Below are 72,089 nucleotides of genomic sequence, written 5' to 3'. Positions count from 1 at the left end.
AGTTTGGTCTATAACTTTGAGGAATAGTTTTGTTCTTGTTTGTTTCTGAATTTATTTTTTAACAAAAGAAAACACCAATGTAGCTTTTGTTACATTGTTCTGTTACTTATTATGATGACTCAAATTAATCCACTACTGAGAAGGTATGTGACATAAATGCTAAGCCTAATGAAAAGATGCCATGCTCATCCAGAAAAGCTAAAGTTTTCTATAGATGAAATAAATGAATATTTCAAACTCAGCTCAAGAGTACAAATAGCCATTTTGGCATCTGCAACATCTGGGAGCAGCTGCTTCCTTATCTAAGGAAATTCGAAACTCTGCTCAGACAAGAAATTTTCCTCCTTAAGAAAGTAGGTTTACACTACCTTTCTATGCTATCCTTCATAAACCAATTTGCGAATGAGTAATCATATGATTCATATCAATTCACTCTTCAAAAGAATACTTTTACTCTATCAATGAATCAAATATAAAAAAATACATAAGCCTACTACCAGGATTGCCAATCAACAGACGTCTGGTGGATTGTTTTTTTTTAATTTTTAATGTTTATTCATTTTTGATAGAGAGAGACTGAGTGTGAGCAGGGAAGGGGCAGAGAGAGAGGGAAACACAGAATCTGAAGCAGGCTCAGCACAAAGCCTGACGCAGGGCTCGAACCCACCAACTGTGAGATCGTGACCTGAGACAAAGTTGGACTCTTTAACCGACTGAGCCATGCAGGTGGCTGTAAATATTTTTTTATAGTTAAAGACAAATTATTTAACGTATTAATATTGTTAACTATGTTTTGTTTCAAAGTCTTTCGATGTCCTAAGGTTATAATTAAGTCCCTTATTTTCATCATAATGTTAGAGATGCCATTCCTAAGGTCATAATAATGCCTTACTATATTTTTTACAGAATATGAAATACAATTTTCATATTTAATTCATTAATCTATTAAAACTTTTTTAAAAGCATGAGCTAACATCCACATATTTTTCACAAACAATTAAATACCCCAGAATTACTTGTTATTTATTCAATTCTACGCCCAATGAATGTCATGTTATATCTGTGATATACCATAAGTTCAAGTAAAAGTATACTTTAAAAAAAATGATTTTAGTGCTTATTTATTTTTAAGAGAAAGAGAGAGAGAGAGAGAGAGAGCAAGCAGGGGAGGGGCAGAGAGAGAGAGAGGGAGACACAGAATCCGAAGCAGGCTCCAGGCTCTGCGCTGTCAGCGCAGAGCCCAATGCAAGGCTCAAACCCACAAACCTGAGCCGAAGTGGGACGCTTAACCGAGTGAGCCACCCAGGTGCCCCACGTATCATTCTTTTATCTCAGTTTGACTCATTATTTTGTCTACAATTGCATATATCAAAATCTCTCAAATACTACAATTTACAATAATCGTTGCTATCTGAAGAGACACTCTCATTTTTAATTTTTTTTTAATGTTTATTTATTTTTGAGAGAGAGAGAGAGAGAGAGAGAGAGAGACGGGGGGGGGGGGGGAGCAGGAGGGTGGAGGAGGAAGCAGACAGAAGGAGACACAGAATCCAAAGCAGGTTCCAGGCTCTGAGCTGTCAGCACAGAGCCTGATACAGGGGTCAAACCCAGGAACCTGGAGATCATGACCTGAACTGAAGTCAGACGTTTAACTGACCAAGCCACTCAGGTGCCCCTGTAATCGTCTTGAATATTCTTAATACATTAGTCTAGAAAAGAAATTATTGCTTTTTTAAGAACATAAGGGGTTGCAAATATAGAAACCTTTTTTATTTACTTTTTGTTCTTTGCAATTTTTTTTTAATTTTTTTAAATGTTTTATTTATTTTTGAGACAGAGAGAGACAGAGCATGATCAGGGGAGGGGCAGAGAGAGAGGGAGACACAGAATCGGAAGCAGGCTCCAGGCTCTGAGCCATCAGCCCAGAGCCCCACGCGGGGCTCGAACTCACAGACCGTGAGATCGTGACCTGAGCTGAAGTCGGCCACTTAACCGACTGAGCCACCCAGGCGCCCCTGTTCTTTGCAATTTTTTAATGACACTGGCTCTATAATTTTGAATACCATATAATGATCTTTGGCCTATGTTCAAGGAAGAGAAATATGATTATATTTTTTCTACCTAATGTTGGTATGAAGTTGGACATTTTATGTTGGGATCACTCTTTCCATAAGTAGATTTACTTTTTTGCTCACCCTACAACTAAACATAAATTACATCCTAGTTTTACCTGGGTGTTTTAAGTTCTATTTTTCCACAATTGCTTGGGTAAACATTTCCTTCTAATACCATCTGTTATCTTTATTTTTTTTTTTTTAATTTTTTTTTCAACATTTTATTTATTTTTGGGACAGAGAGAGACAGAGTATGAACGGGGGAGGGGCAGAGAGAGAGGGAGACACAGAATCGGAAACAGGCTCCAGGCTCTGAGCCATCAGCCCAGAGCCCGACGCGGGGCTCGAACTCACGGACCGCGAGATCGTGACCTGGCTGAAGTCGGACGCTTAACCGACTGCACCACCCAGGCGCCCCTATTTTTATAGTTTCTATGCCTCTATGTTTTTCACTTCAAGCAAATTTTGTTTCTATCATTGAGTATAATAATAATAGCTGAATTATTAACTATTCCTTATATATTACTAACCACTAGGTCATTTAAGAATTAGTATCAACTAATTTTATTTTGTTTTGTTCCATTTTTGTCTTGAGAATAATTCATTTTTTCCCTCGTTTCTTCATATGTTTAATAATCTGGAATACATTCAGGATAGTAAGGTATTATTTATTTCGACAATCTGGATGATGTTATATTGCTTGAAAGAATATTGGGCATTTATTAAATTGCTTCTTTTAATGTTTGTTTATTTTTTTGTTTGTTTGTTTATTTTTGAGAAAGAGCGAGAGAGACAGAGATAGAGCATGAGACGGGGAGGGGCAGAGAGAGAGGGAGACACAGAAATGGAAGTAAGCTCCGGGCTCTGAGTTGTCAGCACAGATCCCCATTCTGGGCTCGACCTCACAGACAACAAGATCATGATCTGAGCTAATGTCAGATGCATAACCAACTGAGCCATCCAGTTGTCCTGCTTCTTTTGTTCTATGAGGCAGTTAATTTGGTTGTCTCAAGCTATAATCTGTATATTTTGAGTGACAGGTCAAACCTAGGTTCACTTATTTTATTCTTAGCTGCACTGCTTGGAGTCTGCCCATACATACATATTTTAGTGGCCAGTGAGAGATTTTGGTCAGAATCTTCTTGATTCTTTCCTTTATGTGTCCCCTACATGATCCAACGAGCCTGGTTACCCCCACTTTGAGTGTCGTTCTTTAGGTCACAAAAATAGTGGGCTATCTCTCAGAGTTTTAGCCAGTCCCACATTGCTGACCACGGTTAACAACCCTAAAAATTTATCCCAAACCATTTTCTATTTCAAAGTACCTGCTTTTTGTTGCTCTCCAATGCCTTCAGGTGTGTTTTTTTTTTTTCTTCTTCTTCTTCTTCTTCTTTTTTTTTTTTTTTCTTTTTCTGGGGGCAGGGGGGAGGGGGGAAGGGGAACGGAGTTTGTTTGTCCAAAATTGGTAGCTGTTACCAGCAGGAGGGTCTGTCCAACAGGAACTTACATATCCATATCATAAGCAAAGTCTATTGTCACCAACCCTAATGCTAACACTGGTATTTGACTCCAACACGGCCCTCACTTTGATTTAATGTTTCCTTCTGTTGTTTTTGTCACTGTTGTTTTTGATCGGGTGATGGCCTTGTTGGCTTTCTAGTTTTGGCAAACTCATGAATAACATAACCGAAATAATTTATATTTCCTGTTCTAAGTAAATTTCTTCAGCAGATTTACAAATGCCTCATCTATTATGATACTGAGCAAGAGAAGGCATCGTTCATCATCCACGTTAGCATGTACATGCCTTTAATTTTAAGATCTAATATCTTAATATATCTATTTATATCTATATCCCCTACTTACGTTTTTAATGTAAGAATTCTACAATGAAAAAAAATTCTAACAAGAGTACAAGGGATAAAGAGCTAGTTCTTAATGTTTTTCATGCAAATCATAAACACATTTGGTTGTTTGTGGAAGAAGAATTCAATTTTCAATTCTTTTGTTGGGAAAAACTAGTTACATTTCCATTTACAAATCGCCTCAGGGATGAAGGAAAAATATTACGTAAATAAAAAAGCAAAATGTTTGGATGAATTAAAAAAAACATTGAACTTGATATTTTTTACGAAGTAACATATATACACTTTTAAGTTTTAGCGCAATAAAAAAAAAATCTTTTTCTCTAAATTGGCTTGGAAGCTATCTGAAAAAGCACAAATCAATGATGCATCTGTTCTTCGTCCATGCTTGTTTCCATGAAGATTTGTGAGTCCCTATGTGGAAATATTTACAGGAAATATAAAATTCTTAAAAGAGGAGGCACAAGAAGAGCCCAAGTTATCTGATGAAAGCACTCCTCAGTGACAGAGCTGAAAATTGTTCTCACTTCCCTAAGGAGTTAATGGAATTTGCATGAAAATATTTGAAGACATCCTAAAAATAATAAAATAGGAATGAGAAGAGCTTGTTGTCAAACTCGTAACTTGAACTTTGAGTTGATTACCCTAGCTCTTTGTTCTCAGTGCTCACTATGAACAGCATAAAGCCATTTAGGTTAAAGGGGTAACAAGTGGTATGTAAGTTGTTTGAATTAAGTTCCCATTGGAGCTCAAGCAGAGCCATGGGTAGAGTAGAAAAAAAAAAAAAAAACTATGGGGAAGAAACAAAATTCATAGCCTTTGTACTTACAGTTATATTTCCGTTTTTTACTATGCACATGTCAGTTAACCTCTCTAAATCATCCTTTCATTTTAAAAATTAGGACTAACAACACCTGTTCTGCCAAACCCACAGAATGTTTAGGAGACTCTAATGAGGAAGCACATGTAAAATTACTGAAATTTGCAAAGAAATTAATAAAGAGAGAGACTTGAAATATGTCTTGGGAGCAGATCTGAAGTTAAAATTAAATTTCTTTGTAGTTTTCAGATACTTAAACAGTATTAAGTACATTACAGTTAATCATTTATTAAGTGAGAAAATCAAACACCATCACACTTAACTAAATTCTTTTGTTAAAAGGAATTCTTCAAACAATTATACTGATATGTATTTTTAAATTTATTTTTCAACAAATGTTTTAAGATGTTACTATAAGCAAATTCTATACTAAATACAGTGAAAATGGAAATAAATAACTTGATGCTGTCAGTGAGCTCACAGATTAGTAGAAATAAACACATACAACTTACTCTGACCCATCATATTAAGTGTCATAAGTGCACAGTATGAGTGCTATGAAAAAATAGATGAGAAAAGTAAATTTTTCGCAGAATGTTGTAAAATAATTAACAGAAAAAATAACACTTGACCTAGTTCTAAGTGGAAAGCCAAGGAGAGGAAAGACAGCAATAGCCACCATTTCAAAATAATAGCCAGCAGTGACATGACACTTTATACCATTTAAAATGCTTTGCATTTGTAGAGTGACTTCATTCTCACAACATACAATATCGGACAAAATCCTACTAATAAGGGTTAGGTGACTCTCCCAACAGCACATACCAAATTAGGAGGAGAGCTAGGATTCAAGCCCCAGCAGTCTCTGGCTACCATGCACATACTTCTTCTCTGTCTTCTATTGACACGGTTGATCATGTCCACAATTTTCACAAGTTACAAATGGAAGTAAGCATCCACACAAAAGAAACATGTGGAAACGTACCGGCCAGTTAGAGCAGAAGGAGGGACACACTGGGAGGGCAGTCTCTACTGTGTGCACAGAAAGGACCACATGTTTAAACCAATATGACCACTTTATTGTGCTATATAGTCCATCAGATAATACAAAGCTAAATTACCCTCAATCACCTGCTTTGAGAGATAACCTATTGTCAGATAACTTATCCATTGCGCAGGATAGCAGATAGTTACTTGCTGCATGAATAGAAATAGCTGTATCTGGAAAACTACTTAGCCTCCTCCTCTCGTGAGAATGAAAGGAGTTGGGATTAATACTATTGTGATAAGTTCAGGATTGTCAGTGTGAACCTTCTGTTAGTAAAGGCAAAGAAAACTCTCAGACAACAAGTGCAAACAATAGCATAATGTTTATAAGTAAAAGAAAATCATAATAACATAGATATATATTTTATATGAAATGACTCTATTTAAAACTAATATCGTGCTACTTAGTTCTTACATGGTAAAAGGATATCCATAAATTACAAGTCACATCTACAGTAACTAACATACTTTCACACTAGCTTAACAGAGTTTTATAAAAACAGATGAAGAATACAGGATTATAGGAACTCAGTAGTTTCCATGGTTTCAGAGTAAAACTAATGATTCCAGGATCAAGTGAATAGGTATGAAATTTCACAGATTCTTGAAAAATACAATGACAATGAGATATTGATTAAACATATGCATCTGGCTGGAAACTGCATTTCAGAATTCAAGATAATAAAATATTGGTGTTCCAGTAAATCTTCAAAGATTACCGCTACTCTTTACAGTGAAGCTTCTAAGGATTATAAAAATGTTTTCTTTTTTAAATATGTATTGCCTAGTCATTTGAAAACTTCAAGAAATACTTGAATTTGGTAAACATTGAAACATCCCTAAAGACTACAAACTCATACATTCTTTCATTGTATCCTGAAGGTAATTTTAAGGTATTCATAATTCACTTAATTTAATATAAAATGTCATATTAATGTATACATAGAATTCAAGTTATCATTCCTAACAACACTAGTAGGCTCAGATAAATCTTCAGAGAAAAATTTTTAGATGTTCAGGCATGAATTAATAACCCGAGACTTTCAATTACATATTTTCCTTAAATATAGTTTAGTTATGTACCTTTAAAGGGTTCAGTAAGAGTGATAATATCAATTTACATTTATTTATTACTTTATTACTTTAAAACTGGCTAATGAGTTCTAACCCCTTGACCTTTTTGAAGAATCACGACGTGTGAGGCAGGCAATTAAACAATAAGAGTAATAGAGGTCCAGAGAGGATGATGCATTGAAAAAGTTAAGCAGCTGAAATGAGAGTATGGCTTCCTTGATTCTAAAAGCAATTATTTTTTCCTTACACATTGTATCTTCTTCCAGGTACAGCTTGGTTAATCAAATCATCTATGGAAAAGGAGGGGAGTCTATTATCTTTGATACATCTCTATCAAATATATAGCAGCCTGCAAAAACTATACAAGGACATTATGGACCTTTAGTCAAGTCATCCTAAATAATTATTACACTGTATCAGTGACACTTGTTGCATTAAGGTTTACTGTTGCCTTTCAGTGTTACCTTCTCTGCTCATGGTAAACTCTTCAAGGTTAAAATTAAAGGGGAAAAAGGCCTCATCAACAGCAGAAAGATTACACCAGATGGGCTCCAGTAAGGCTCAGCAAAGTCTCTGTGGTGTCCTGAATGAATAGGAGGAAGAACTGATTAATTCAAGGCCTACAATGCCTATGTTCTTATCCCTATTAAAAAGATTTGGATGTTTGTCCAAAGTAGTGGAGAACACTACTCAACACCTGATGCTTTCTCCATTTGTTTTTTCTCGTTAGCATTTACCTTCCATCCTACTCTATATTTTATAGTTTATTCTGTTTATTATGTATTATCCCTACCTGAATATAAGCAATCCAAATGCCAGGCATTTTATCTCTTACCTTATTGCATTCCTTGTACTTACAACAGTTTCTGAATCTAAGTAGGTATTTCTAAACATTTATTTATGATTAATATTATATTATCTGTATTATTTTATGGTTAATATTTTAAATATTCATAAATATAAAAAAATAATTGAATGAATAATTCAATTAATTATCTTTTACAAATCTCACCCAATTTTATTTTTGTTTAATAATCTATTAACTTATGAAACATTCCTATTGGTTGCCTATCATGTGCCTGGAATAGTACTGCAACAGTGTGTATGGTGAGCCATGGCCTGTCTTCAGGGAGCATATAATCTTATGGGGAAAAACATATGTTAAACCAACTATTGTCTTTTTAACTATTACTGTTCATATAACAGATGGGCACATTTTATTTCTCCTGAGGACATAGAGAAGGCCCCACAGGGAAAGTAAAATGTATTCTGAAACTTCAAGGATTATTAATATGAAAAGAATTATTAATGTTAATGTTAATGTCAAAGGTTGAAGTTGTCACCGGGCATAGAAAACATCATGTGTGAAATTCTTGAAGCAGAAATAAGCTAGGTGTGATCAAAAATAAAAGAAGTTTCATGAGATTCTAGTCTAGTGATCTGGGAACAAATACCAGAAAATATGGCTTGACCTGGAACCTGTCATGTAAGACCTTGTACATCATGAAGGGTATTTTTATCTTTATACTAAATACAATGAAAAATAATGGAGTATTTTAAGGAAGAGATGTGATTAAGATCAAATTGACACTTTACAAGATGGGTTTTTTCAGCAAAGTGGAGATGAAAAATGGATTAGTACAAGACAAAAGTAGATGCAAAGAAATATTTAGGTTTATTTTAAGAATCCAATTAAAAAAAAAAAACAAAGATGTGTTACCTTTGCTGCTAGCAGTGGGGATAGGGTTAAGTGGATTCACTCATTCATTCATTCATTCATTCATTCATTCAGAAAGCTGGTTTTCAAGTATCTACTATTTTTCTTTCACTCTAGATACTGAGCTATTAGAGGTAACAAGACCCACAAGGGGCTTGTAGTTTACAAGGCAAATCAAACATTTAAATATACCAGTTGTTGAGAGATGATGGCAAAAGGAACCTGCTTTCACTTAGGCTGTGAAAGTTGGCTTCTCAAAGACAGTGACCTGCCACCTGAAAACCTATATGATTCAATCCAAGCAAACAGGACAGAAAGCACTGGCTAGAGATGAAAACATGGGTAAGGGAAGATCCTTGCTTAAGGACACAAAGTTTGAGGAATTGAAACTAAGCAGAATTATAGCAAACAACTGGAAAGAAGAGAATGGGGATGGAAAAAAAAAGTTCTATTTTGCAGGCTTTCAATGGGTATGAATTATTTTTAGGTCATTGAGACTAATATATGAAAAATGGATTATAGTTGAAGAAGAGTGAAACAGTTTTTTTCTTCACACTATAAAAGATATGTACTAATTAAATTGTGTTAAAATTTCTTAATTTTAATGTAGTTTAATTTATGACATTTCCTTTATGGTTACTGCTTTTTATGGTTGACTCTCATTGTTCTTATTTATGCATTTATTTGTAATCAAATCATATGCAAATACACTATCAAATGAATGAAAAAATGCTTCTAGTACAATACTCTTACTAATCTGGTTAATGACACATATAATAGCTAAAAATGTAGGCAGTAACGAAAACATCAAGTCTCTTCCAATCTTTCCAGAGGATATACTTCCCCATTTGTATGCTACCCGGGTTTTTTTCTGCCTCTCTCAGTTCTCATAAAGGAAGCATGGGCGGCCCAGTATCTCCTGGGTTTTCACTGCTTACAGTCAGGATGCATTCAGGTACACATTTCCTTTAATTTAATATTTCATTTCAGTATTTAAAGGTATTTAACTTTCGAGGGGTAGGAAGAATTTTAGGAAGGATATGTTTGTGATATTTGGGAGGTTGCACATTTAACCAACTTGGATGTTCCTATAACACATTGTCTGAATACTTAGTCATAAAGCTGATAGTTTACTCTTCATCTCCCTGAATTTCTCAATTGTTTCAAATTCAGAAGTGAGAAGAAATGCAATCATTAGTACTTTCAGATTCGCAAAGTGTGATCTTCTGCTAACACGTTAAAGGCAATCCAAAGATGTCAAATGATGCAAGTAGTGAATACTGCCAAATTATGGTATGCAATCAATGGAAATATATCACTAACTCAATTATGAATAGATAAAATTTGGTTTAGATGAACTAAATGCACAAAAATATACAAATGACATAAAGGATAGTACTTTGGAATACATGAATAATAGAACACATTTTTTTAGGTTTCTCCCCGCCACTAAAAATGAAAACAAGACAGAATTATGACTGAGAAAATAATGCCTTTGTGAGAATATTATATGCAATAGAGAAAAGACTAAACATCAGATATGAAGCATTCATTTCTAATTTCATATTATTTGATTTCACATTTATTTACTCCACTTCGTTCTTAAATCATATAACATAAACTGCTTAGTTTTATTTTTCCATTTAATATGTAGGTTAAAATGAGATAAATATTGTGTTTATAATAAAATGTAATTAGTTTAAAAATAAGTAAGTGAAATTTGTGTGGTTTAGAAATAGTTTCTCATGCATTAAATACTTATGGTATTATTCCTTATACTAATCTTAGTGTTGATTACTAATTACCAATCACCTCCTTGCCAAGTACTGTGCTAAGTGTTTTTCATGTATCATTTCAACCATTGAGCACAATTCTAAGGTTGTTCTTATCATAGATTTCAAACAAGCAGGCCGATATTTAATAAGGCTAAATAGCTTTCCCATTGTAACAGATTCAGCATGAGGAGTAGCTCAATTTCACCCGAAGAAATCTAACTCAGAGCCTCTTACTCTAATTCATATTCTATCCCAAACTATAGATCTTGTCTTATGAAAAAATGATATGAACTTTATATCATTTACTCAGAAATATACAAGGCCAAAAAGAAAATATAGGTATATTAACTGTGCTTGTTAATGAATTCACTAAATATTTTTATTTTTGTTTTTTTATTCTCAAATTCATTAACATACAGTGTAGTCTTGGCTTCAGGAGTAAAGCCCAGTGATTCATCTCTTACATGTGACACCCGGTGCTCATCCGGAAGACTGCCCTCCTTACTGCCTGTCAGCCATTTGACCCACCCCCACCCCCAGACCCCCAACAACCGTCAGTTTATTCTCTGAACTAAAACATTTTTAAAAGAGAATAAATACGTATATACTGAAACTATTTTTTTTACATTCTACAATTAATAGGAAAAAGACATAAATTAATTGTTAATGAAAAACCATCTTTGTTAGGTCATATTTTAAAAGAGAAATGGTTCCAAAACGTTGACAGCAAAAACATCGTAAGTTTTACCTGAAAGGTGTGAATATAATGAAATCTGCTCTTCAGTTACAATTCTGATCACCACATTCGAAGGATTATATAAAGTTGTCCAAATTTGCCATGTGGTTCTCCCCTTTTAACCAGAAACAGCTCTTATAAACTTGACTCAAGAGTGGTGACAAGTTATTTTCATTTCAAATAAAATTGTGCTAGTAGAAACAAGTTTTGGGGCACCTGCTTGGCTCAGTCGGTTAAGCGTCCCGACTTCAGCTCGGGTCATGATCTCCTGGTTTGTGAGTTTGAGCCCCGCATCAGGCTCTGTGCTGACAGCTGGGAGCCTGGATCCTGCTTTGGATTCTGTGTCTCCCTCTTTCTCTGCCTCACCCTGCTTGTGCTCTCTCTGTATCTCAAAAATGAATATTAAAAAAAAATAAATAAAAAAACAAGTTTTAAAGCTATGCATGCATGGCATTTAAAATCACGTTTCCAAAACAATTTTGACAATTTGTTTTTCAATCAAATATTTGACCTTTTCAAAACAGAATATAATTGACGGTTTCTTGGAACATTCAATGCTCTGTCTGAGCCAATGTGGATGGACTAAAGAGGTCTCAACACAGATTTGACCACTGTGGAAACCATGATTGTGGTTTTGGTAGGTGTATGTAATGAACAATAATGTGTTTCAAAAAAGTGAGCCTATAAGGAACTATAAAGGAAAATAAAATAACAATGGATGTGAAAAATGAAAACAAGAGATTGTAATGAATCTGTACAAACGCACACATTTTTTTAACTAGAGAAATTCAAAGGCAAATAAATTTAAAACACAGACGAATATTTTTCATGAGTTATTTTTTTTGCTTGTTTTTATTTTTTTTTACTTTATTTTTTTAATTTAATTTTTTTATTTTTTAAAATTTACATCCAAATTAGTTAGCATGTAGTGCAACAGGAGTAGATTCCTTAATGCCCCTCACCCATTTAGCCCATCCCCCCTCCCACAACCCCTCCAGTAACCCTCGGTTTGTTCTCCATATTTTATGAGTTTTCTTTTTTTAATTTTTATTTATTTTTGAGAGAGAGACAAAGAAAGAGAGCGAGCAAGGGAGGGGCAGAGAGAGAGGGAGACACAGAATCCGAAGCAGGCTCCAGGCTACAAGCTGTCAGCACAGAGCCCGAGGCGGGGTTTGAACTCACAAACTGTCGTGACCTGAGCTGAAGTCAGACGCTCAACCGGCTGAGCACCCAGGCGCCCCTAGGCACCCCAAGTTATTAATGTTCCTTGGTCAAGCACATATTTGAACATCTTCCCTAACGTTTCCACATTGTACTTTTTTTTTTTTTTTTTTTTTACTTATTTGTGGACTATACGTACCAGACCATAAATGTATTTAACACAGTGACAGCAGTACCTCCTATGGGTGCCCACTCACACTATATTCTCAGCCAATAATTGTTGTTATTGAAGTTGAATATATTGACTACTACTTCTGAATAAATTTCAATAGATATTTGATCAGCACTTATTCACTGTTCTGTAAGTTCTAGCCTTTCACCTTGACAGCTTGCAAAAGAAACCGCTACTAGGTTTAATTACTTTTTTCCCATCATGCAGAACGTTTTCTTCAGGCACATCAACCATTAAACATTTATAATCTTTCCGAGGAAACGCGTTGAACTGGTGGAGTCTGAGATGCCATAAGCACATTTCTATCTTTATCTGGAGGTTATGTTGAAATCTGTAAAGAATCCTGAGTTTTTAAAATTATTTTGTCCAACAGAGGGAATTGGATGGGGGGAGGCTAAACATGTATGTATATTAATTGTTCCATGCTAATTTCAGGGAGGACAGTTCCACATTGAAAAGGATATTTAAGCTAAGTTTGATCTTAATTCTTTTTATAGATTCTCATTGATCTGGTTCTGAAGCAATTACTTGACAAGGACATAGAAAATCATAAAGGAGAAGCTCAGCTAATGACAGTATAAAGACACTTCTGATAAGTGGTCAGAAATATGATCAAGGGCGATTTGAGTTGCTTTAATCACTTGGTATGGGTTTCTGAATTGCATTAATGATGGTCACATTTGTGTGTTATTAAGCCTTATTTTATACAGGCAAGTGCATGCCAAGAATGTAATAACATTTAAGCCAAAATATTAAAAGTATAATGGTTACACTTTCTACTTTTATTTCCTATTACTTGTAATTGGCAACTAGCTTTAAAATTCTCTAAAATTTATATTTTTAATGCTTTTAGGAACTTCCTTGGACATTTGAAATCTAAGAAACAAAACTCATATAAATTAATTATACATATAAATTAATACTGCTTGTCTTTTAAGTTGATCAATCAAAATAGAATAAATTGAAACTCATGGCATTATTAAGTATCTGGACCATTATTTTAAACATCCTTACCCAGAAAACCTTTCTATATGATTGCCTACTTTATAAGCAGGATAATAATTCCTAATGGCTAGGAACAGCCACAAAATCTTAGCGAATGAATATAATAGAAGTCTACCTCTCATATACATTATAGTCCGTCACAATTAAGGTGTGCTTACAGTACTGCTGTCCTTTAGGAAGGATCCAGATACCCAAGCTACGTGTATCTTGTGACTCCATCATCCTCATCTAAGGTCTGCCTCAGAATCATTCCACTGGATCCTCTGCATGCAGTTGGCCAATGAGCAATGAAAATCTTTGACAGATAGGCTCCTGAATGGCTCAGGCAGCTAAGCAGCTGACAGGATTTCGGCTAGGGTCATGATCTTAGAGTTTGTGAGATCAGGCCCCATGTCAGGCTCTGTGCTGACAGCATGGAGCCTTCTTGGGATCTCTCTCTATCCCCTCTCTCTGCACCTTCCCCACCCTTGTGCACGTGCACTCTCTCTTGCTCGTGATCTCTCTCTCTCTCTCTCTCTCTCTCTCTCAAAAATAAGTAAGTAAAAAAATAAATAACCATAAACAAAAGAAAGCCTATGATAGAAACAATCTGTTATGGCCAAACCTCTGAGTGTGTAAATGCCTCCTACTGACAGTCCTTTGGCAAGTCACATAGGAAGAAAGGAACCACAGTAGAACTGAAGTTCTGGGAAGTATTGTCTCCCATATGTCCAGGATGAAGACACAGGATTTGAGAGAAATAATCCAGTCTCTGTCACACATATTATCTATTTAGGCATCCTGTCACCATCTTTTTTCACTAGGAAATGGATGAAAGCCTATTTATTAACCCAACAAATATAAATATCACCAGAAATTACAGTTCTAAGCAATATGTTAGGTGCTAAAAATACAACTGAATAACATCAAAAAGGTCTCTTGTCCTCCTGAGGCTTATATTTCAGTGAGACACCAAACATAGGGCAAACAAAAAGTTAAAGGACTAGAGTACATTAGTGCTCTGAAAGTAATAGGTGGGATAATATTTTCAAGATTCTATGGGAGATCTTTTAGATGAGGGAATCGCCAAGATAATATTTGTCAGTTGAAATCTGAACCACAAACATGTGCTATGAAAGGAAACCAGGGAAAACATACCATGCAGAGGGAACAGAAAAATACAAAACAGCATAGTGGCAGAAAAATAATACTTTAGTTGTATGACATTCGTTAAGTTTTGCCTTGGATATCAAGGGAAAAGAATAGATTTTTCTATATTCCAAAGTTTTCTAAACTTCTTTTACCCTGACAATATTTCAAAAAGTATATTTATCATAATATGAATAATATTCAAAACTGCTTCTATTTTTTAGAAACCAAATCACCTCATTTAAATGTTTTCCTTTTATAATATAAGATATAGTACTGTATGCTTTCCATGGGAAGGTTATACTGAACTTTCAGACTATCTGAAATCACATAGTGTTTTCCATATGTAACAAGCCATTTCACATCACGTTAGTTGAAGAGAAATATCCTATTCATCTCTTCCTAAAATTTAAGTTACACACCTACGTATAAAATCGATACATATATACTTTTGGAGTATTGTATCCCTTTATAATGTTGAGTTTTGGAAATTTCACACTACATGTGGAATTATTTTTCCCACTTTATTGAGATATACTTGACGTAAAACATTGTGTAAGTTGAAGGTGTACAAGGTGTTGATTTAATATACTTACATACTGCAAAATGATTGCCCCCATTACATTAGGTAACATTTGGTACACATCACCTAACTACTCTTTTTTTTGTGGTAAGAACGTTTAAGATCTACTTTCTTGGCAGCTTTGAAGTATGTCGAACAATATTATTAACTATGATCACCATGCTGTACATTATTTATTATTCGTTGTTCAACTAGAAGTTTGTACTCTTTCACCTACTCATTTCTCCCACCCCTCAGCCCTTGGTAACCACCATTCTACTCCCTATTTCTGAATTCAGCTTTTCAAGATTCCACATGTAAATGATACTATACAGTGTTGGTCTTTGTCTGACTCTCTTCACTTAGCATAATGCCCTCAAGTTCCATCCATGTTGCAAAAAGCAGGAGTTTCTTCTTTCTCGTGGCTGAATTATATTCCACTCATCTGTTGACTAATACTTCGGTGGTTTCCATATCCTGACTATTGTCAATAATGTTGCATTGATATGGAAGTGCAGATATCTCTTCCATATACTGTTGTCATTTCCTTTACATAAATACTCAGACATGGAATTGCTGGAACATATGGTAGTTCTAGTTTCAATTTTTTGAGGAAACTTAATACTTTTTTAGACTTCCATAGTGGCTGCCCAAATTTACATTCCCACCAACAGTGAACAAGGGTTCTGTTTTCTCTACATTCTCACCAACATTTGTTATCTCTTACCTTTTTGCTGATAGCCATTCTCATAGGTGTGAGGTGATATCTTATTGTAGTTTCAATTTGCATTTCCCTAATGATTAATGGTGTTAAGCACCTTTTCCTGTACCTGTTTATTTGCACATCTTCTTTGGAAAAATGTCTATTCAGTACTTTTCATGTTTTAATCAGATTGGGGTTTTTTTTGCTAATGAGTTATATAAGTTCTTTATATATTTTGGATATTAATCCCTTATCATATATATGATATGCATATAACAGTAAGCATACAGAAATCAACATGTATATACAGAATATGACTCAAGCTTAAAGAACAGTATATGTTGAAGTACCTGGGGGCTCAATCAGTCAAGCGTCCAACTCTTGATCTTAGCTCAGATTATGATGTCACAATTCAGGAGTTTGAGCCCACGTAAAGCTTTTAGCTGATGGTTTGGAGCCTGCTTGAGATTCTGTCTCTCCTTCTCTCGGACCGTCCCCGACTTGTGATTGCTCTCTCTCTCTCTCTCTCTCTCACTCTCTCAAATAAATAAATTTAAAAAAGAGTAATATATGTTTGTTACATATGAAAACTAAATTTAGACATATTTTTCTATTTATTGGCACTTAAAATTGTGACAAAAATCTATTCTTTCAGATACAAAATAATGTATTCCTTTGAATAGTTCTTAAACTTTAAATTTTAATGAGCTTTATATATTTTGTTTTAATGTGTTATTTATCCTTGATTTAAATTTCAACTCACTTTATGACCATAATGAGATCCATAGAAAAGCACCATTAATTCATATTAGAAATTCCCCAAATCCCTTTATACTGATTCCCAAAATAAGTAGCATCAGCCTCTCAGAGACATAATGCTAATTTTTATTGATGGCTACCATCAGGAAATTAGCAAACAATGCATTCTAAGTTTCATTGTGAAAATCATAGAAAGTAAAATTATGAGCTTGCTGATGTTATATTGTTATATTATGCTAAGAAGTTCCAAGAATATTTTATTGGAACATTTTGTAAATACCAATCATTTTCAAATCAAAGGCAAAAAAAGAGTAACAAATTATTTGTAGAGAAAAATCATCTTAATGTTCATTGTTTCTTAAATGCCATATTTATTTAGTATATAAGTAACAATCAGAATATGTGGTGTTTTCTTAACATAAGGATATCATTAAACTTGTATTTTCATAATTATTATTATAGTTATTTTACTATTACCTTTCCTTCAAATATTCATATACACTTTGTTAAATATCTGTGCATATATTCTTTTTTGAAGAGTTTCTCTTTCATTTTTGTTAAGTTATTCTATTAGAATTATTCAAAGAACATAAATTACAGTTATTGAAATTTCATTTATAATACTTTTTTCAGTGGTGATCATATAAAATGTTTTTTTAATTTCCAGAAAATATAAATTAAAATATATCTACTTATTAATTGATTTTTATGAATAAAAAAGGGAAACTGAATGAAACAATAGATGGTTTGAATTTATTCTTAAAGTAACTCTAGTTTGAATTCTCAGTGAATTCTGTGTAAATGACTAGATGAAGGGCAGGCTCTTTCTTTCAATATTTTATAAAATGTTTGAATCTATACTGACATATTTTTTGTGTTACTTCTCTTCCAAGTGTGATTTGTTGCTGGTGGTATAAAGAAATGTAATCACTTGGGTTGAAAATGATTTGATTTGAATAGTATGCATAAATGATTTGAATGCAAGTATCCTTTCACTGAAAGAACATTTAAATAAAAATTAGAGAAATATGGCTGGGGGATAATTATTGTCATATGAATGAAATTGAATAAAGAATAAGAGAAAGAATCTATTTGTAAGCCTAACTCATAATTTTAATACTGGGCATTAGCATTCATTGGACTTGAGTTACTAAATAATCGAGAGATGAATTGCAAGCATTTATATTTTGGAAAATAGTATCAGTAAAATGACAACACACAATAAACACATAAATTGGATATCTGAATTCCATAAAATATGTTGGTTCTTCTTTTTGGGTTCAGATATCAGAAAATGTACAAATGCCTCTCCATAACTTCTGAATTATTTGTTTGAAAAGATCAGTGAACTGGTTTCTACCAAGTAGTTATCTGAAATGAGATATTTAATCTGGAGAATTGAATTAGAATAAAAAACCTACTAGAGCTCTATAGGAAAAAAATAGGCATTTAAATTACAACTTGTGTCTATAAGTCAAAACAGAAAAGAAATATGTGATTTGTTCATAGTTTTATTTAAAAAAGCATACTAATAATTACAAACAATGTGAAATAATAAAATAAAGTTTATCACTAAGGAATAAATTTAGTTTTTTTCAGTCTGGGTTACATGATAGTAATAGACCAGAATCTTAGCAATTTTAAACAAAAATATTAATTTTTCAACCAATCTATATGTTTATCACAGATTATCAGATCTTTAGGGGTTTTCTGCTTATCGTAGTCACTCAGGACTCAAGGCTGATGCAATAGCCACTCTGGCTGCCATTTTCTAGACATGAGTATAAAAAGCTGAAAGATCTCACACTTGCAAATAAGTGTTTGACTTATACATAACAAACAACCAGAACTAATTTTGTGCCTTCCTCCCAACCTACCCATCTAAAAAGTACCAAGAGTATATACATCCAATGTGCCCTTGAGGTTAAGATCTGAAATAGTGCTTGATTCAGGACTAGCTACTATCACAACAGGCTCCAAACTACATAGCCTTCAATGCCAAACCAACCTGTTCTTCTATTATAATGCCATGTTAATACAAGTGCATAAATATGCCATTAAGCACTCTTTAACTATCTATGAGACTAAATAGACTATAACAGACAAATACTAAGTGAAAATTTTGTTCTAGAATCTAAAAAGAGACCAAAGGAAAAAAAATCAGGTAAATGTACACATTTGTAAAAATAAGTATATAAATTAAGAACTACTTAAAATATTGCTGTCCTATTGCCTCTCTTATTGGTGTATTTAATAAATTGTATAATTGCAATATCATATTTCATTACCAGTCATTTCTAACAAATTAGTTTTGATACATAAGAACCCACAAGTTTTGATACATAAAACAAAACAAAACAAGTCATAAGCTTGTTCTTTTGGGAAGCTGAACTGTAGATGCACCAGTTGTGGCAGCCCATGTCTTATTGCCCCCCACCATAGAACATGGCACAGAATTGTCTCCTGAGGGATAAATGAAGTGAAAATGTACCCACCAAATCTCATTCATCATTGGTCGAAAGTCACCCTGTGAAGTGTTAATACCTTATACTTTCAGATTTGCACATGCCTGGGTAGTTAAGCAGGCTCTCATAGTCTATCAGAGCAGTCCCAGGACATAATGTAGAACATAAGTAACATTTTTGAGGCGATCTTCAGTCAAGTTACAACTATTCCAACCTGGTATTCCCAAAAACGATTCATATAGAAGACGGTCAGAGATAATTTGAAGTAAGACACAAGATGTATCCACAGAGAAAAACAAAATCATATGACTTCACTCACATGTGGAACTCAAGAAACAAAACAGATAAACATATGGGAAGGGGGGTAAGAGAAGAGAGAAAAGCAAACCACAAGAGATTCTACTGATAGAAGACAAACTATGGGTACTATGGGTTGATGGAGGCAGGTAGGTGGGGGGATGGGCTACATGGGTGATGGGTACTAAGATGGGCACTTGATGTGATGAGCACTGGATGTTGTAAGTAATGAATCACTTAATCCTATTCCTGAAACCAATATTGCACTGTATGTTAACTAAACTTAAAAAAAAAAAAAAAGAGATGTATCCAGTTAAGGACCATTATTAGTGTTAGCTATTGTATTCAACTTCTTAGCTGCTCCTTTAATTTTCCTAACGTGAGTTTCTTCCAGTATATATTTAAAAATGAGGTACCATACCACATTAATTTTGAATCTCCTATTTAAATATCTCTTCTATGTTTTTGTGTGTGTTTCTTTTCTACTCCTTTTTTTCCTGCCTTTCCCTTCATTAATGCTATTCTTGGAACTCCTGGACACAATTTTCCATTAGATGTTGCTTCCTTAGTGGAAGTAAGAAAGTAAGTTGACATAGAATAAACTGGACTTTCCTCACCTTCTCTGTGTTTATTTCCCACAACACTGACAGGCAATTGTATCAAATTTAACTGAGGGATTTGAGATAATTGAAACAAAACAACAAAAACAACTGCAATATAGAAGCAGAAATTTCATAACTATATGCTAAATATAACATTTTGCAAGTCTAGGGAAAATAGGTTACCATTGCCAGGTTACCACTGGTGCTAACCAGGTTTCCTTAACCTAGGTCTCTATCTTTCCCATACTCTACTTATTCTAATCACTACTTTTCAAATTTGCACCTATCAGTAGGGATACTAATAATTGCTCCAGGATCCAACTTCCTAATATATACAATCTTCATATATTCAATACACAAATGACTTAATTAGCATATATCCCTAAATTTGATACATTTAGCTTTGAGTAGCGTCCCAAATAACTTCAGTGATGGACAAGGACATACCAGATATTTTTAAGACACACAGAGCCTCAAAGTATGAAGTCTTTGTAGATCATTTTGAGTAATTATGAGAAAACACACACACACACAAAAGCACACACACACACACACACACACACATATTCAGGCATTGAGAGTGCTGTTGGCACTGTATAGTCTAAATCCATAGAAGATAAATATTTTCCTAACTGGCTTACAATTTACAAGGATCTAATATATGAGATTATCAAGTTCCAATATAGCTATATTGTTCTCCAGTTCTCTTTGTGAAGTATCTTGCTAGTTTGTTTATGTGTTTCCTGTTCGAACAAATATCACAACCACAGATGAGCTGTGATGTTGGTATTCCCCACGTATTTGTTCCTGAATTGAGAGTTTTCTTTTTTTTTTTTTTAACATCCCCCTTGAACATGGGAATTTAGCGTGCACTACTCCAAATCAAGTCAGCCTCAGATGCAAAACTTCTGGTTTTCATGACTTGCCCTGTCTTCCTAAAATTTCCATGCTGATGTAGCTGGAAGGGGGGGACCTAGCCTGAAATAAAACACTGCATGCTGTCGCTGTTTTTACCTGAGCTTTAGTCATTTTCCTTGAACGATTACTTCGCAATTTGTTCTATACCTTTGGTTCATTTCCAAAAGCCTGTTTTTTACACTGTTGTCTAATTTCAGCATTAATTTTATTTTTTTTAAGTTTTTTAAGTTTATTCATTTATTTTGAGAGAGAGAGAGCAGAGGAGAGGCAGAGAAAGAGGGAGAGAGAGAATCCTAAGCAGGTTCTGCACCACCAGGGGGGCTCAGATTCACAAATGGTGTGATCATGACTTGAGCTGACACCAAGTGCTAGATAGTTACCAACTGAGCCACCCAGGCACCCCTCAGCTTTGATGTTTAGAGGAAGAGGATTTGCTGAACTCCTTACTCTATAGTTTCAGAAGTCCTGCTTCATTTTAGCTACTAAAAATATTCTCTAGGTAATTCTGCCATAGCAACTACTGTTACAGTATCTTCTATTGATTCCCTTTCCCTGGAGAACCCTAAGATGAGAACTACAAAAAGAGAAAAATTTATTTAATAAACACTGTTAAATACATACAGCTAACTTTCAGAGATGCCTTGGTGGAAAACAACAATAGAACACCTTTTGCCTAGCTATTTTTAACATTTTTTTAATTTTAAATTAATATATTTGCGTATTTATTTTAGAAACCAATGCATTCCCTTCCCCTGACCTTCTTGTGAGACATAAATCCCTATCAGAAATTTCAAACAAACAAATAAACAAATCAAAAAACACCTGACGTGTAGGCTTTTATATTTCACTACACTGATAATAAGCAAGAATAAGTTGTGCAAAAAAAAAAAAAAAAATCTATAATGCTTAGATAATGCCAAAGCAAGATCTTTCAAGTACTGGTTTCTCAGAAAGCAGCTAGCACCAGGCCTACCTGTTCTCAGCCTAACCAACTGTAAGATAAAAGAGATTCTGCACATGGGGCACCTGGGTGGCTCAGTCGGTTGAGCGCCCGACTTCGGCTCAGGTCATGATCTCACGGTCTGTGAGTTCAAGCCCCGCGTTGGGCTCTGTGCTGACAGCTCAGAGCCTGGAGCCCGTTTAAGATTCTGTGTCTCCCTCTCTCTGACCCTCCCCCGTTCATGCTCTGTCTCTCTCTGTCTCAAAAATAAATAAAACATTTAAAAAAATTAAAAAAAAAGAGAGAGATTCTGGACAGAGAATGCAAGATAAACACAAGGAGATGCCACCACCTGTCAGGTTGACAGACCACTAAATGGCAGCATAGCAGGCCTGTTACAGCTGCCAATAAAATGAATGAGAGAAAAAAATGGGAGAAATATCAAGAAGAAGAAAGAGACAGCATCCAAATTTTGCTTCTTACTTTCCACCTCATACTAAAAGTTTAATCCAAAAGCAGAAAACAAAAAGAAAATAAAGAATGAGCACGTGATTGGGGGGGGGCACCTGGGTGGCTCAGTTGGTTAAAGGCCAACTTCGGCTCAGGTCATGATCTCATGGTCCGTGAGTCTGAGCCCCGCATTGGGCTCTGTGCTGACGGCTCAGAACCTGGATCTTGCTTCGGATTCTGTGTCTCCCTCTCTCTCTGCACCTCCCCCACTCATGCTCTGTCTCTCTCAAAAATAAATAAACATTAAAAATTAAAAAAAAAAAAAAGAGTGAGCATGTGGGCCAACTTCTTGTCCACAGAAACAACAAATAAGTTCATTTCCGCATCCAGTATCACATGGGGGAAAAAATCTCAGGAAACAAATCCCAAAGAGAAAAACAGACCACATTGCAAAGGCTATAGTACTGTAAAATATCTTGTTTTTGCATGAATGTGTAAGAAGGGATTAAAGAAAAATAGAAAAAAAGAACTTTGAGATTCTTCAGGAGGCTCTCAACACACACACACACACACACACACACACACACACGCACACAACAACAAGATCCTTAAATCTCCCAATTAAAAATCATCTGAATCAGCGTGCCTCATATTTATGAAATATTTACTGATTTTTAAGCACACAAAAACACACTAATCAGAACATTTTCTGTGCTGTTACATATAATTATTTAAAAGGCAATGTGATATTTCAGAATAATAATAATAATAGAAGTCAACATTTCCCACACTGTATTCTAATATTTTCTATCATAATAATTGTTTCCTATGGTAAAAGAAGAAAAAGGAGGAGGAGGAGGAAAAAATGAAGGATGAGGGGTAAGAGGTAAGGAGAAGGAGACAAAGCAAAAAGAGGAGGAAGAGGAAGAAGAAATGATTATGTTCTTAAATATATTCTTAAACTGCATAAAATGTTGAAGGAGATATTCATTTTTCCACTCAGTAAATACGTGCCAATATAATGCACCAGCATGGTTATAGAACTTGAAGAACATAAAATACTGAAAAACAATTATTTCTATTTTGGTAAAAAAAAATGGTTTCCCTCCTATCACAAAGTGGCTTCTATGTCCATCAGCCATAACTGCGCTGGCTTTGTGACTTGCTAGACCAATAGAATAAAGCCAAAGTGGCAATATCTGTTTCAAGGTTGAGACAGTTTATGACTTAATGCTCTTAGAAACCAGCTGCCGTTTAAGAAAGCCCACTGCCCTGTTGGAGAGCAAAGCCAGGTGGCTACAGAAAGACCCTGGAAAATAAGAGACTATGAGGAGAGACAAGAGGTCCAACCAGCCCCAACCATTCTACCCACCCCAGCTTAGGCAGATATGTGAATGTAACCATCTTGGATCCTCTCATCCTGGTAAAGTTCCCTGAGCCAATGCAAACTAATCCCAGACAAGATGGAAAAAGTATCAGAATGAATTTCCCACAACATTCAAATGTAAGTGTAATATCAGGACCAAGTTAGTCACATTTTGCCATATTAAAATAAAATAAATAGCCTGAAAATTGTGTAAGCACAATAGTAAACTAAAAAGAGGCTAAAAAGAATATAAAAGGCAGATGAATAATTCCCATTGGAAGAGAATATTTTCCAAAAGGCTGAAATTGATTTCCCTAGTGTTTTGAAGAATTTACTAATTCCATTATACATAGGATCAAAAAGGAGATGATAAAATAATGGAATAAGAGAGCTGAACTAGGGAAATAAATTGAGAACAATCTATTGCACCACCATTTACTTTCTAAATAAACTTGAAAAATAACAATAATATCTAATATTTGTTGAGTAACTACTATATGCCAAGAACTCTTGCGTGTGTTACCACTGTCAGTCCTCACCGTAATTCCTCAAAATACTAGTCTTTCCATTTTAAAGATTACGAAACATAAGGCACAAGTTGGCTACACAACTTTCCTAAGTTTTCCTTAGGATAGTGCATTATAAAGGAAGCATACAAATCTTTGTTGTATGTCTCCAGAGATACTGCTTTTAACTAAGTACCACCATGGTACACTGCCTCTAAGGAATAAAATCAAAGTCAATGTCATGCAGGGAATAATGCAGAGGCAGGAAAAAGACAAGATGATTAAAATCACAGATAAGGAGAACAGATAGCACTAGTTCAATACAAGGTTAATTTGTGACAAGTGACAAAAAATCAATAAACAAAATAGAAATTCAAATACATAATAGCAAGTTTCTTTTATGAAATAAAGGAATAAATGAATACTTTGATTGAATTTAAATTATAAGGGGATAATTTGATTCAAAATTGCCAGCCTCAAAGCACATTCAAGTTATATTATTATTCAACTATAAAGATATTTTCTTCTGCCATCCAGATAAGAAAAACATAAGCATCTAGACACGAACATTAACATGAGAAAACAAATGCAAACCGGCCATGAAATACTGAGGGAAAATCTAGAGTATTATATAATCAGGCAATTTGCCCCTGTTTTGTAAAGACATAAGGCAGAAATTCTCAACCATCAATGAGTCAAGGAAATGCAACCTCCATGAGAGCTTCTTCTATAAACTAAACGATGAAGGGTAACAAAAAAGAGATGAGTTGAAATAATGACTCTGAGTTATAGGCAACAGGATAATAGTACTGGTTCAAAACAATGAGTTTGTTTTACTTTAAAACTAGAGACAAAAAAGTGACAGGACTTTTGATTAAAAATCAATACATAAAAACACTAGCCAGTCATCACTCGATGAACATTTGGGCTCTTTCCATAATCTGGCTCTTGGGGATAATGCTCCTATAAACATCGGGGGAGAGGGGATGTATCCTTGGAAATAGTATTTTTGTATCCCTCGGGTAAAGATCTAGATGTGCAGTTGATGGATTGTAGGGTAGTTCTATTTTGATATTTTTAAGGAACCTCCACACTGTTTTCCAGATTGGCTGCACCAGTTTGCATTCCTACCAACAGAGTAAGAGGGTTCCCCTTTCTCTGCATCCTCAGCAACATCTGTTGTTTCTTGTGTTGTTCATCTTAGCCATTCTGACTGACATACTGAGGTGGTATCTCACTGTCAGTATGATTTGTATTTCTCTGATGATGAGTCATGTTAAACATCTTTTCATATGTCTGTTAGCCAACGATGTATCTTCCTTGAAAAAATATCCATTCTTGTCTTCTGCCCACTTTTTTAACTGGACTATTTGTTTTTTGGGTGCTGAGTTTGATACATTCTTTATAGACTTTAGATACTAACCCATTTTTAGATATGCAATTTGCAAATATCTTCTCCCATTCTGATGGTTGCCTTTTAGCTTTGTTTGTTAGCCTTTGATTGTTTCCATCTCTGTGCAGAGCTTTTTATCTTGCTGAAGTCCCAGTAGTTCATTTTTGTTTTTTGATTCCCTTGCCTCTAGAGATGTGTCTAAAAAGAAGTTGCTATGGCTGATGTCAAAGAGGTCACTGACTGTGTGTTCTCCTCTAAGATGCTGATGGTTTCCTGTCTCCATTTTGAATTTATTTTTGTGTAAGATGTAAGAAAATGGTTCAGTTTCACTTATTTGCACATTGCTGTCCAGTTTTCCCAATGTCATTTGTTGAAGAGACTTTTTTCCATTGCATGGTGTTTCCTGCTTTGTCAAAGATTAGTTATCCATATAGTTGCGTGCCCATTTCTGGGTTTTCTATTCTGTTCCATTGATCTATGGATCTGTTTCTGTGCAGGTACCATAATGTTTTGATGACTATAGCTATGGAATATAACTTGAAGTCTAGTTTGTGAGGCCTTCACCGAATTTCCTCTCCTTTTTCAAGATTTATTTGGCTATTCAGGGTCTTTAGTGGTTCCATACAAATTTTAGGATTGTTTGTTCTAGCTCTGTGAAGAATGCTGGTGGTATTTTGATAGGGATTGCACTCCATGTGTAGGTAACTTTGGATAAGTGTACACATTTTAACACTATCCATTAACATGATTTTTTTTCCATTTCTTTGTGTCATCTTCAATTTCTTTCAATAGTGTTTTATAGTTTCAGAGTACAGATATTTTTCCTCTTTGGTTTGGTTTATTCCTAGGTATCTTATGGTTTTGTGTAATTGTAAATGGGATTAATTCTTTGATTTTTTTTTTTTCTATTGCTTCATCATTGGTGTATACAAATGCCACAGATTCCTGTATGTTGATTTGTATCCTGCAAGTTTGCTGAATTCATGTATCAGATCTACCAATTTGTTGGTGGAATCTTTTGGGTTATCTTTAAAGAATAGCATCTGCAAATAATGAAAGTTTGACTTCTTCCTTGCTGATTTGAATGCAGTTTTTTTTTTCTTTCCATTGTCTGATTGCTGAGGCTAACACTTCCAGTTCTATGTTAAATCACAGTGGTGAAAGATGGCATCCCTGTGGTATTCCTGACTATAGAAGAAAAGCTCTCAGTTTTCCTCCAACAAATATGATATTAGCTGTGGGCCTTTAATATATAACCTTTATAATGTTGAGGTATGTTCCATCAATCCTTACTTTGTTGAGGGTTTTTATCAAGAGTCAATGTTGTACTTTGTCAAATGCTTTTTCTGCATCTATTGAGAGAATCAAATGGTTCTTATCCTTTTTTTATTAATGTGGTGTATCACATTGATTGATTTGCAAATATTGAACCATCACCCATGCAACACAGGAATAAATACCACTTCATTGTGATGAATGATTCTTTCAATGTACTGTTGGGTTCAGTTTGCTAGTATTTTGTTGAGAATTTCTGCATCCATATTCATTAAGGATATTGGCCTATATTTCTCTTCTTTAGTGGAGTCTTCATCTGGTTTTGGAATAAGAGTAATGCTAGCTTCATAGAATGAGTTTTGAAGTTTTTCTTTCATTTCTATTTTTTTTAATAATTTGAGAATAAGTATTAACTCTTCCTTAAATATTTGGTAGAATTCTCCTATGAAGACATCTGGCTCTGGCCTTTTGTTTGTTGAGAGAATTTTGATTACTGATTCAATTTCTTTTCTTATTATTAGTCTGTTCAAGTTTTCTGTTTTTTTCCTGTGTCAGTTTTGGTAGTTTATGTGTTTCTAGAATTTAACCATTTCTTCCAGATTGTCAGATTTGTTGGCATATAATTTTTCATAAAACTCTCTTATAATTGTTTCTATTTCTGTGGTGTTGGTTGTGATTTATGCTCTTTATTTGTGATTTTATTCATTTTGGTCCTTCTTTTTTATGTACTTTTTGTAGAGCACTTGTCATCGTTGAACATGACACTTTTTTGTGCAATTATTTAGCAGTATGACCCTACCCTCAACAGACTGTAAACTCATTAGAGTAGGAACAATATTGGCATGGGAGGGAGAATATGAAAATTAACAAGCTGATTTTTCAATGGAGTAGTAATAACATTTATGCAAACTCTTGTTAGCACTCTTTGTACAGACATGTACATTTAGCTAATTATCTCATTTAAAACAGCTCTTTAGGTTGTTGTTATTTATTTATTTATGTTGAGAGAGAGAGAGAGAGAGAGAGAATCTCAAGCAGGCTCCTTAAGGTCAGCATGGAGCCCAATGCAGGGCTCGAACTCATGAACCATGAGATCCGTACCTGAACCAAGATCAAGAGCTGGATGTTTAACCAACTGAGCCATCCAAGAGCTCCCTCAAGTTCTACTTTAAAGCAAAATTTGTTTTTGTCTTTGTCTTCATCTACTGCTTATCACGTCTTTTCCAAAAGCAATGAAACCTGTTCAAACATGGAGTATATTTTAAAGCGTAAAGCTGAATTTTTTCCAATTAACACATAACAATGTTTAAGGAGAAGAATGTTATGAAAAAATTGAGGAAACATTTTATTTAATAACTATGGTCATGTTCTTTATATGCATATTTTATAAATATATTAAGATATAGTTAAATAGCAAACAAATGAGCAACACTTCTTTTTAGGGGTTGTTTTCAACATTTTTAACTCTTAGCATCTTATAGACAACAAGACAATCAGAGTGGACACCTGCCATCATGCCCCAGCAGGTCCACAAGGACCCTTGCTATATATCAGGTATGATTTCTTTCATCAGACTATGGCATCAAGGTGGTCTGGGGAGATTCTGGGGAAGAGATCAAAGTAAGCTGCATGCTGGGTTGGGGCTTTGAGAGGGATGAGCTCAGGACTGACAATATCTGTTGACACTGGTTGCCCTTCAGCCTGGTTTGTGAACTTCAGGGTTGAGTTAAGATAAGCTGGACAAATTTCCTGCCATGTAAATGTTGGTTCCTCCATGTAACTCGTTAGAAGACTAGAGGATGTAGACTCTAGTTGGGCCTCATCTGCTAGACTGAGTAGAAACAGTATGTGAAGATACAAGAGGTCCCCACCCCAAAATCGTCTACAATAGAGCAGATCTTCAATAAGTGATTTTGGACTGAATGAATAAATGCTGTTTGTGAGAAATTACTTAAACTTCAGTAATGAATTGTGGGGAAATTTTTTCTTGTAAGAAACCTATACCTACCCAAAAAATAAAAATTATTTATATTAATAAAGGCATTTTTTAAGAAAGTTAGAAAAATACAAATCTGTATCTCTCTAATCACATTTTTCTTATTATTCTGCATGTTAGTTTATTTAATTTTATTTGACCTCCATCGTTCTATGTATAAATATAGGGTGGCAATGCTCTCCTCATAATCAAACATACAGAAAATAAAGGATGAAGGAGAGAAAAGTCACATGCTTTGAACAATTTGACACAAAGCAACCTATTTCATTGTAAACCAAGAGTGCAAACCCTTCTGGTGGGCCACCATAACAGTTTTGATAACCTAAAAAGAATCAACCACGTAATGTGTGTTCTACTTAAAATTAAAATGGCTTACTTTAGGCACAGGATACATTTCTTTAGCTCTACTTATCAAACAAAAAAGGTTTATGAATTCCAGTGATGAGAGCAAGATGTGAGAAGGTAGGGAGTAAACCATGATGCACAAAACAAGGCTACCTCCTTGCGATTCTGCAGGAGTGAAGAAACACTGGGAGGATGTGATTGAGAAACACACTCTACCAAGTACTTTTCTTGTTTTCTGTAATCATATATTTACTGTTTATTGTACTTAATCATTTGTTTGCAAAAATTTGCACTGTGACGCATTCGAAAATAGCGAAAGCTAACTTACAAATAGGCACACAGTGTAGAGCAAAGTGAAATGTGTTTAGAAATCAGCAAAAGAAAAAAATAACTTTAGGAATAGAAGATGAAGCTTGGATAGTTTGATACACAAGTTGCATAATATGAGGCGGTCTGTAGTTAAGAAATAACTGTCACAGAGTGAAGAACTATCTAACATCCAACTTGACAAGGAAAAACAAGTTGTAAGTTTAAAAATTCCCATGATTTTCCTAGAAAACAGTAACAAATCTGATGTTTAGATGAAAGGTGATATTTTATTTTTATTGTAAGATTTTAAACTGAAATTCTGTGCACTTATTACCAGCTATGAACATTTTCCTGAATAAATAAATAAATGAACCAATACAAACTGCTTTGAACGAAAGCTACTTCATTCATTTCTGATTAAATATGTAACATATATTTTAAAGGAACATGTAAATCATCTTTAACATTGAGTAAATATCTTTTGTGGTATTACTTTGATTATTCAAAGGAATGGATAAAATTATTCACTTGCATCAAATTATAATAATTGTTGAGTCTTCTGTTGATTTAAATTCATATTATAATATAAGTTTGCTTCATCTATGAGGTTCTATGATAATCTATGGCATATTAACTTCCAAGGAGGAGAATAAGATCTAATGTTTATTTTTAACCCAATTTTCTCTTAGTCATGGGCCCCAATAAAGTTGAAAGATTTCTATTTTCCAGTGTATTACCAGGGTAAAAAGAAATATAAATATACTGAGGTATGGTCATCAGTCCTTAGTCGCTTTCTAGATATGATAGTGCAGGGAAGTTGGCTCAGTTACTAATGAGTTTATTATCATGTGGTTATACTATGGTTGAAATAATCAGACTTCTACATGAGACATATCGTGTCTTACTATACATTCATTCATCTGATTGATTTGATATTTCTTCCCCTAATATATTCCCTGATTGTTTACTGATTTGCTTTTTCTCATTTCCTAAAAGTGGTTTTGTTTAAATTATATCGCTCCCATAACACCATAATATTAGACTCATCTTTATTTACTCAAACTCTCAGTCTGCTTGCTTGTGCATATGAAGTTTGGCTACTAAAAACTCATTTAGTAGTTATAAGTTACAACTCTATGAATAACTGAACAAGATGCATTACCTGGAACGCTTGGGTGGCTCATTCAGTTAAATGTCTGACCTCATGATCTCATGGTTTGTGAGTTCAAGCTCCACATTAGGTCCTCTGCTGTCTGCACCAAGCCTGTTTCAGACCCTCTGTTTCCCTCTCTCTCTCTGCCCCTCCCGTGCTCATGCTCTCTCTGTCAAAAATAAATAATCATAAAAAAAAGATGCATTACCTAGTTGTTTCACAGAGTGTAAGATCTTTAACTTTATCAGGATGAAGAAAATCCAGGACGAGAAAAACTTTGTCCCTGTAGCGTTTTGTCTTTTTTCATTTTTTTTTGTTTTTTACACATTTAATTTTCATAATAAACACATGAACTAATAAACATTTGGTTATATAGTATATACTTATATCATCTCTTAATGTTAGATTTTTGATCCTCAAGAAATGACCTTCTCTATATTAATTTATTTTTTCACTCAAAAAGATTTATTGAATGCACATCATCTGTAGAAACTATGTTAGGTGCTTTGATAACTGTGAATAGGCTGCAAATTGAAAAGAAAAATGCTTTCAAAGTACTTTCAAAGAGTGAATAAATGAGAAAATTTAAGAAATGGCATAATTTTATATAACTGCATTCTTGAAAAGTCTCATACTGGATATAGTTTTACATTTCTTACTAACTGCTCTTTATTTTTAAAAAATTCAATGTTCTTAACCGCATAAATAATTGAGGGCTATTCATAGTCTATCCATAATCTCAACAGAGGATAAAGACTTGTATAGCTGAGGTGACTGTCAAATTTATCGTCTAAATCAGTATAGTTTGAGGGTGAAAAGAACACCGTTAGTAATTATGCCAAACAACAGTCTTGAATCAGGTTACTCAAGGTAAGTCTGTACTTGTGGTCCTGTTAGGTAGAATTTTTCTGAGCTAGAAAAGGAATTTTTAATCAGTTTTCTGATTCTAACCAACACACAAGTCATTTTGCCAGACAGATACATTGAAACAAAGAACAGTGAAGACAAAATTAGGTTGCATTTTCAAGTAAGCCTCATTGGAAAGGAACAGAGTCATTTTAGAGTACTTAAAAGGAAGGCAGTCAAAATCGTTTCCTGAACCTTCTATGCAGTATCACCCAGTTCCTGTGTTTGCTATGACATTAAAATGGAAAGCTTGGAGTTTGGTGACACATTGACTTGTTTCCATCATTAAATACCCAAAAATGATGGTCTTTTATGTGTTGTTCACAGATTATTTAAAAATTTTTGGATCCTTGAATTTCTATCAAATGTTCACATTTCTCAGTATTAATTTATAGAAAATATTCTTGTTTTCTTTCTCATCAAGTGATGAAATGACCTCCTTCCAGTCCTCATATCTAAGAGAAAATGCTTCCCACACTCCCTTCCCCACACCCTTACTCCACATCGCAAATTTTATTTTATCTCCTGAAGTCATATTATGTGTTCTCCATGTTAGATGAATTGGTGTTACTTATTTATTTAGATATTTCTTTGTTGACTGTTTTATTTCATTCAAATATGAGCTATTTAAGGGCTGAGGTTCCCTCTGTCAATTTCCTCTGTCACTACTTTTTCCTAATGACTGGAAGAATGTTTATAATAACAGGTGTTCAGTAAATATTTGTGTGATTAATAAAAGATTTGCCTCTAAGATGAAACGATACTGATAAATTCACCCAGTCAGCTGGTTTTAGAAAGTATTATTTAGAAAACAATGCTAAGGGCACCCAGGTGGCTCAGTTAAGTGTCCAACTTGGACTCAGGCCATGATCTCACAGTTTGCGAGTTTGAACCCCGCATAGGACTCTGCTGTCAACACAGAGCCTGCTTCAGATCCTCTATGTCCCTCTCTCTCTCCCCCTCCCCCGCTTACTCTTTCTCTCTCAAAAACTAAATAAACATTAAGAAAAAAATTTTTTAATTAAAAAAAAGGAAAATGATGCTTATTAGAACATAGTTGGAAGTAGGTACCAAAGTTACTTTTAGTAATCAAATATGTGTGTTAGAAAATATTTGAGCACTAAAACGATCTGGGAATGTAATTTTTTTTAAATATGAAATAGAATAGACACATCTGTAAATGAGACAGTGTTAATAACCATTAAAACTATTTTAATAAAGCACACTATTGCTGTTTGTGAAAATAACGGATACCGATCCTGATTTCTGAATGAGAACAAAGAAAATTAAGTGCAAACCTGAATTTACATAAATGACAATATTATGACGATTAAGGTGTATTGATAGATATTTCAAATCATATACTTTATGTATGTATACATCTTCTGAGATATATACTGGTAACTTAATACCTCTTACAGATATTAAGACCAGCATCACCACCACTAATCTTAGCTGCACTATATATCCTTCTTCCAATCATGCCATAGGTTAGATATGAAATACAACTGAGTTCCCAGAACTCAGAGTAAAAGAATATGGAGATGTTTAATACTTATTAATGTGAAAACTGAATGCTGGCAGACATTCTCAACATTCATTGATATTGTGAGTTTATGCCTTAGCATTCGAATTATAAAATTTATCTTTAGCAGCATATAATTTTCTACTTTCTCTCTATAACTTATGATTTGTACGGCATTATGATTCTCCTATAATACATAATTTCCCATTTTGTTTTGACAGAAAGAACCAAAGCGATGAGATAATTCCTCACACAGGCCATCATGAGTAAAGCAATGCGTCCTTCAAATTAAATATTTCTCTAATATTTAGCCGGTTAACAGTGGTTTTAAAAGTTGGTATTTGTAACTATATGTTTTACTTCATTCTTTAATCACAAGAGAAAAATAAATACCAAAAAAAATGCAATGGTACATATGAACTTTACAGTCTTACCAATATTATGCATTTCTTCTGAAACAGTTATCTTCTGAAATAGTAAAGATAAAATTGATTAGGTGTATAAATGTGAATAATTCTTAAGCTATTAGACAAATATTTCTGATTATTAATCCTAAAAGAAGTTTCCCTTCCTCATGCAAAACAACCCTCATGGTTGTTTAGAAACATGAATCCTTTATTTATTACTTTTTCATTCCTAGTTTTCTCATCTGTCGAGTGGGAATAGCAATATCATCTGGCTTTTAGAGATTGATTTGGGAGTCCATAGGGCATAACTCAAGGGTCTTTAGATCTCTTGCTGGGAAAACTAGAAAACCAATGGTTTCTGTTTTTGTTTTTGTTTGATTCTGGACTTTTGTTGCATGAAAATATGAAATTTGGAAGTATCTAAATAGTGTGAGTATGTGAAACCATGGGGAGAAGGGCATAGAACCCCAGGACAGAGATTAGATAGGGTTTATCAGTCTTCCTTCTTGCAGTGTGGACCTACTTCCTATTCATTCCTTCCAATAGGTTTCCCGAAACCATGTCCTTTCATAAAGGGCCTATGTTCTTATGATCTTACCTCTGCTAATATTTATATACACCTCTGCTGTCCCAACCACTCGTCTGTTCTATCCTTTTGAGCTTAACCCCACCCCCTTTCCTGATAATTTTCCTCTTCAACACAGTCCCCCATGCTGAGTAGGTAGCATTGCTATTATGCAGATTTTTATTAATTTTTTTTTCTGAGAGATCATATTGGCACATCATTTTCATACCATGTCCTCTAATCCGTTCACTATAAAATCACGTGTATAGGGGACCTTAAAAGTATCAGAATTCGCTTATTTCCATTTTCACTAAATATCATAAATCTTTGTTTTTTTAGCTCTGACGCCTAAAAAACATTGACTGGCTTGTAATCACACGACAGTCTGGACAGAATTGAAAAAACAAGAGTCTAGGTCTACAAGTATGCCTGCCTTCCTTCCACCATTATTTGCTGCTCAGAATTAAAGTCTGATTAAAGCATGGCCAAGCATCCTCTTGAGGGAGAAGGAAGGGAAAGGAAAGTGATTGAAAGGTTAGATTATGCTTAAAATTTGAGTTTCTTTTCATATTGTAATGGTGGCCCAGGAAAGAAAGAATAGTCACTACTGCCCCAATTTAATGTTAAGTGTCTTGCCAACAGAGTTGAAAGTGCTTTGGATAATATCAGATCCCTTCACAATCCCCAAGTCTACTGTCTCCAACCCTGAACAAAGAACAACAAGTGTGAATAATACAGACAAAGATGATAGAAAAGTGAGAGTTTCAGATTACCATGGGGCCCTGTTCTGTTTACGAGTGGGGTGAAATTCCCATAGCTAGAGGCAGTTCTTTGAATTGAGGTGAAATAATTATCTTCAGAAAATCACTGTTAAAATATACAAATGGTTCGGGCTTCATTAACACACTGTCACAGTTTACTTTATAAAATTAAAGAATTTGTGGTCTCAGGGCTCTGCAAATAAAAGGGAAAAAAATGTCAGTTTTGCTTCATGAAATTGCAAATATCTCATACACAGCACCGGGTGGAAAGGGAAGGTCTACAAAGAATCCCGCAGTGAAGCTTGACCTCCTGAGGGTTGTGATTGAAGTATAAGGAACCAGGGTGCCTGAGGTACGCAGCCAGCAGTGAGTCTAAAACCAATTCTGATTTTTTTATGCTACAATTTCACCTGGGGTTGTTTCTGATATGGTCATGCTTATAATGTGTCAGGACATGTGAAATGTCTCCTTCTGTATTTTAAACTCATTCTGTATTTAAACTGTGTAGAGAAGAGTTTGCAGACTTTATTATGCTGCAAGACTGCTATATTAATTTTGAAATTTCTGCTGGCAAAGATGGTTAACCATTGGAATAAGCTTTTAAAAAACATGATAAAATGTGTGTTTTTTCCCAAAAGTTTTATTTAAAAAAAAGATCAGGAAATACGACTCTATTTACAAGTCTTCCTGAAGACAAGGGATAAACATAAGAACCTGTTAATATACTTTCTCTGTTTAAAATAATGATTTAGGGGCGCCTGGGTGGCGCAGTCGGTTAAGCGTCCGACTTCAGCCAGGTCACGATCTCGCGGTCCGTGAGTTCGAGCCCCGCGTCAGGCTGTGGGCTGATGGCTCAGAGCCTGGAGCCTGTTTCCGATTCTGTGTCTCCCTCTCTCTCTGCCCCTCCCCCGTTCATGCTCTGTCTCTCTCTGTCCCAAAAATAAATAAACGTTGAAAAAAAAAATTTAAAATAATGATTTAATAAGATTATATAAATTTGAAGATATACATATGAATTTTATCTTGTTAACATTTACATATACCAAAGTAAAATAAACTAAGAAGATGTACTTAAGAGACTTCTTTGCAAACACCTAAATCTGAAGTTAAAGTTTAAGAATAGCCCAGACATTTCCTTGGCCCTGTAGAACCATAACCATTATAAAAATACATCTCAATTGAAATTTTCCTTCAACATGTAACACAATGATATACCCATGCTAATTGAAGGTATTTAAGTGAGGTGGAGTATCATGAGGGATGTATTTATGTTTTCATTTCAATCTACTTGAGCTGGAGAATATCTGATAATTAAAGCAATGACTGAGCTTGTGCCTTTCCAGTCCTTCTTCACAGGCAACAGTGGAAGAAACATTACAGCATATTACACTTATCTAATTACTTTGTGTGTCAATTATACAACAGTATTAAAAATATAATTGTTATATTTGGGGTTCTTTTATTTATTTATTTCCCGTATTTTTTTTTCTCTTTCTTGTTTATAGATGTAATAGTCTGCTGTCTGTGGTTCAAGTCATATGTTTTCTGTTTTCACTTCCTTTTGATCTTGAGTTATTTACAGTATGATTAAATTAAAACAGAGAACAATATATATCAATGTTATCATCACACCTCTGTAATGATGAGAGATTCCATCTGAATTGTTTTATGTCAGGAGAGGAATATTAATTATTGCATTGGGGCAGGAGAGTGTGCATTTTGAGGAAGTGGATACACTTTCTATTTTTCTCAAATTCCTAAGTTTTAGGAATTTTCTTGATTTTACTTTTCCCGTGTGTGTGAATTAATTGTGTAAAAATAAGAACAAATTCTGGAATCAAGTATAACATACATTATTTAGGGTTTCTGGGTCACAGTCCCATCATCAAATGTTTCACCTGCAATGGGAAGGATTGAAGTCACAATCCAAGTCTGCATGAAGAAATTAAAATAACTAAGTGGCCACTAATATCTGATCCCAACCTCTCCAATTACACATTTTGATAAAATACTAATTAATGCTTTAAGAGTTGAACTAACGCTTTCAAATGAGAACAAATCACTTAGCATCAAACCTACACTGAACCAAAACCATTATTTTGAGAGAATGACAATGAAAGACTCTATAAATTAATCAAAAATGTCACACTAATCACAGTAACTTAGTGAACAACAAAATTATCAAAGTTTCAAAGATACAGATGTCTTTCCTCTTTTCTAGGTCAGTTAAACAGACATTACCATGTCAGCAAGAAAACAAGTGCTATTTTTTTTTCTTGTGAAGCCTACAATGGACAAAAAATCTGGCTATAGGCCAACATAATAATTGGATATCTCCTATTTTATTATCTGTGCTGAATTATCTCCTTCCTGTGACAAAGCATACTAATACTATCAGGATTTCAGCAAAGATTACATGAACAACTTTGAAAATTTTAACACTTCAAGACCAGCCTCCAGAGTAACAGGCAATTCAACATGTACCGGTTGAAAACAGCTACAGAGAAGCTGTCTTAGTTCATTCCATTTGCTGTAACAAACGTACCACAGACTCAAACAACAAGTTCTGGAGTCCAGGAAGACCAAGATCAAGAAGCAGACACACTAGATATCTGGTGGAAGCCAACTTCCTGGTTCATAGATGGCCATCCTCTCTCTGGGTCCCCGTGAGGCAGAGGGACAAGGATTGTTCCCTGGGGTCTCTTCTATAAGGGTTCTTCTATGAGGGCTCTGCCCTCCTGACTTAAATGCCTCCCAAAGGTTTCACCTCCTGATATCATCTCTTTGTGGTTAGGTTTCAGCATATGAATTTGGGGGGAACACATTCAGTCTACAGCAGGAGCTGACTACCTGACAGTGTTCATTTTTACCACTTACGCTATTTGTTACCACATCTTACTGCATCCCCTATTATTGGATCAGGATTGTGTATTCCTTTTTGCATACTTGACATTGCTTTTTATCAATGTTTAAGTTAATTTGCAAGTTATTTAATCAACATGTTATTCTAGTACCAGTGCTATCTGATATTCAGCTATCTGAACTAAGAATGGTAAAGGAGTCTAATTCAGTTCTTTTCACCTATGACAATTTAACTAAACTATAAAATACAATGAATGTCGCTTCATAACTGCAGAGAAGTTCCCCTAGTATTCTGAAAATTAGTGCAGTTGTAAGATGTCAGCGCTTTGATCTCTATTCACCAGTGGGATCAGGTTCATGTGTCTTGTCAATAAATTTAATTAAAGAGTTTGATATGTTGTGATTAACTGACTTGCATTCTTAAGATTAGATGAAGTATAGTGCTAAACTTATTTAATAAGCAGAGATGATGAATAAAAGGTAAGAAATTAAATAACATTTTGTTTTAAGCCTCTTCAACGTCATGAGTTTTATATTTAAATAAGGAAACCTAGGGACAGGTTGGAAAGTCATTTAATGAAGGAGTCTCAGGAATGCTCAAAAGACATTTCTTAATTTAAATATTGAACAGCTTGACACAATCACAGGCTCTATCTGAAATTATTCCATACTGTTTCTTTTTTTTTTTAATTTTTTTTTTCAACGTTTATTTATTTTTGGGACAGAGAGAGACAGAGCATGAACGGGGGAGGGGCAGAGAGAGAGGGAGACACAGAATTGGAAACAGGCTCCAGGCTCTGAGCCATGAGCCCAGAGCCTGACGCGGGGCTCGAACTCACGGACCGTGAGATCGTGACCTGGCTGAAGTCGGACGCTTAACCGACTGCGCCACCCAGGCGCCCCAATTCCATACTGTTTCTTACGGATGACAATGAAATAATTTCATGACACATCAATTCATTCCTGACATATTTAAAGTATTGAAAAATGCTGCACAATTTACAAAAGTAGTGGAGGACAATCAGTAGGTACATAGATACATCAAACAATTCCATGGGGCACCTGGGTGGCTAGTTGGTTAAGCGTCCAAGTTTGACTCAGGTCATGATCTCATGGTTTGTGAGTTTCAGCCCCATGTCAGGCTCTGTGCTGACAGCTTGGAGCCTCGAGCCTGCTTCAGATTCTTGTTTTCTCCTCTCTCTCTGCCCCTCACCCGCTCATGCTCTCTTTCTCTCTCTCTTAATGATGAACATTTAAAAAAAAACAAGTTTCCTAACATACAATAAAAAAAGCTCAAAGATCAGAGTTTTATTGAGTGTTAAGCTATGGGTAGAAAAGTCACAAATGTGGCCTGACAATTAACTCATAACAACTCTAATGGCCCATTTTTTTTCTCCATGTGCCCATATTTGTAAAAGGGTTTATAAGAAGGTGGTAAATACTCCTCACCCAATGCTAGATGTTGTGTTTGAACATATTTTAATTAATTGTTCTATTGCTTAATATGTTTAAAGCTATTGTGCTTTTCTGGCTAGCATAAAATAAAAGCTATAATTTTTAAAGATTACTAATTCAATACCATGAAATGTAATTATGAGAATGGCAATATTCACACTCTCATGATTCTTCTAAATCTCTCAATTAAGGTATGTAAAATTATAAATTATACATGAAGAATCAACAAGTTATCAAACCCAAATTTGAAAATACTATGTCCATTATTCTAGGCAAGGTATTTCTTTTATATGAGTGGCCTACAAGCCAGTGACATGGTCAAAAGTAGAACACACATTACATCAAATTGTCAATAAAATAAGAATATTAAACCTTATTTTTTTTTTTTTTTTTTGCCTATAACACTACTGTGCCCATTTAAACTTAGACCATAATTGTTCTGATCACAGGGTAGGTAAAGACTCTGGTGAAATGATACTGCTAACAGTTTTCAGACTGTAACCAAAAGATAACCAAAACCACAGTAGGTTTTAAATCCAGGACAGAGTCAGCTTGCAATGAGAATTCCCATTGCCAGTGAGGAATTCTGGGTAGCAGTGCTTTAAATAATGGATGTAGTCGAAACAAATTTATATACACTGATTATTTTAGCTTTCAGGGTAAGGAATTTTATTAGAAAATGTTCTTTTTAAGCATTGAAAAAAAAATCCTTAAAGTGTAAATAAGCCTTGGGGAGTTATTTCAACTAATGACACAGTCTGAAAAGAACCGAAGCAGCAAAATTCCATGTCAAAAGTTTAGATTGATTGTGACTATAGTATAGAATTTTATAGCCTCTCTGGAACAAAGGAAATATCACCTTTTAATGTGAAGTCATAATTTAATTTTCTTAGCTGATGTAAACTATTTTGCTGACTTTTAATGAACCCAGGAAAATGCTTAATGTTTATATATGTCTTCAGATGTTATATGTGTCCATAACCTGAGCCAATAAAAATGGGTTGCAGAATTGGATATAAATTAAATGGGATTCGTTTTTCCTTTCATTGTACGTATTTCAGATAAATAATAAGTAAGATCTATTATAGAAAGAGGAGAAGCAAGAGTCATTGTTATCCTTTGCCAAATTATATATACCTGCTTGTCTGTGCAATATGGAAGTAGGGTACCAATTGATTACCAAAAAGGGCCTGCAATTGTCCACTGAAGAAACTGGACCTACCTAAAGACCTTGAGACTCATGGGATACACCATCTCCCTAGGTCAATTTCAAAATAGTCTGTTCATTGCCCCATGTCTTAAAAATTGTGAAAGTTGGGGTGCCTGGGTGGCTCAGTCCGTTAAGCATCCGATTTCGGCTTAGGTCATGATCTCATGGTTCATGAGTTCAAGCCCAACATCAGGGTCTGTGCTGACAGCTCAGATCCCAGAGCCTGTTTTGGATTCTATATCTCCCTCTTTCTCTGCCCCTCCCCTGCTCCTGCTCTGTCTCTCTCTGTCTCTCAAAAACAAATAAATGTTAAAAAAAGAAAAATAAAATTGTGGAAGTCATAATTACAGTAGCCCTCAGAATATTCTAAATTTACCTGTTTAATTATTTAATTAAACCCTTTAATTCTTTTTAGTCCATTCACATTTGTATAAGGTTTAAATTTACATGTAACAAAGATGTGTTTTTAATATTTTCTCCTTAATATTTAGAAAGTAATTCAACAGTCTCAACCGACATGATTTCATCAACTATTTTAACAAGTAAAAATAGTTTGGTTTTTACATTTTTCTTTGAAAAAGATGCACCATCATCAAAAAGGGAAGACCATTGTGTGTTCCACGATCTATCTCAAAGTTTGCTATGCAAGTAAACCCATGGTCAGTTAACTTCACCTGGTACATATAATGAAGAAAGGTCAACTATAAACTAAAAATGACAATGAATCCTTTTGGAAATGAGTCATAACAGGAAAATCCCATAATACTGCCTCTTGGCTTTCTTCTTAAGTTCTTTTTAAGTGTACATTTAATATAATTGAATGAAAAATGATATAGTCACCACAAGAATAAAGACTGGCATTGTATAAACCTGATGCAAGAGTTTTGAGACTTGAGAAAGGAACTTTTTTAATGTTTAGTTTTATATTTCCCTCTCACAAATTATGCTCACAAATAATTCATTTTTGGTATTCTAGCATGAAAACTAAGTAGACATAGTAAATATTTTAAATTCTTTATTTTCATTTCAACCATAGCTATAATAATCTTCCTTTTTAAAGACTGTTACCTCAACTATCCACAACCATACTTTGGAGTGACTAAATAACATGTATTATGCACCCACCAATTAGGACCCACCAAATTAGGATTTGCAATCCCAGTTACAAATTAGAGCTTGACCACACTAAATAGGAACAATTGTGTTTCTCACTTAGTTCAACTTCAACAAATTCTTTCCTAAAGCCACAAGGAAAAAAACATACAATTTAATCAGCCTTGAATCTGTAATAGTTTTCAGAAATGAACTTGGTACATTTTTTAATTAGTTTTATATGCACAACTGCTAGCTATTGCTTTGATTAGTAAAGTCGCAAAGTGCTGCTGAGTGTGGGTGGGTAGCTTGTTTACTGGTATAGAGCAGTGTCTTCTCACTGGGTAACATAAATGAATCATTACCTGTGGGCCTTTAATGCTTCAGTGGTCACAGTGACTTCTTTATAGGCATTCAAAGCAAGGTAGGTAAAATCAACAAACACAGGGCCAAGTCCATAGAAACTACCCCATAGAGGATGGAGGTAATTATCTGGAAAATTCAGTACAACACATAACATATTTAGGAAAAACTTGGGATTAAAACAACAACAACAGCAACAAAAATTTCATCCAGTCCCTAGCATTTGTCCCAAACTGTAATTAAATTGTATCTATACCCCACCATCCTTGCTTTAAGGTCAAGGACATTATTTCAATTGTGATTGATGTATATATGATAATCCAGAACTGATTAAGAGGGCACTGGTAAATGTCTTAAGTGAGAGTAGAAACTAGATATTTTAACCAATATTTTTCACAGTTAATCACTAGAAAAAGGGAAGTAAAGTTCAGATTATTGTGTTTATTCTTGTTCTGTGAGCTATCAAGATGAAAAACATGTAATAATATCCATTCCGTGTCTACATATCTATAAAACAGGCCCTGATGCTTCCACCTGATTCTTACATTTTAGTACAATTATTATACCCAAACAAAGAACTCTAAACACAAATTCCTAATAGTGAATATAACCAAGAATTTTATGAAAAAAATTGTGCGTTAATTGCTTGTAGCCATCTAAGCACATCTCTACAGTGACAAACAAGGAATGAATAGAAGTTATTTGTGTAACTTACTTCTAAATAAGAAATATACTTTAAGAAAAGTAAGAAAGACATTGCTCTAAATAAATTTACAATTTTAAAGTTGTCATCTTGAAGCCTATGATCTTATTTTTCAACTGTATTGCCTTTGCTCAAAATATCGTTTTGCATTTTTTAAACAAAAGACACTCAATTCTCTGCATTAAATCTAATGACACAAATATTTCTATTCCTACCTCATTAAAAGTTAAAAGCCATGATGGCTAATGATGTTGAACACCTTTCATGGTCTTATATGCTGTTGTGGACTGAACAGTGTCCCTCCAAAATTCATATGTTGAAACCCTAATCCCAAAGTTTACTGTATTTGAATATAAGATCAATAAAGAGGTAATAAATCTTTTCTTAATGTCTATCTATCTATCTATCTATCTATCTATCTATCATCTTCCAATTTACTTATTGACTTATTTATTTTTGAGAGAGAGACAGAGATAGGGAGCATGTGAGTGGGGAAGGGGCAGAGAAACTGAGAGAGAATCCCAAGCAGGCTCCTAACCATCATAGGAGCCCAATTCAGGGCTCAGTCTCAGAAACCGTGAGATCATGACCTGAGCCCAGATCAAGGGTCAGACGCTTAAATGACTAGAGCCACCCAGGTGCCCCAAGAGATAATACATGTTAAGGGAGGTCTTAAGAGTGGGACCTTAATCTGATAGGACTAGAATCTTTCTACAAGAAGAAGAAAAGAAACAAGAGAGTTCTTTCTCTCACTCTGCACATAGATGGAGAAAATTTCACGTGAGGACATAGGGAAAAAGTGGCTGTCCCCAAACCAGGAAGAAACCTCACCAGAAACCCTGACAGCACCTTGATCTTAGACTCCTAGCCTCCAGAACGGTGGGAAAATAAATATCTGTTTTTTTCCTAAGCCACCCAGTGTGTGATACTTGGTTATGGCAGCCCAGCAGACTAATACATATCCCATGTGTATATATTCTTCAGTGAAATATTTCTTCATGTATTCTGCCCATTTTCTAATTGGAATAATTTTTTTAATGCTGGGGTTTGAGAGTTCTTTACATACTCTAGATATCAGTGCTTTGTGCCATATATGGTTTGTAAATATTTTGTCCCAAACTATATTATTGGGGAGGAAAATTTTTGTTTACCCTTCGAGGTTCTTCTGGGTGGTCTAAAAATCAAATTGATATGAGATATATTAATAAGAGAAAATCAAATTTAACTTCATACATATTGGGAATCCACGTAAAATGAGATTCCAAAGACAGTCAAGTAAAATGAGGTATACATGTCATCCTGAACTAAGTACAGGGGCTAGGGGTCTGTGACTTCAATGGGAAGGAAAGCAATTCCCAGGAAGGCGAAACAGAATAAATGTTTGGTAAACAAATTTCTTCTAGGCCATATTGAAACAGTGGGATATAGAAAAGAATTAACAAATCAACCTGGCTACATCCCTCCCTATCTAGCACCACCATTTCATATTAGACTATAGTTATCTATGGTGATAACCCTATTCCTGGAGTAGTTCTCTTATCTAAATTTTTTAAGCAATTAGAAGAAGGTCAAAAGTTCTTCCTGCATCCTTTGGACCTTCTTTGCAGCTCAAAATAACCTGCATGATGAAGTGGCATATCTTGGTGTGACTTGCTCTGAGCCCTACAGTAGCTTGTCTTTCCATCATTTTAACAGGTATTTACCGAGAAAAGTTTAATTTTGATGAAGTCTAATTTATCAATTTTTCCTTGTATGCACTATGCTTTTAGTGTCAAGTCTAAGTATTCTTTGACTAACCCTAGTTCTGAAAACTTTTCTGATGTTTTCTTTTTTCCCTAAAAGTTTTACAGTTTGGCATTTCATATATAAGTCTGAATATATATTTTTCTGAATATATATATTTTTTTGTATTATGTATGAAACTTGGGTCAAATTTCTTTTTTTTTTTTTTGTACCTACAGATGTTCAATTTGCTCCAGCACCATTTGTTAAAAAGGTTATCTTAATTTCACTGAAATATTTTTTCACTTTCATTAAAAATCACTTGGACACATATATGTGTGACTTTTCTGGGTTTTTATTCTGTTTCACTGATCTATGTGTTTATATGTCCACTAATACTACAGAGTGCCTTTATCAACATTTCATTCTTGAGTACTCCAGGTATCTCATACTCTTGAAATTAGGTAGATCAATTCCTTTCTAAACTTTCTTTTTGAAATTGTTTTAGTGATTGAAGATCTTTTGCCTTTCGCTATAAATATTAGAATAATCTTGTGTATATCTATAAAAATATTGCTGTGATTTTCGTTGGGAAAAAGTTAAACTTGTGTTTTCCTATACTCATACACTTCTGACACCAGTTGTGTGGGTTGTTCCACACCAAGAAATTCTCTCTTTTTGGTGGAAACTGACTACTGTCCTACAATTTAATTCAATTCTGACACTAACTACTTGGAGTTAGTACAGACCCTACAGATTAAAGGGATGCACTAAAGGTGAGGTAAAGGGTATTAAAGTCAATACCACAAGACTGCTCCCCACTTCAAATGCCAATCACAAGTTTGGGATTCTGGTATTTCTGACTGACTGGCTATAAACTGAGCTTGTCACAACTCCTTTCTTGGGTTTGGTAACTCGATAAAATGACTCAAAGAACTCAGGAAAGCACTTTACTTACTATTACCAGTTTATTATAAAGAATATAATTCAGGAACGGCCAAATGGAAGAGACGAATAGAGCAAGATAGGTGAGAAGCGGTGCAGAATCTCTGTGTCCTCCCTAGATGCACCACTCTCCTGGTACTTCCATGTGATCATCAATCCAGAAACCCTCTGAACCCTTTTGTTTAGGGTTTTAATAAAGGTCCATAATGTGGGCATGACTGAGTAAATCCTTGTCCATTGGTGATTAAACTCAACCTCCAACTCCTTTCCTGTCTCCTGAAGTCAGAGGGATAGGGCTGAAATTTCCAAACCTGTAATCACATGGTTGGCTTCTCTGGCAACCAGATCCCATCTTCCAAGAGTCACCTCATTAGCACATACTCACCTGTGGTTGGAATGGGATTATGATGAAAAATAAAAGGTACTCCTCAAACCCCTACCACTCAGAGAATTCCAAGGGTTTAGAAGCCCTGTGCCAAGAACCAGAGGCAGAGACTAAATATGCATTTCTCATGTCACACTTGTATATTAATTTGAAGGGAACTGACATTTTTGCTATGTGGAGTCTTGCAATGCATGAGCATATGTTTCTCTGCATGTATCTTTATATATATTTTTTAATTGTTTTTCCTTAGGTTTCTAGTTTTTAGCATACAAATCTTATGTTTTCTTTAGATTTACACCTAAGTATTTAATTTTTTTGAGCAATTGTGTTACACCTTTAATTTTAGAGTCCATGTGCTAATTGTTAGTATATAGAAATACAGCTGATTTTGGAACATTTGTCTGTCATCCTTCAACATTGCTGAACTTACTTGTAAGTTCTGGGAATTACATGTATAAAGTTCTTAGTTTCTACACAATCAGGTCATCTACACTAGAGAATTTTTTTCTTCCTTTCGTGTTCTTATGCCTTTTATTTTCCATTTCATCCACTATTGCACTGACAAAAACTTTCATGGTTATGTTAAATAAGGGTGGTGAGAGCAGATCTTCTTGTCCTTTTCTCAATCTTAGAGAAAAGACCTCCAGCCAGTCTCTCATCATTATATATAACGTTAGGTGTAGGGTTTTTGTTGTTTTGTTTTGTTTTTGTTTTTGTAAATTTCCTTAATTAAGATGAGTTAGTTTCTCTCATTTCCTATTTTTCTGAGACATTTTATTATGAATAGGCATATAATGGGTGTCAAATGCTCTTTTCTGCATTGAGGGTCTGGTCATTTAATTTGTATTTCTTTCCTCTCTCTCTCCTTTCCCCCCCAAGACTATAGTGATAGTAACGTGCTGATTGCTTATAGTCACAGAGACCTCTGTGGCTTTCTTTTTTTTTTTCTTTCAGGATATTTTGTCTCTGATATTCAAGTGGTAATTTCTATTGTTCTATCTTACAGCTCATTATTTCTGCATATGTCCTCTATCCTTCCTATTCTATTGACCCCATCTTTTGAATTTCTTTTTTATTTTTATTTCAAGTTTTTATTTAAATCCATGTTAGTTAATACATATGGTAAAATTGGTTTAAGGTATAGAATTTAGTGATTCATCACCTACATGTAACACCCAGTGCTCATCACAAGTGCCCTCCTTAAAACCCATCACTTTTTTAGCCCATTCTCTACCTCCCTCCTTCCATCAACCCTCAGTTTATAGCAATTATTGTATGTTCTAGTTCTAAAATTTCTATTTTATTCTCTTTACATCATTTATTTTACTGTTGATGCTTTTTATTTTTTATTGAGACCACATTTTGGTTTGTTTTAAATGTGATTGTAATTGCTCATTGAAGCATTTCCACGTTGGTTGTTTAAAAATATATCAGATAATTTGGGCTGCCTGGGTGGCTCAGTCGGTTGAGCATCCGACTTTGGCTCAGGTTATGATCTCACCGTTCATGAGTTCAAGCCCCGCCTCGGGCTCTGTGCTGACAGTTCAGAGCCTGTAGGCTGTTTTGGATTTTGTGTCTCCCTCTCTCTCTACCCCTGCCTGGCTCACTCTCTGTCTGCCTCTCCCTCTCAAAAATAAATAAGCATTAAAAATTTAAAAAAATAATAAAAAAATAAAAATATACCAGATAATTCCATTATGTCTGTCATCTTAGTTTGGCATTTATTGATTGCCTTTTTTCATTTCATTTGAAACCTCCCCATTTCTTTGTATGGGTGATTTTCTATTGAAATCTCCATATGTTATATACATATATATGTGTATATATATATATACACACACACACACACACACACTATATTATGATATTTTGGATTTTATCTAAATATTATATTTAGGCTAATTGCTCTAGCATGGCGGGGAATGGTCCACTTTCTCACTGCCATTTGGTACAAAAGTTCACCTTCTCATATGCTACCTTTAACACCTCAAGTAGTGGACTTGTCACTACTAGGTAGAGGTAAAAGTTTGTCTCTCCCATTAAACCTTCACTGATAGTTTCCTGATGAGAAGTGCCTTGTCAGTGCTTCCTACATGGTTTCCCCTGATGCCATGGGGAAGGGATGCTGATGGCCTCTTTGCTATTGGGCTATGATGAAAGACTTTTCTATCCATGAGGCCTCCTCTAGCCCTCTCTTGTTATCCCAGTGGTGAGGGGGAGGAGTGCCTTTTCCCTACTGGTTGGGAATAGAAGTCCAGGATCCCCATCCAGCCTTCTATGAAACCTCATTAAGGGTGACTTGTCGCAACTTGGCAACAGTGGACATGTATTATTTTTGCTTGGCCCTCACAGGCATGGGTAGGGGTTGACTGTGGTGTTTTCCAGGAGTATTGTGGTAATTATCTGAAAGTTTGTTTTGCTAAGATACCCCTTTCATGGTCACTGGGTTGAAGAGAGAGGCTTTTGTTTTATCTTTTTTTGTCTGCATCTACTTGCCTTTAGGGGTGACCAGCTTCTTCAGCCTCAAACCTAAGATGCATGAAGCAAAAATAAAACCTAGGGAGTTCATCACCATGTCACTCCCTCCATCCCATTGGCTCTAGCCCATCAGTCTTCTCTCTATCTTTCAATCTTCTAAAGTTTGCTTCACACATCAGCCTTACACATATACTTGTTAAGTTACACTTTGGTTGTGCTTGTTGGTAGAAATAGAGAAAAGGACATTTATTCCATCTGAAATTCTGGAAGCAGAAAAATTGAGTTTCCCTTTTGGGGGTAAATTCAAAGACCGTTTATGAGATACAGAAAAACAACGTCTCATTATTTATAATCACATCCAACTTGTGACAAAAACAGCATTTTCTAATATTAGTTGATGAAAAAATATTAGGGTTGAAGTACCCAGAGAGAAATGGGATTTGGGGAATGTAGTTATGCTGTTCAGAGAATTGAACTGGACCAGAAATTTTAATTTGAATGCTACTTGCATATCAGTAATTAGTCAATTGTGAAAACAACTGAGGTTGCAAAGAAAAAAAATATAGAGCAAGAAAAGAAAGACAAAATACTTTGAAGATAACAGTGAAATGATCTGAGAAAACAGTAGCAAAAAAATTTGCTATTTTTTCAAATCTATGCAAAAAATAGCATATCCCATTCATTCGTTCTTATATTCTTCTCTAAACATAGTTTTGCAAATATATACTAAAAAAATTGATAAGCACTTTGTATGATAAACTAGGATTTTTACTTCAAATGAGTGTATAGCCCTTTTCTCAGTCTCGTTATATTATGGTGCGTCATTTAAGCAGTTTGATAATATGACATCCTGAGTGAGAAGGCAGGATAAATTTGTTCAAAATTTACTTCTTTATATTTTGAAAAATGAAATGTTTACTCTCCACATCAATAATAGATAAATACCCTTGATCTTGAAATCAACTATAATTCTCCTGAAAAACAAATATAGTGAATTGAGAAACATGTTTATATTTTCTCCTTTATGAAACTTCAGCATACTGGAACTAAAGACATACTATTTCATAAGCCAAAAAAGACAAACAGAATAGGAGAAGGGATGACAGCAGATGAGAGAGGTGAGTTTAATTATAGAAGAGTAAAACAGTTTAGACTGGTAACTAATATAGAATACCAGGGAACATTGAAACCTGAGTACTATAGGAGAATCCAGGAAAAATCAAACTGAACTGCATTGCGAAAATCCAGAAAGTTTCAATTATTGGCGGGATCAATACCTCAAGGGATGGGGGTGCGGTGGTAAATGGTAGGGCTAAATATGTGACAGTTAAGTCTATATAGTCTATTCTAGAATTCCCACTCTCTTCCAAAATATGCAGGCAATTACCACATTCTAATCTAGGATAAATTTTTATGATTTCTTCCAGAAATTATCATATTACTATGAGATTGCCTAAAAGGAAATCTTATTTTTTTAACTTATTGATTTATTTTGAGAGAGAGAGAGATAGAGAGAGAGCAGACAAGGGGCAGGGAGAAGAAGAGAGAGAATTCCAAGTAGGCTCTGCACTGTCAATGCTGGATGAAATGCAGGCCTCAATCCCACAGACCATGATATCATGACCTGAGCAGAAATCAAGAGTCATATCCTCAACCAACAGAGCCACCCAGGTGCCCCAAGAAGCCCTGTTTTTATCTAGTTGCATTCATGTACATAAAGCTCCAAACTATATTGAAAGATTCACCAGAAAGTTAAACAATGTTTTGTTTTTTTACCATAAAGGTCAAGGATGAAAGAAATAAACAAACAGAACAAAAATAAGCAGAAGAAGCAGAAATAATTCTGCTAGCAAAAGCTATACTTTGTAGCTAATAGAGTTTATGTATAAGTATATATACATACACACATGCAATTATAAGTGTCATCATGGAATTTCATGTATGGAATATATATACACACACACACACACATACACACATATATATACATACATATATATGCATTGCATATATATTTATAATGTAAATATTATAAAAAGGGATGTTTTAAATACATATATATATATATATAATAGAACATATTGCATACATAATAAATGAACAAGATACCACAAAATAAAAAAGATATTTTTTTAGTTCCTAACATGAAAAATAAATTGTAGGGAAATGTTAACAAAAGTCAATAGAACAATTCAAAGGAAAATTCAGGAATAACCAGAATTATAAATAAATGGAAAATACTTGAGAAAAGGAGAGAAAAGATAAGAAAATAAAGAAAATGTTTTCAAAACATTTCCTTCACAAAAAATGGAGGAAAATGATCAAAGAAATAATTCAAGAAAATTTTCCAGGGCTCCAAGATACATTTTTAATGCTAAAGGACCTGAAGAATTGGCAGATCAGTAAATGCCAGTCTCACCCAAAGCCACATTAGGCATCATTATGATATCAAAACCCTGGAATAAAGATAAGATCCAAAAAATTTACAGGACAGAAAAACAAAAGAATAAAAAGAAAAGAGAGAGAGGGAAAAGAAAGAAAGAAAGAAAGAAAGAAAGAAAGAAAGAAAGAAAGAAGAACAAAAGAAGGAAAGAGAAAGAAAGAAAAGGAAAGAGGGAAGAAAAACAAAAACAAATATATAAAAAGAATCAAGAGGCAGAATGGCATCTATCTTGTATATATATATATATATATATATATATATATATATATATATATATATACACACACACATATATATCTTAACATATATATCTGTAATCTATCTATATATATATAAATATATATACATCTATATACATGTTAAAAGACAGATATATCTTTAATCTATATAAAGATCTATAGATCAATAGATTGATAGATATACACATGGAGTTATGGGGGTTTTTAAAAATTGTTACCTTTCTCAGGAAGCTTCTATAGAAAGTGCTGACTCACCAAAACAGATGTGGGATGGGGGGAATATGAAGAAGCAAGAGGAAGAGAAACATAAGATTGATTTAACAGAAATCCAAAACAAGAGTGAAGCAAAAAGTGGCCGTGTATTCCTGGCTTGTTAAATGTTGAATCAGGAAAACACTGTAAAAGAAAAATAAAGGTGGGTGTCTGGATGGCTCAGTTGGTTAAGCTTCCAACTCTTGGTTTTGGCTCAGGTCATGATCTCAGGGCTTGAGGGTTCAAGTCCCGCATCGGGCTCTGAGCTGACAGCATGGACCCTGCTTGGGATTGTCTCTATCTCCTTTTCTTTCTCTTCCCCTACGTTGCTCACACACTCTGTCTCTCTAAATAAATAAATAAACTTTGAAAAAAAAAAAAAAAGAAAAATATAGAGGAGGAATGAAAGAAAGAAGGAAGGGAGGGAGAGAGCGAAGGAGGAAAGAGAGAAGGGGAAGAGGCAGGGAAAGAAAAAAAGAGAAAGAAAGGAGAGAGGGAAAGGAGAAAGGGAAGAATGTGATGGAAAAAGAAATATTTAACAAATTGTTAAATATATTGTAAATCAGCTCTCACAGGATGATACTTGTGCATCAGGGGTTAACTATCATAGATTGTTAAATATACTATGTATCAGCACTCAAAAGATCCCAGTTGTGCATCATGAATTAAGTATAATAAACATAAAAGTTGGAAATGCAAGCCAGAAACATTCATAATAGTAATCTTATACTTGATGATATATCATATGAATATATTTATGAGTTGAGTGGCGTAAGATAGGAAGTGCATAACAAAAAAAAAAATCTTAGAAATTCTCCCTGCTTCAAAGGCATTTAGACGTAGCCAGCACTATTTTTTTATATCTTGAGGCAAAAAGTGACTAACCTGGGTTGAAGCTACTTACATTCCAGCATGTTGAGACATATCAGTTTTCTTCAAAATCAGGTAACCATTACTCAGGGGAGTGCATGACAATTTTCCGTGGATTATCAGGCCTGGATTCTTTTTCAAGTATTTAGTTTCAGATTCTCAAATTTCATATGTATTCTTTCCTAAATTGACCTGCTTAAAAGTTTATAATATGAGTTGTACTTTCCCGTTTGCCCTGCCAGAATCCTTCTTTCTCTATAAAAGAAAGGCAAACTTATGCATTCTCAATTGTTAATATAGTGCATTGCGCTAATGTGTAAAAAACTTCAAGGCACCAAACAAAGAATTACAAACATTGCTGGTGCTGCTGTGAAAAATAATGGTGCGGTAACAAATGCTATTATAATTCAACAGGGTTCTAATCCTTAAACTTCAACAAAATTGATTAAAAGTCATTAAGTTGAAAAATGGCAAATCGTGAAAACTATTTTTAGGACATACTACTGTTTTACTTGGATTATAAATTTCATGTTATGAAAATAATTAAGTGACATCCCTGTAAAAAAATCAGACCAGGGCTCAGTCGGCTCAGTCAGCTGAGCGTCCAACTTCGGCTTAGGTCATGATCTCACAGCGCATGGGTTCGAGCCCCCTGTTGGGCTCTGTGTTGACAGCTTGGAGCCTGGAGCCTGCTTCTGATTCTGTGTCTCCCTCTCTCTCTGTCCCTAACCGACTCGCATTCTGTCTCTGTCTCACTCAAAAATAAATAAAACATGGGGCGCCTGGGTGGCGCAGTCGGTTGAGCATCCGACTTCAGCCAGGTCACGATCTCGCGGTCTGTGAGTTCGAGCCCCGCCTCAGGCTCTGGGCTGATGGCTCAGAGCCTGGAGCCTGTTTCCGATTCTGTGTCTCCCTCTCTCTCTGCCCCTCCCCCGTTCATGCTCTGTCTCTCTCTGTCCCAAAAATAAAAATAAAAAACATAGAAAAAAAAATTTAAAAATAAATAAATAAATAAATAAAACATTAAAAAAAAGATTTAAAATAAAATTTAAAAAATTACCTTAGGTTTTTACTTCTGGTAATGATGGAATAGGTGTTTCAAACCAATCTTGTTTCATTTAACAGCTAGAAGAGATGGACAAAATGTTTAAAGTATCTCCTTAAAGACTCTGTTTGAAGGTGTTAGTAAGCAATCAACGCTGTGAGGACCTGTGAATCCCAAGTCCAGGAAAGGAGAAAGGCCAAGAGAGGTGAGCTTATCTTTTAGGGTAACTTTCAACTAGAAACAGTTATCTGTTGCCATAGTGAAAGGAAGGCTGTGTGCGAAATTCTAAGCTAAGCAGAGCTTTTAATAGACTAGTTGGATTGAGGGGACAAAATTGAGATTCCGGGGCGTGACAAGGAAAAGATTCATTATTAATAGGGCTCTCTTGAATCTCATCTCCACTTGAACTTTTTGTTCTCTTTTTAAAGTCTTCATCCAGCGCTGTCAACATAAAAGAAAGGAGCAAGATGGGGCAAATCAGGACACCATATGCTGAGGAACAAAGGGAAAGGTAAATACGGGAGTAAATCTAAATTAATATGTACTTCATAGAAAATAATAGTACAAAGAAAATTAAAATAAAGATTTAAAACATATGCTAACAATAATATAAAACACTTGCCAATATTGACCGTATGTTGGGTCACAAAGCAGAAGCCCAATAAAAGCCAAGGTTGGAATCATGGTAGAAATGTACCACACGCATTTTTTTTTTTTTTTTTTTTTGGTAAGGAAATTGTGTGCTAATGTTCAAATGCTGTGTTAAAATGTAATATTGTTTCAGACACAATATAAGCATAAAACCTTCTCATTCTAATCAGTAAACAAATAATATAAACTGAAAAATGAAAAAAGAAAAGGATGGATATTTATCTTTATAAAAGATATATCACTGTTCTTACTTTTAGATATGGGATAAAAGTTTCCCTATCTTTTCTTTCCTTATACTTCAGTTTGTTTAAAAACAAACCTATAATATTTTTTTTTCTGATAGTGGATAAATTAATCAGGATTTGTGACTCTATATTGAATGAAATATCTAAAAATTATTAATTTTTTCCTTCACTAATTTAAAACACCAATTCCCCTGCTTTTTACCTTGTTCCAAGACAAACCCCACTTAGAAAAAAAATAACAATGAGGAAGTAAACTCATTATGTATGATAATTAGATATTCTAAACATATTTAGAATTTGTAATACAAATTTGGGAGGGATATTACCTAAATCCAATGAATGTTAGCTTGTGCAAATTAAGAGTTGGCCTTGTTTCCCAATAAAAAGTAGGGGAAACTCAATGAACAGAATACCAAAAAGAAATTAGTTTAATCAAATTCCAAAAGTGAAATTTATGAAATTTGACATTACTGTCTACAAAAAGTCTGAGGGTACTTTATTATTAAATCTAATTTCTAAAATATAATTCAACATATTCACAAATTGTATTAAAGAGAAAAAGCAAAAACTAATATGAGAACCAGTTGGTTGATATTAATTGATAACCAGAGCTGTAACTAATGTATTGGTTTAGAGTTGCTTTGAGAAGAATAATACATATTATTTAAATATGATGTCTTTACAAAGACAAAGCTTACCTCTCTCACCTTTTTTTTTTCTCTTTTTATTTTTTTAATTTTTTTTTTCAGAGAGAGAGAGAGAGAGACAGAGAGAGAGAGAGAGAGAGCAGGAGAGGCAGAGGGGCAGAGAGAGAATCTTAAGCAGGTTCCACACAGGGCTCGATATCACGACCATTAGATCAGGACCTGACCTGAAATCAAGTCAGATGCTTAAGTGATTAAGCCACTCAGGCGCCCCCTCTCACCTTTCTTATAGGATGAAATATCATTCATGACCCTATAGAAATAGCTGTTGTGACAAGTTATGCTAATTGTCCATGGGAGGGTTTGACAATTTTGATCAACCACCTCCCCTCCATCCCAGTTATTATTAAAATACTTTGGTCTGTGTATATTTTTTCTAACTAGATTTCCATGACTGCTCTCGGTGCCTTTCATACTACCCTGTCCTGAGAGAGACTGTTCTACTTAGAACCGAGCTATAGGCAGTTGTATGCATATGGATAACAATATTTGAAATAACTTCTGTGCTGTAGTGAGACCCAACTCTTTCACACATTTATAAGATACATGGTGAGAATTAAGCATATCCTCGTGACAAACATGAAAGGTAATGGCTACATTTTCCATTTTCAAAACCTAACACACAGCAAGCAGGTCAATTGCTCAATATCTTACAGCTACTGTGGAAAGTGGCATTTGAATATTTCTTATCCATTCCCACAATTTATGTACTTGATTTCCCTCATAAAACTGCATAGGAAGCTTATATTTTACTATGTGAGACATAGTATCTCTCTGGATGAAGCAACTCAGGGGGATATATCTATATATCTATATATCTATATCTATACCTATATCTATATCTGTATCTGTATCTATATCTATCTATCTATCTATCTATCTATCTATATCTATGTCTATGTCTATACCTGCCTATCTATGTATCCATTTATCTATCTATATTTGACCCTTGAACAACACAGGTTTGAACTGCATGGATTCACTTAATATGCATATTTTTACATTACAGCACTGCAAATGTATTTTCCTTACTTTTGTGAATAACATTTTCTTTCCCCTAGTTTATTTTATTGTAAGAATACAGTAAATATTGCATACACAAATGTGTGTAAATCAACTTTTATGTTATCAGTAAGGCTTCTAGTCAACAGTAGGCTATTAGTAGTTGTTTTTGAGTCAAAATTTATACCTGAAATTTCTCCTGCCATTGCCTCTAACTCTTTCATTGCTCCAGGGTTAACTGCATTTCCGAGCAGTGGTTTCTAAGGTGAACTGTCACAACGTATCTGCTGAACAAGAGTGGCAGTTCTTGGACAATGACTATCAGAAATAATCCTTTTTTTATGAATTATTTTTTTAAATATCCAACTCAGAGACCACAGCAGGAAGGCTGAATATGTATATATTTGACCGGAAGTTGAGGTAGTTTAAAATATAGGTTTTTCATTTTCCTTCTAAATTGGGAAACACAATAACTTGCAAAGAATTAAAGAGAAGGTTAGATCAGATATTTGAAAGAGCAAATATTTTTAAGTAGTACAGAGAACCAGAGAGTAAACCAATTTAGAGAAATCTTGTGGAATTACTAAGCAGTGTAATAGTTTCTGTTAAATATAATATCCTATAAAGGATAACTTTATAGATGCCTTGTCGAGTGATTATCTGTAGTGATTCTTGGCAATTCAGACACAAGTGTGGATGAAATAGAACTAGGGGATCCTCTAGAAGGTAGGTTTTAGTCTTATAAGAATGACAGACTAACATATACAAGGACTTAACATGATTGGGTAAATAATAAATGAACTTATGGACAACTTAATATAAACATATTTCAGTAATACATTATAGGATCCAAAAAATTAGAAATTGTTTTCCTCTGGAAATAAAACGTGCTTGATTTTTTTTTTTTTTTTTTGGGTCTGAAATGAGTAAAGAACAAGAGTAAGAAAAATCATGCAAATATCTTCATCTTCCTTTGCTCCCTATCAAATGCATTGTTCCATAATACCAACCTATTAACACTGGTTCCAGTACTTACCATAAAGATGGGATTCTCCAAGGTTCTGAATATTTTTTGGCCCCAGAATTGGTGTGAATGTATCAACCATGTGGTCTCATATGGCAGCTTTCCTCCCAAGCATTTTAGCTAATTCTGTGTAAGGTGTTAGACCTGGAACCAGAAGCAGGTAGAGTGCTTATATCCATTTTATATTTTCCTGAGGGTGTAACATGTGGCTCCAAGTGATATCCTGTCAAATGTTTGGTTTTGTTGTTGTTTTACTTCCTTAGAATGATAAGATATGCGTTTCCCTGTATTTTATAGCAACTTGAAAAGTGGGAAGTTTAAGGACTGAGGTTTAAAGATTTAGATATTTTCCAATGGATTTTCTCAGCAAAGAAACTCATACATCTTGGTTAACTTTGTTTAAAAACAATTGACAAGGGGCGCCTGGGTGGCTCAGTCAGTTAAGCGCCAGACTTCGGCTCAGGTCATGATCTCACGGTGTGTGGGTTCGAGCCCCACGTCAGGCTCTGTGCTGACAGCTCAGAGCCTGGAGCCTGCTTCTGATTCTGTGTCTCCCTCTCTCCCTGACACTCCCCTGCTTATGCTCTATCTCTCTCTCTCAAAAAATAAACATTAAAAAAATTTTAAAAATAAATAGAAAATAAAAACAATTGACAATAATCACAGCCAGTTAACCTCTCATTTGAATGAGAGGGAAAAATCATTACGTTTATGTCAAGTGATATTAATCCCATGTGAGAATTTGTTCAAGGGTATTCTACAACAGAACTGATGACAAAAAAAAAAAAAAGTGTCTAATAAGCAGGGAAAGCACTCAGAGTTTAATGTACTTGATGTTCCCAGGAAGTCAAAGACAGGTGATGTTGGGGTTTTTGAGCAAATGGTCTATTCGGATGTGAGAGTGTCTGATGTCAGAGCTGGAACATTTTAGAGTGATTACAACTTAGAGGATATAAATGTGGGAGTTGATGGCAGATGCTGAAAAAGGAAAATTCATTGAAGTCAAAGAGCTGAGAGGCCAAGGTTTGAATAGATCGTCTATGTCTTGAACTTATCTAGACTGATGGCAGTTCTTAAGATGAAAAACAACTAAACCAATATCTTCATTTAGTAAGTGAATACATTAATGAATTAGTGAATAGATAGCATAGTATTTTCATATCCTGAAACTTCAACTAGACTGATATCTGTTGAGTAAATCTACTTGTGTACTTATTGAGTAACAAATATCATTAATTATCTGAATGATTCTAATAGCCTCCTAAATGGACTGTGTTCAGACTTTAAGCTCTTTTCAACATATTGCCCAAGCTGGCATCAGTTATTTTCATAATGTGCTTTCTCACAAGATGACTTCCTGCTTTCAAAAAATACAATACAATGCCCTCCACAATCTAGTTATAATTTAATTTTCCGTTATTGTAGCCCCATTTCTCATCTCTCTATTACACATCCATTACTGTTCTTTATTCTCAGTTGACCAGATAACATTTTATGCATTTTACAGCATCTACTTTTTCCTCACTGTACTCATGGAATGTCTCTCTACATACATCCATCTATTTATTCAGAAATATATACTGGGGGATGCCTGATTGGCTCAGTTCGTAGAGCATGTGACTCTAGGTCTTGGGGTGGTGAGTTCAAGCCCCATATTAGGCATAGAGTATAATATATATACTAATATATATATATTAGTATACTAATATATATATATACTAGTATATATATATATTAGTATACTAATATATATATATTAGTATACTAATATATATATAGTCTATGACATTTATGAGCTCAGTGATAAAGATAAGTTAGTTAATAAGACATATTTCCCAAGAAATAGGAAAATAAACAAATGCACAGAAAAATCCTTAATTATGATAAAACCTAACAAAAAAGAAAGAAGAAAGAAAGAAAGAAAGAAAGGAAGGAAGGAAGAGGAACCATAACACTCCTTTTTTTTTTTCTTTCCTTTTTTTTTTTCTTTCCTTTTTTTTTTTTTTTCTTTTTGATTAGTGACCTAGAGATCTGATTTTGGTAGAATTTTCAGGAAAAAAAAAAAACAAAAAAAAAAACTTTTCACAGAAGGTGACTTGGCTGAAATATGAAGTTAAGGAAATTTAAAAAGTGAAAATTAGGGTTATGAATGGTCAAAGAAGCCTTGAGGAAGAAAGAGAGTCTGAAAAGTCTCTGACAACCACCCTAACAACAGATGAGTTTAGGAGATAGGCTGCGTTAAGATAAGGCTGTTGGATTTATTAAAACTGAAATAGGAAGTGTGTGAGATGATTTAGCAAGTGGCATGATCTGATTTACTTTTTTGCTCACATTCCCTTAGGAGTACAGAATGGACTGATAGATGCAGGAACCATAAGGCCAGCAATCACAGTGAAATGAAGACACTTTAACTGTGGAAAGAATAGGCCCATGTTTTGAAGATCTTATCATTAGTGCCTGCAGTTTGGCTTCTATGTTGGGGATTAGAAAAGAGAAAGAATCATAAGATATGTAGGTTCTGACTTGAGCAGCTGAATACGTAGTGGTGCCTTTTAGTGAGAAAGTAAGACTCATGGAGGGGAATCTGTTGAAGCCATAATTAATTAAAGGCTCAGCTTTGAACCTATTAAATTTGAGATGTCTGTAAGATATCCAACAAGATGTTTTGTGCAAGCAATTGGGCATGGAGGTCTGAAGCTTAGAGGGGACATTGGTTTTGGATCCGGATGTGGATAAAGATATAGCTCAAGACATAAAATTAGATATGTGTGTATACATATATACACAAAAGTTTTTTCATGTAAAAGTACTTACAGAGGCAGCTTGGTGGCTCATTTGGTTAAGCATTTGACTCTTGATCTCAGCTCAAGTCTTGATCTCAGGGTCATGAGTTCAGGCCCCATGTTGGGCTCCACACTAAGCATGAAGCCTACTTAAAAAAAAAAATACATTAATTAAATTAAATTAAATTAAATTAATTAAATTAAAATTACTTACATATTTGTGTATATGTATGTGTATCTACTATATATCTGAATGAAGATATGCATGTATATGTATGTATGTATGCATCGTATGTATATGTAAATACTTTGCGAGCATAATGTCATCATGTGGATGACACTTATGTCCATAATAATGAATGACCTGTTATATTTGTTTATCTCCTACAATATTTCCACCTCTGTGCTACTACTGCCCATTGTAACATATTTATAGCACTAATAGTTTACCTCATATACAGCTTAATGTGTACATATTTGTTATCATACATGGTAACAAACTTCTCTGGGAAAAGTTTGCTGTGTGACCTTTTTCTGTATCTTCTATGTTGCTTAAATTGTGTGCATGTGTGTCTTCTGTACCATATATGATTGAATTCAGTTTCATGAAAATTTCAGTCTTGAGCTCTTCTGTCCAGTATTACATACCTTTCTGGTACATTTATTAACCATTGTTTTCTTTATATTAATTTATCCAATGCAGCCATACAAATAGGCAATCTGGACGCACACAGTATTTTTTTTTACTCAATAGTAAGATTTTTGGTGAAAGGCTAAAAAGGCACTTGTATTTTTGCTGCTATAAAAATTACCACCATAGGGGCTCCTGGGGTCACAGTCAATTGATCATCTGATTCTTGACATCGACTCAGGTCATGGTCTCATGGTTTGTGAGTTCCAGCTTCCCATCAGGCTTTGCGCTGACTGGGCGGAGCCTGCTTGGGTTTCTGTCTTCTTCTCTCTCTGCCCCTCTCCCACTTGCTCTCCATCTCTCCTTCAAAAACAATGGAATGAATGAATAAATAAATAAATAAATAATCACTGTTTCATTCAATGTCTTAGAGTTCCAGAAGAGGGAATAGGAAGCTTCAACACATTGTGCAAATCAAAGAACCCTAGATAAAATTATTGGTCTTGGTTATGGGGCTTAACCCATGGAGTGGGGTTTGATAAACAAGGTATGTTTTTGGGATAGGTGGATTAGCAATAAAACAAAAGTTGTAAGTGATTTCTCAGAGTAGTGTGCACATGTTTTCACCTCCTACCTAAAAAGTCTCTCTCTAAGACCAAAACTTCCTATATTCTTTCTGGGTTTTTTTTCTATACCTTGTTTCCCACCCTCCTCATTCATCATTTTATTTCTCCTATTTTAGAAATTCTTATGCCTGTTTACACTCTTGGAAGGTTGTTCTTAATACTTAGTATGAGGGGTGCCTGGGTAGCTTGGTTAAGCGTCCAGCTTCAGCTCAGGTCATTATCTTGCAGTTCCCGAATTCGAGCCCCGCATCCGGCTCTGTGCTGACAGCTCGAAGCCTGGAGCCTGTTTTGTTCTGTGTCTGCCTCTCTCTGCTCCTCCCCTGCTCATGCTTGCTCTCTCTCTCTCTCTCTCTCTCTCTCAGAAATAAAGAAACTTTAAAAAAATACTTAGTATGAGTCTATTTCCATATATTCTTCAAATTGCTTTCATCAAGTTTGTAATTATGTGAGATATAGATTTCGATCATGCTTTTGCAATTAAATATTTATCTTTAACTAAATTACATAGAATATCACTATCTTGGTAAATGTCCATGAGAAAAAAAAAAGTTTAAGGAAGTAAAGAAAAACAGAGGTTCATACCTTTAGGACCAAAAAGATGTAACAAAGTATGAGCATGAAACTGCTTATCTAAAACAACTCATTAGAAATGCAATTATTTAAGATAGATGATAATTAATTTAAAATGACCCCTCCCATATTTTACATAACTAACACTAAAGCAAAAGCTTACATAAATACCTCTATACTCATGCCAGGCACAGGAATTATCTGAATTAGTTCAGCCATGTTCATGCATCCTACTTTCCTAATTAAGGCATAACATATTCCCTGAACTTTTCCATAAATGGAATAATGAGCCCCAAAAGCATGTGCATAAAAATAACAGACGTGGGCTGCTTTCTTTTCTGGTTAATATCACCTGTGGATGTGTCACATACTGTGTATTTAAAAGGATCTAAAAAGAAAGTGGTTATTCAAACAGGAAATGAAAACCACTGTTCCTAAGACATGAGCTTGCTCTATGGCTCAACATTAAAAAGAAAGAACGAACGAATGAGAGAATGAAAAGAGAAGAAAAAGAAAAGGTTAAAAAGGATGCCATGGTGGGCTAGCATTGATCAGTCTCCTGGAAAATAAAATTACTCAGTTGTTAGACTCTGCTAGAATAAAGAGTTCAGTGACAGGAAAATAATCATTGTAGTCCCAGCATTAGGAGGCTGAATTTTCCGTATAGAGATAACTTTGCAGCATTTACTTTTTAAATTGTTTTATCTTCTAAAAATTATTGTAACAATGTATGACTGCCTGTGTGTGTGTGTGTGTGTGTGTGTGTGTGTGTGCGTGTGACATTTTTCTGTTACTTCACAGAAATAGAGATAAAATATCATTCTATTTAGTCACTGGATGTGATAACAGCTAAGATCTGCAAAAAACCATAGCAATTCTAAAATTAATTTTAGACAGTTTTTATAAAATGATATATGTATTTGTAACAGCTATTCAAGTAACAGATTTTCAGTAAAATTAAACTGTAAGGAAAAAATTTTAAATTACTGAAGTGACCAGAAAGATATAATTGATCAAACGAATGTAAAAATTAGTATTAGTTTTTTTTCTTCATTAAAGATTGTTTTTACCTGCCAACTTGTTATGCTTCAAATATAATGATTGTATCATACTGGAAATAATCATAACTTCAACTATGAAGAAAAATACATGTGGTTTATTATGGTGTTTCAGAATATTTGGGGAAATATTCCTTGTCCTTAAATTTGTGTCTATTTTGAATTATGCAGTGTGAGTTAGAAATCAAGATTTGATCGCTTATTTCTACCTAAACTACTTTTATCAGATGCCTTACTTCAAAAGAGAATCTAAAAAGTGTCCTTTATGAGTCTGTCACCTCTCAGATGTCACCTTATTTGGTTTTGCTGTTATACCCAGAGCAGTGTGTCTCTTTCATTGGTAATTTGCATTTGGCGCTCTCTCAGACATTGATTTTCACCTCTGTTCCCAATACAGCAGCAAGGATTGGAATGTCTAAGTTGTGTTTGATATTTCATTTGGGAGTTCTTTTATTCTTTCATTGCCACTAAAATCTATTTTTCAGAGGAGTAGGGTTAATTCGTCAGAGTAAGTCTAAGATCTTTAATGCTTTAAAAGTACCATGATAGTAAACTTGGTTTATGAAATAGAAAGGGGTCACCCAACCTTTTTGATTAATAAACATCATTATCTATCACAGAAGTTTCAAAAGTATATTTACATAAAATTTGTAGGAAATTACAGAATAAAGGAATGAAGACTAAATTCTGAAAACTTAATTTTTCCTTTAAAAAACTTTTCCTTTAAAAAACTTATTTTTCCTTTAAAGAATAGTTTTCTTCATTTCTAAGAGCTAGCAAAAAGTTTAACACGTTGAAAATGAGCTTCAGACAAAGATTGACAATGAACATTAACCCATGTTTAATCTGTATAGAACTACACAATGTATCACACAGGAGATTGAGAAGAGTTACAAAGTTTATCTCACCAACTTCTGCAAACATATATGCTAATTTCTAAAGCAAAATCAAAGAGCCACTCATGAGTCAGACTTCAAAGCAAGTCTTTTCATGTCTATAGTGGATAAGGTCATCTATTCAGATTTAAGTGTACAGATGTCCAATATTTATTTAAATATATCTATTCAATAAAAGCTCAGACCTGATTTATAAGAAAGAATTGGAAGCAAATATTGATGTTAGGAAGGACTGTTACCCTACTCCACACAAAAAGGCTACTGAAGGTAAGACTAAATAAGCTAGATAGGATTAGAAACAGAATATTTTTTGAGTAGATGTTTCAGAATGATGTTTATACATGTACACCTAAGATCACAGCAGTGCTCCACTCCCACCTGCTTGGTAGAAACATGTAAAAATATTATAAAATACAAATAAACTTAAAAATAAACCTGAATGAAATGACATACAGTCCTGATTTCCATTAGAGTCCCTAATGATGCTCATTACAACCCTAACTGCATTTTAATGCTGAAATATAATGCCTCTATTCATCATCAGAATGGAATACGGATGCTGACAATTGACGAAACTTAATAATAGAAGAGTTCACAAAATTCAAAACTCCCTGTGTATATTTTCAGCCTGAGAGCAAATGTGTGATGGATGCTGATTAGCTCCACTAAAAGTGAAATTACACTTCTGAAAGCGGAAATAAAGTGCTCTAAAAAGGTTAAGGGACATCACTCATTTCGGCAAATAAGCAGAAGACAACATGAACGGCTTTCTGACAAAATTAAAAGAATTAAAGGGCCCTCTTAGTAGATTACTTTTCATTTCAAGGAGGTATTGTAAACCAAGTTTTAATAGTCTGCAATTCTCATTTTCGAATCTCTAGGAGAAGGCAGCCTGTGTATGTATACATGCATGTGGTTCTTTTACTTTTTGAGAAAAATGAGCTCATTTGTTTTTATATAGGATCTTACATTTAGAGATAGAATTTAGGCCTGTGGACCAGTATCACTCTCAAGCCCAGAGAAATCAAAAGGTTAGGAAAGGTCAGCTAGTCCATAGAGATAATCTGTTTGTACTCTCTCTTCTAACAACTGCATTGAGATTCTATTACCAGGATGAAAGAGACTGTATGTTGATTCTGCTACTGTTAAGAAGTGAAGGGGCGCCTGGGTGGCGCAGTCGGTTAAGCGTCCGACTTCAGCCAGGTCACGATCTCGCGGTCCGTGAGTTCGAGCCCCGCGTCAGGCTCTGGGGGCTGATGGCTCAGAGCCTGGAGCCTGTTTCCGATTCTGTGTCTCCCTCTCTCTCTGCCCCTCCCCCGTTCATGCTCTGTCTCTCTCTGTCCTAAAAAGAAATAAACGTTGAAAAAAAAAATTAAAAGAAGTGAAGATGTTAATGTTTTGTCTTTAAATTTAGACTTGATAAATGTTCACAGTAGACCCTTGCCGAGGAGGAGAAGTATGCCTTACAGTCATCTTTTGTTCAGGGCTGATTTTTTTCCCTTCTGTCTGGAGTGTGTTTTCCTCAACATTAAAGCGTGAGCATGTCTCTTCCTGTTAATGCACCAATTTCAAAAAAGCCCCATATATTATTTGATGAGAATGTATCCTAGTGAATGTTATCCTAGGGTAAGATTATCCTAGGATCAGAATGATCCCGGTGAAACTAATACTAACATTCAAAACATAGGATAGTGTATCCCCAAATCTGTCTTTTTCAAGATAGTGTGACTGGTATGTCACAGAACCTAAAACATGGTTGAGACTGAGAGGTCTTAGGAAGTTTAAAAAAAAAATTTCCCTGTGTAAATATTTTGGCCTGGTTCTTTTTTGCAAGGTGATTTCATCATTACTCTTTTTTTCTATGAAAATCTGACTGTATAAGGTTTTTGTGTGGAATAATTTTGATAAACTCTTTTTTCCTAGGAAATTCTTCATTTCATTTGCAAGGCACCTTCTGTGAATTTCTTTAAATTTTCTCTATTTAAATATTTGTTTTCCCTTTGCCAGGTCTTTACTCTCTGTCTCTATAATGTTGTCCATCTGTATCTCTCTCTCTTTGATCAAACTAGTGATTTGTTTAAAAACAAACAATAAAATTTTAATATATAGATTTCTTTTTACATTCTCCAATTTATTAATTTCTGCTTTTTTCTTTATCATTCTCTTTCTTCTTTTTTTGTTAAGTTTATTTATTTTTGAGAGTGAGAGAGACAGAGTATTAGGGATAGAGGGAGATGCAGAATCCGAAGCAGGCTCCAGGCTCTGAGCTGTCAGCAAAGAGCCTGACGCGGGCTCAAACCCACAAACCAGGTGATCATGACGTGAACCTGAATTAAGTAGGAAGCTTAATTGACTAAGCCACCCATGTGCCCCAGTGTCTTTCTTGTTCTTTCTTCCAACTTACTTTGCTATTCTGAGTTTTTTAATCTGAGGATTTAATTTACTCATTTTCATCCTTTTATTTTTCATCCTATTATTTTTAATAACAAACATACATACAGCTATAAAGTATCCTCTGCTCACTGTTTTAAAGCCCATAAATTCTATTGTTTTCATTATGCTGATATTTCAGTTGTATTTTCCCTTTCATCGAAGAAATTTTTAATAGAATCCATTTCTTTTTTGACTTGGCTCTTTCCCATTGTTTTTCTTTTTGTTGTTTGTTTGTATTTGGTTTTATTTTTCATGGTTTATCTGTATTTTGTAGTCATCCCAGTGACATATTAAGGTTATCAAAGACTAGGACACTTGTTTTGTTTTGTTTTTTAATGTTTATTTATTTTTGAGAGAGAGAGAGAGAGCGAGTAGGGGAGGAGCAGAGAGAGAGAGAGAGAGACAGAATCGGAAGCAGCCTCCAGGCTCTGAGCCATCAGCACAGAGCCCAATGTGGGACTCAAACTCACGGACTACCAGATCGTGACCTGAGCCCAAGTCAGACGCTAAACCGACTGAGCCACCCAGGCACCCCAGTAGGGCCCTTGATTTCTAATAATTTATAAGAACACCATCAGTGTCACTGGAAATTCAAATAGCATTACTCATGAAATCATTTGGAGTAATTCTAATGTTCAAATGCCTGGTTTGCTTTGGGAGGGGTTTGCTATTTTGCTTTTTATTAACAATGTTTTTAGTGTAAGCTAACCATATGGCTCTAGTCTCTTTTTTAGTTTCTATTGCTCTTCTATGAAAAAGATTTAACTCCTAATACTTTAAAAGCCCTACAAGCAGTTCTCAGACTATATTTATGTTTACATTTTTTATTTATATTTTATGAGATATGTTTAAATATTTATTATACATTTATATACTTAAAAAATTTTTTGTGGCCTGACCCAGGGAAATCCAACTGCTTTTCTTTCATCTTTCAATCTGTCACCATGCATGCTATGTCTTGGAATTTTTTTTTAATGTTTATTTATTTTTGAGAGAGAGAGCGTGCGCAGAGGAGGGGCAGAGAGAGAGGGAGACAGAGGATCCAAACCCAATGCGGATTCAAACTCAGGAACCATAAGATCCTGATCTGAGCTGAAGTCGGATGCTTAACTGACTAAGCCACCCAGGCGCCTCTATGCCTTGGAATTCTACCCCCCCAAAAATAGCTTTGTTTCACTCCAGACACTAGTGCACGTGTTATTTTAATTTCAATGATTTTGCTGGTAATAAATTTTAGGAAACATAGTTATTAAATAACAAATCTTGAGGTTCCTGTGTGGCTCAGTCAGGTTAAGCAGCAGACTTCAGCTCATGTCGTGATCTCACCGTTGGTGAGTTGAGCCCTGCATAGGGCTCACTGACAGCACAGAGCCCGCTTCACATCCTCTGTCACTCTCTCTCTCTCTCTCTCTCTCTCTCCCTGCCCCTCCCCCCACTAGCTTGCGCACGGGTGCTTGCGGGCTCTTTCTCTTTCAAAAATAAACATTAAAGTACTTAAAAAAAATAACACCCTCGATGCGTTATGAAGCTTGAAGAAATGTTATAGCCATCTTCTTTTCTTTTTCCATTTCTATATTCGTTCAATTTTTCCATTTTTTTTTTTTTTTTTATTGAAAGGCATCCTGAACCCGTGAGTAAGCCCACCACTGGTAACTCTCCCACCCCATGCGATGAAGGTGAATTCAGTACTAGAACATAGGTAGACTCAAACTTACAGAGTATAAAAGAAGCTGTAATATCAAAATTCTATGTTTGCTGAATATTTTGTTTGGTTTTTACCTTCATCTATAAAGATAACGATAGCTGTAAGCATCCATTCTATACCATTTTCTTGAGCAATAAATTCACTTGCAATGCAAAGTAATATCATATAACAACTGGAGGCATAAAGCACTTTAGCTCAAGTGATGGTTTTAAATTAGTTTCAAAAGCATTGATTAAATTTTATTCAGCTATAGAAACATATCATTATAGCTTTCTTAGCCTAAGAAGTATATATGTCTACCTTATGCTTGTAATAACAGATTTCTTCACCATTTGTCAAGTAACTAAAAAATATGTTTAAGTCACTGAAAAATACACAGCAGACATTTAACAAATAAGATGCTATTAATAAAGTGATATTAAAAGCAGTATTTTTCTTTTAAAATAATGTTACTTGTAAATTAAAGTGGCATACCCTGAAGTAATACCCAAGAAGGCCAATGATTCCATTAATCTCATTAGGAAAATATGAAATATAAATTGCTTATGAGAACATAAAAGACTAATTTATCTTCTGTTAGTTCCTTTATGTTATGTTCCCTGGATACTAAAATTGCTAACCTGTTAAAAAACAAACAGGGGCGCCTGGGTGGCGCAGTCGGTTAAGCGTCCGACTTCAGCCAGGTCACGATCTCGCGGTCCGGGAGTTCGAGCCCCGCGTCAGGCTCTGGGCTGATGGCTCAGAGCCTGGAGCCTGTTTCCGATTCTGTGTCTCCCTCTCTCTCTGCCCCTCCCCCGTTCATGCTCTGTCTCTCTCTGTCCCAAAAATAAATAAACGTTGAAAAAAAAAACAAACAAACAAACAAACAGACGAATAAACACTACTAGGTAAAAGATTAGGGGCATTATATATGAAAAACTAAGTTAGCACTTTGTATTAGGATCACCAGACATTATTTACGAAAAGTCCATTAAAATTCACAGCCTCTTAAAGTTTGTTATTTCAAGGTAACAGTTTTTTCTTCCCAGAACAGATTGTTCTTCCAATTTTATCCATAGTCTTGGTAAACTTAGTTCAATAAACATGTTTTTACTTCTTTATCTTCTTTGCCTAATTACCTTCAGATTTTAGGAGAGATCTGTAATATAGAGCTTGATAATATACTCCACATGTCTTCCATCTGACAATATGGTTCTGAATGTATAACAGACTTAACCGTTCTCTGTTACCTCTCCAAGAGCAATTTCAAAGAACGAAATACTCACTCTACTATTATACAATGGCCATAGATTAGAAGGAATTTTAAAATACTCATAACAATGTGTTGTCTGAATGTGTATATTGATACTTATGTAATGACTTTCATGATCACGTAAAACTCTGCTCTTCACAAAATAACATGAACATAAAATAATGATGTTCCAATAATAGATCAAACATTAAATAGATTATTCACCTGTTAAACTAATTAAACAGGAGGCCACTAGGCTGAGGTGGCTTTGATGTTATGGTAGCCCTCATAAGTGCACCCAGACCTAAGCCTATGACACTTCAAGGTGAGAAAACTAAAACCTAAGGATAACAAATCACAAACAGCCAACGGGGCTTTAAGTTATGGGCCAATCAACCATCTTACTTTGCTTCCACCTTTTCTCTCTACAAATCTCTCTCCAAGCTCCTCTTGGTGTCACATTCCTAGTCATGTCTGTGTTGGAACTGCCAGATTAGGATCGGTTTTTGTTTGAATTCTTAATTTTTTAAATATGTTTCAGGTTATCTTTAATAACTACAACCTATATATTCTCTACACTTACTGACAGTGCTCTCATATTGAATCCTTGGCCTACTGTAACTTTGGTATCCAAATCACCAACTTCTTTTTTTTTTTATTTTTTTTAACGTTTATTTATTTTTTAGACAAAGAGAGACAGAGCATGAATGGGGGAGAGTCAGAGAGAGAGGGAGACACAGAATCTGAAAAGGCTCTGGGCTCCGAGCTGTCAGCACAGAGCCCAACGCGGGGCTCGAACTCACGGACCGCGAGATCATGACCTGAGCCGAAGTCGGACGCTCAACCGACTGAGCCACCCAGGCGCCCCTCCAAATCACCAACTTCTAAGCATGTCACTATTTCTTCATCTTGGTCGATTTTCACTTTTCATGAGTCACCACTTCAAAGCTAATTTTATCTGAGTTGCCTTAGCTTCTTACATATCGTTTTCAGGTAATCATCATCATTGTGCCTATCTCTGTGTTATGTAGAGGTGAAAAAAGGCCACACTTAGTCTAGAAGAGGTTGAAAACATGTAATAGCAATCAATGAACTAGCTGTATTGGGGGAGCCGCAAATCAGTAATTTCAAGATTTTTTAAAAAGTAATCTCTACACCAGTGTGGGGCTCAAACTCACAACTGTAGCTCAAGAGTCTCATGCTCTACTGACTGAGCCAGCCAGGCACCCAAAGTCAGTGGATCTCAAACTTGAGGGCATATACATCTATTTCTGAAAACCTTCTAAAGCTAACAATAGCATTCAAATAGTATTCAAATCCTTAAAAAAATCCTAGGCTACAAAGCATTGTATGATTGGCTCATTGCTTCCCACCTCCCATTTTTATCTCTCCTGCAACCTCATTGGTTTCCTTGCTCTCTCTTACATACCTAAGCATACGCCTATCTCAAGACTTTTGCATTTATTTTTTTTCCTTTAGGGGACATTTTCTTCCCCCAGCTATACTCTTGGCTAGCTCCCAAGCTTCAGTGAGGATTCTGCTAAAATGTCACACCCTCCCCACAGAGAACTTCTTCCAGATCACCCTAAGAGGACACCCCTCGTCACTCCTCTACTCTACTTTTTACTCTATTTGTTTTTCTTGAATACATTCATCATCATTAGCATTATTTTACAGTATTTATTATTAGCCCCTTGAAACCAGAGATTCTGACAGTTTTTTGTTTGCTTGTTTGTTTTATTACTGTAGCCCCAGGACCTAAAGCTTTTCTTTGCGAAATAGAGTGCTGTAAGGACTGAGAGTCTGCAGCCCCAATATGGGCCACTTTGGCAGGAAGATTATGCTGACCTGAAAGCAACTGAAAGCCTATGGGCTCAAGAGAAACTTTTGTGCCTTCCTTAACTACGTAGAAGAAACTAAATTGGGGTCTTTCCCAGAATAAGGGTTGTTAGTAGATACAAATTTATCTGAATGACCCATCTGTATGGGTCATTAGACAGAGCAAATGTCTAATTACCAAATATCCACTCTTTTTCTTATCACCTTTTGAAGCATTCATTTCCTCTGAAGTCCCAGACCTCCAGTCCCTTCTCCTTAGTTCACAATGACATATATACTTCATTTTGCATGACTGTCTTTGGAATTTCCATGCCTGTGTGGATTCTCTGTATGCTCTTAAATTTGATTTTCTTCTGTTAATCTGCCTCACGGCAATTTGAATCTTAGGTCAGTCAGAAGGACCTGTGAAGGGGACAGGAGTTCTTGCTCCCCAACAGTGCCCAATACACTTTGTGAATAAATAAATAAGTTATTCAAATTTTATTTATTTTATTGCCTTCTCCGTATCAAATACAAGAAAATAATTTGAAAAAACTTGGGGTTTCTTCAGAGTAGGTTAGAAGATCAAAGTGGATTGAAGGGTAAACACATAGAAGTGAAGTTTGCACAATGATTTTTAGGGAGACAATATAGGCTTTATATGGTTATAGAAAAAAAATCAAACTTATTTTGTAAAACTTTTACTTTGATTGATAACCACTTGTGCCTTAAGATCAACACAGGCTTAATTTTTGAACTTTCAGTTAAGGGGTAAATCATTCACAAAGATACACAGTAGCCTGCACATTCCTTCTACAAAATGTAGAATTCCTTCAAATAATAAGCCTCATTCTGGGTATTGCACATTTCCAATGGTCTATTATTAAATTAGAGAATGCAAAGAAAATGTTCACTGTCTTCCAAAGTAATATCTCTATCAACTCTACAAAGATATTTTCAATATTTCCCTGAGATCATTAAGACACCTTTTGGTAAACATCTCATATACTTCCTTACATCTCTAAGTAGGGACCCTGATTAGCCTCAAGGAAAACAGGTTTTTAGAAACTAAAGAAATAAATGCCAAGCCATAAGAAAAGATATGAAATATATTTTTGCCAAATTGAGCTTACATTTTAATAACACATTTTACATCACATTTGGTATCCAGCAACTTTTAGTGAGGCTCTATATTCTTATGCAGATTATGTAAAAATGCTACTTGCATAACATTCTGGAAAGGAGATTTAGAAAGTGTTATCTTCTAAAGATCATTTAAATATAAGACTATGGAGCAATTATCCATGGATGCTTAAAACATCAGATGGTGGAAAAATCACCTCATCCTGTTCAATGAGAGCAATCTGGAAGCAAGTAATGTGTATTGTAATTGTTTTATTATTTTTAGTTGGGAAGAAAATGCTTACCAGAACCTGATTACCTGCCCAAGCCTAGAGAAGCAGGTATCAAGAAAAAAAAAAAAATACACCTTGTCAAATGATGTCTACTAGTCTAGGAAGTGCTTACAGTTTGTGTACAATGTTTGAAGACACTTTAAAATTAAAATCTTCAAGATTCTTGACATACTTTTTAAGATTCAAAGATTACATGAAAAAAAAAAAAAAAGACTCAGGAAGAGACTCAGGTTGCATCCACTAAACCACTGAACATCAGACCTGAGAAAGAAAGGGGGAAAAACAGGATTTTATGTCCAAGCTGCTATATTTTTAAATAACTTACAAATGCCAAAAGGAAAACAGTTTTGCCACAT

General features: G+C 34.8%; 1 long non-coding RNA gene across 2 annotated transcripts; it reads left to right on the top strand.

Moving 5' to 3' along the window:
• The first annotated feature begins 33,360 nt into the window (after nucleotides 1–33,360).
• On the top strand, nucleotides 33,361–49,208 carry LOC123583021. 2 transcript variants are annotated; one of them, XR_006704702.1, is made up of 4 exons: nucleotides 33,361–33,410; nucleotides 34,456–34,650; nucleotides 35,135–35,229; nucleotides 49,129–49,208. It is a non-coding gene; the product is annotated as an uncharacterized LOC123583021 (long non-coding RNA). The 2 variants fall into 2 exon arrangements; XR_006704701.1 differs by lacking the exon at nucleotides 49,129–49,208 and adding an exon at nucleotides 37,099–38,055.
• The last annotated feature ends 22,881 nt before the right edge of the window (nucleotides 49,209–72,089 follow it).

Source organism: Leopardus geoffroyi, chromosome B1 (genome assembly GCF_018350155.1).
Source record: "Leopardus geoffroyi isolate Oge1 chromosome B1, O.geoffroyi_Oge1_pat1.0, whole genome shotgun sequence".
NCBI lineage: Eukaryota > Metazoa > Chordata > Mammalia > Carnivora > Felidae > Leopardus > Leopardus geoffroyi.
Note: the sequence above shows the minus strand (reverse complement) of the source record. Positions and strands in the feature narration are given on the sequence as shown.